Below are 72089 nucleotides of genomic sequence, written 5' to 3' on the forward strand. Positions count from 1 at the left end.
AGAACTTCAAATTTCACCAAAATAAACAAAAACACAGTTGAAAATATAAAAATTATTCATCTAAATTAAAAAAACTTTAGTAAATCAGCTGTTCTTCCTTGTTCCCAAAATATAAAACAAAAAGAAAATTGAAAATCGTATGCTTACAAATATATCCATAAAATCCTTACTCTAATTCTCCGAACTAAATTATGGAAAAGAGTTGATGTTTTTTTACCTAGAAATTTCATCCCAAAGAGGGCTTTTGAGATTGGAATCACGAAATGCAAGGTCCATTTCAGACCTTATTTTGAGCAAAGCCAAAGTTTCTTCATGTGGCCAACGATTCCCACCTGAAAAATTCCTATCTTCTTCTTCTGAACCTCCACCGACACTACCACCACCACCGCCACCGTTATTCTTCAGCTCCGCCTCTTCACCGCCGGCGCCTGCAGCAGTAGCTGTATTCTCCAACAAAACGGAACTTTCCAGCATTTTTTTTCCTTCTTACAACAAACTTCTCTCAAAGGTGAAATTTTTTCTTGGGTTAAGTATTAGTAAAATAATTGAAGGGAGACAACTTATCCTATTCCCTTTTTTTTTTCTTTTTTCTTTTGGGGGTTGATTTGAAATTTGGGATTTATTAAATTCAACCCCCAACTTTTATTTTATTTTGTTTTGTTTAAGGGGGTCAAGTAATGTTGAATGGGAAGTGAATTTTTTTTTTTCCAAACTACTTTTTAAATAGGCAAAGATTTGAAAGAATTGAATTGTTAATAAATTTTACAAGTTGTCAAAAGGTTTATTTGGCAAAAAACATGTGTAATTTGAATTATTTTTTTTCTCTTGATTTTGATTTTGATTTTTGACTTTTCTACTAAAGTTATTGTGTTTGAACTAAATAATGGGGGGTCAACTTTGCAAGGGTGGAGTCCAAAATTACAGCTTGGAATCATCATATTGGAATAATGTGAAAAGATTGGGGTCAACAATGGATGGTTAAGAGAACAATCATGATTTTCAATTTATCAAAAAATAATTCATTCATATTAACTTCATTGCCTCATTTAATTTTTTTTGATTTGATGTGTGATTTTTATTTTAGGGCTTGGTAATTTATATTTATGCATAAAAATATTACTTTAAAAGAAAACGTTCTCTGTTAAAATTAATTTCATTTCATGATTCAAATAAAGAATATTGTCTCATTTAGTTTATGCACTATACTAAAAATAAGAATCTCAAACCCTATTTTCATCTATTTCATTTTATGTAATATTATAATTTTTTTCTTAAATTAAATTTTTTATTTTATTTTTAATGACATATTTTGGTAATATAAAAAAATGTCAAATATGTTAAGATTATAAACTTTAAATATTTTTTGTTTCTCTTAAACCTTTGTACTCAATCCAATATGAAGGAAAAAATGAAACGAAATTTATATTTTTCAATAAGAAGGAACATTAACGAAAATTAAAACATTTTTCAAAGTATCTTTATTATAATTAAATAACTATAGAGATATTAAGAAGTATAGAAGAAAAAAAAAAGTAGTTTTTTTTTTGTTAGACAAAACCTTGGAATAACTAATTTTGGGAAAAGGGTATATAATAATTTTAATAAATAAATAAAAAAAAAAGGTAAGAGATGAGTCATGGTTATCAATTTGGCCATTTGAGGAGATAGCAGCAAGTGGAAGATAAAGATGAAGTAAATTGAAAAATAGTAATCTTAACAATTATGTCTTCATTTTCCAAGTTGATTTTGTAAGTTTGTGCCTTAAAAGCTACTGCTAAAATTTAGTTCAAAAAGTCGGCCATTACAGCCTACATTTTGGCTTTTCCACCTTTTCTTCTTTTCATACCAAAGTTTTATGGGTGAAATTGTGGAATTGCCTTTTCCTTGCATAGATTAGATCTTGTTCGTTCAATTAGTTTATCAATATATTTGAAATATCTTATAAATTAAATGATGAAATGAATAAAAAGTTTTTGACAAAATAAAAAAATATAAATTATATTTTGTCCCCGCTTCATCGAGAATTAGAATTGACTAATTTTAAATTAAATGGTCGAGAAATTCAACGCCACAATATAAGCACTCTTTTTTCATTTATTCTATCTACGAAAAAGAATTTAGCACAAACTACGAGCGAATGAAGAAAAAAAATTCCTCATGAATATACGTCCAGCTTGTATCTGAACCCCCTTTTCATATCCTCGCACAACGATATTCTTTTTTTGTGCGCCCTTTACCATTTTCCTAAAGTCTATTTTCTTCATCAAATAGCGTCCGATGAAGCTTTGTCGTCGAGAGAAAAAAAAGGCAATTACTTCACTTTACTCGAACTAATCAGGCTTGATATCGAAAATAGAAGAAGATCTCCCAATCAAGTCATCAAGTGACGTAAAAGAGCTCAATCTAGATCGAGATGAATAGAAATGTTTGTGGAACTAATTTTTAATATGATCTATCTTAGCTTGAAGGAAAGAACCGAACGTTTTGAACTTATAAAAATCCCTTTTTAAAATGTGGAAACCATAATTATGATGAGGATTATAATATACGTAGGTTGCATCTGATTATTGATTAAATTTAAGTGTCTAACTTACAAAATGCATCGAGTTCATAAAGCTATTTAGATATTTACCCAAAAAAAAAAAAATTAACTGTTGTTAAGTAAAAGCTACTTCTGATATAGAAAATCAGACGTTTAAAAATATATTTTTCCTTACATAATATTACTGGCTAAACAAGAAAATATATAGATGAAACTTGAGAGTTAAAAGAGGGGGAGAAAATAGGAAATTTAGGAATAATATTGTCAACGTTCATATAGTTTAGGAAACACAAAATAAAATATTTGAATAATTTGATAGGAAGTTTAGCTATAAACGTCATTTTTGTTTAGTCTCCCTTCGATATTTAGTACTCATTTTGTGAGTCGATTGATTCAATTTCACAATGAAAACTCTTATTTTAAAAATAAAACACTCTCTATTAAATATAAATACTATTTGTATTTCATATTATCATTTTGTCTGATAATTTTGTGATCTTAACTTGACATGAATATTCACAATGATTAATTTACCTTTATTCTATCCTTTAACTTAATGTTACTTTTGAGGTCGTGGTTATTAATTACACGTTACTAATGGCGTATAATTTTGTTCCAAAGCGAAGTATTCAAACTTGAAATTTCCTTCCACTTTCTTTAGTTAGATAAAGATCTTTTTATCAAGTTACTTTGACTTTACATTTTCTCCAACTCCTTTGTGTCTTTGATTTTTTCTCTACTTTCTTGGGGTTTACTATGAGGCAAGGCGTTCGAATCAGTATGTCAGTATGTAAATTATATGATGGATACGATAATAAATAAATCTCTTATATTAGTCAATTTACTTATGAAAAATATAGATCCACTGATAGGAGTGATCAAAAGCGAATCCACATATATAATAAAAAAAGTAAAATAGAGTATTGGTCAGGATCGACATCACGGGGATGGATTTTTGGGCTTACACTAACGGACCAAGTATACTAATAAAATTTGAATATAACAAATAATGCACCCTAAAAGGACATAGAAGTGTACTTGGTATGCTAGTGTAAGCCCAAGAATCCACCCCCGTGACTTATGGTCGATCCTGACCAGCACCCTATTTTACTATTTTTATTATAAGTCAATTGATGCATCTAGAGTTTTCAAATCCTGAATTCGCCTCTGATTCAAATCTGACGTCTTCCACTCCATTTGGATGGTGGTTTCCATGATTTCATAATGTACGGTGTTGTATCGTATGGTATGATATTGTATAATAATTTTGTTGTTTGGTTTGACTGTATGGTACTGTATCGTAACTGATAAATTTATGAAAAATGTTCTTAATTATTAGGGATAATGCACAAGTAACCCCCTCAACTATAACTGAAATCGCTAGGACACACCTTAACTATACATAGGTGCTATTACCTTTATGAATTATTTTAAAGTGTAATAAACACACCCTAAAACCTATATAATCACTCACATGAAGGGAGGTGATTTACACTCACCTCTATATCATCCTTACATCAGCGTCACATCACTAAATCTTCAGATCTAAAAAAAAATAAAAAATCGTCAGATCTAAAAAAAATAAAAAATTGTCAGATCTAAAAAAAATTTAAAAAATCATCAAATCTAAAAACAAAAAATTAAACAATTGTCAGATCTAAAAAAAATTAAAAAATTAAAAAATCATTATTTTTTTTTTAAAAAAAAGAATTTAATTTAAATTGTGCTCACTATATATAGCCTAAACTAAATCTCTAATATGCAATATATATTTTTCAAATTTCATGTTAAGTGTTTGAGTAAAAAAAAAAATTTTAAAAAAATTCTTCTGATATTATACAAATTGATGAAATATTTGAAAAAAGATCACCGACAATTTAAATATATTGTGGAAAAATATTTATATTTCTAAAAATGATAAAAATTGGGCTCTATTTCATAATGAAAAAAAAGAAATTTTAATTAAAAAGATATCAACTTAAGTTTTAACGTTAACTACTTATTTTTATTAATTAATAATGAAAATGTCTAATTGAAAATGGGTATGTGTCCAAATTAATCAGATTTTAATATTTTTTTTTCGTCTCTCACATGCCTCTAAGAGAGTGAACACATTTTTTATGTCACCTCAGCACTGAATGATGAGTTTATTACATTTTAAAATAATTCAGAGGGTAATAGGACTCATGTATAGTTAAGGTATGTCCTAGCAATTTCAGTTATAATTGAGAGAATACTTATGTATTATCCCTAGTTATTATAAATATTAAATTTATTATTTTCCAACTCTAATCTTACTAGACATTTTCCAACCATTTTAGATTTCTATACTTCTCACATTAATTGTCTATTCAAACAAGGATTTTCTAGTGGCTAAACTATTATGAAAATTATCCGCAGGGAAAGGTAATTAAAGAAAAAGAAAGTAAGAAAAATGATTAGAAGCAACGGATCACGAAATGAATTCAGGATACGAGTGAGACTTTCATGAATCATATCCTATCGGATGAGAAAGTGGTGGGGGAATGAAGAAAGCACAATGGAAGTATACATTCTTTTTTGTTTGTACCAAAAAAATAAAGAATAAATTAGAATTATTTAAAATTATGTAAGAGTATAAATAGAAAAAAATAATCAAATTGGTGGTTTCAAAAAGTGAGAATTTTCATGATTATAAAATTATGAAATCAAATTATATCATATTATTTAATTAAAAAAATAATTAAATTAAATATAATTCTCTTACTAATCATATCATATCATACCACGAAAAATCACCAAGTTAGGGTTATGATTGAGGGGAGGTGGTGATGATAAGTTTGAGTTTTATGTATGATTAACTGCGTTGGAATTACAAAATGAAATAAAAGTAATAAGATGAAAGTAACATAAAGTTGGCCTTTGGGAAAAGGAAAGAGACAACTAATCATAGAGATATCAATATATTACATGGAATTCATTTACGTAATCTCAACGCCAGGTCACTTTCCTATAATTAATTATAAAATTTTAAAATAGGAGCAGTAATTTTTTTTATTATTCTTAAAAAATGAATCTAAGAAAGTGTGTCATTTTCAAAATTGCCAAAGAGTGAAGTAATTATCTTTGAACCAATTATCAACCACTTGGAGTAAATCTGTGGTTGTAAACTTGCGTGCTGTCCCACACGGTTTACTTTCAAACTTATCCAAACAACTTTTAATAAGGCTCGTTTTATATTACTTGTTTATTTTTTTATTTAATAGCTTATTAAAAAAAATATAAATAAAATGAATACTTTTATTAAACTACTCTTTAAATCTTTCGATATGCTTTAGTTACGTGTTTTATTCGATTATTACCAAAATTAATAATGAAAGAACTTTCTTGAAACTTTAAAATAGTTATACTTTTACGAAGAATTGATTTAAATGAAATGGAGATTTTTGGTTAATTCTTAATTTTATAAATTGATAAATTAAATAATTTTAATAATATGAACAAATAATATGAAATTAAGAGAGTGGATAACAATACAAATAAAAAATATCTTTGGTTGGTCGTTCCATTATATTAACTTTCGTTTTGCTAAAGTGGTGTAAGTTACTCTTCATCCTTAATTAAAAATTTCTTATGCAAATTTTATGTATAAAATTATTTTTAATAGAGAGCATTCATCCCCAAAGACCAAATTAAATGAAAACATTTTTATGCGAGTTCATATTAGTCGAATCTTTAAATTGTATATCAAAATTCAATAAAAAGGATAATTTCTATCGTGAAATTTCAAGTAATTTTATGAAATTACGTTATTCTGAAATTGAAATTTTATTTAGACATGCAATTTAAATTTTTAAATATTTTCTTCCTCATAAACGTGAAAACTTCACAATTTGTGAAAGTTATCAAAACTTTCCAGACTCTTATACAATCTTACTAAGTGAGCAAACTATAGGAGATACATAAGATATCAGAATATCTTAGAAAAAAGGGCAGCCCGGTGCACTAAGGCTCCCGCTATGCGCAGGGTCCGGGGAAGGGCCTGACCACAAGGGTCTATTGTACGCAGCCTTACCTTGCATTTCTGCCAGAGGCTGTTTCCAAGGCTTGAACCCGTGACCTCCTGGTCACATGGCAGCAACTTTACCAGTTACTCCAAAGCTCCCCTTCTAGAAAAAACGGCAGATCAGAATATCTTAGAAACGAATTAATAATTCACATATCTCCATGTTCTTCTTATAAATGAATGATTGTGATTGTATGCTATTACAAACTTTCAAATACACATAATTTTACAAAGGTCTACTAATTCAATAAATCATCAATAACAATAATGAGCTCAAAGATCTAAATTGTTGAAAGGGGTATCCTGTTTTTAGGGTTTCATTGGGTTTACCTTGCTCAGATATCGACCCTACGACAATAAGAAAAGATGATCTTGTGCTATATTCCAGGTGATCTCTTTCCTAGCGAGACATGTGAATTTCGATTGTGTCCCAAATCCCATTTTGTGAATCGAAAGGGTAAGGCCTTATTGTTTTCATTAAGATTAAGACGGCTGAATATGAATGCACACGTGAATATTAAGACGTGCATTAAGATTAAGACGTCTGAATGTGAATACACATCTGAATATTAAGATGCGTATTAAGATTTAGAGGTATAAATCTGAATATTAAGATGTTACGTTAAGATCTGATATTAAACAGTTAAGATTGTTTGTTTACTATACATCTGAACGTATGAAAATTGTCTTTATTTATAAAATAATAAATATAAAATTCAAACAAAATATTGAATTGATCTAATACTATATCAATAAAATATTTTAAAATTTTTATATGATAATTAGTGATGGTGATGACTAATGATTGTGATTGTATGTGCAATTTGGGGTGGTGTTCACTGATGATGGTGATTATGGTATAGTGGTTGGTACTAGTGATTAACATGGTTATTGTTGGTAGCAATTGATAATTAATAGTGGAATGATACTTATAACTAATGACAGTGATGAATAATGACGGGGTTAGCGATATATAATAATAACTAATGGTGGTAATTATCGATAGTGATTAGTAAATATAATAATGATTGGTGGCGATGATTGTTATTGGTAGCTAATGGCGATGACAATTGAATTTTGTGATTGACGGTAGTTGTGGTTAGGCTGAGAATGATGGTTGTGGATGATAAGTGGTGGTGATTGGTGATATTTGTGGTTGGGTTGAGGATGATGTTTGTGGATATATAGTAGGTAGTGAAGATTGATAGTGGTTGTGTGTGGTGGGTGAAAGTAGATAGAGTGACCGTGAACTGTCATATTTGTAGAAATTTTTAAATAGACATCTCAATGATATTAAGATTTTGTTATAGATCTTATTCATTCAGGCCTATTCAGACCCATTAAGTGATTGTAAAATTAAAAAAACAAACGCACTTAATGATTAAGATCTGAATGATTAAGATTCAGACCTTGAAATCAAATTGACATAATGACTGACGTCTAAATGATTGAGATTCAGACCTTGAAAACAAACAGACTTAATGACTAATATCCGAATGATTAAGATTAAGACCTTTATTAAGTGCCAACAAATAAGGCCTAAGCCTACTCATATGTTAGCTTCTCTCAAAAATTGATGCAATTTAATGAAGCATCCGAGCACAGTTCACACACATTGATCAATTAAAAAAGTTATCGTCTTTCCAATAGCTTATCTATTGTTTCATACACTTCTAGCATTTCGTTAATTATTAGAATGTATACTCTTAAGTAGGGGTGTTCATGGTTCGGTTTGTGTCGGTTATTGATTAAAACCATAACCAAACCAATTTAAGCAGTTATTAAATGTCTAATACCATAACCAAACCAAGTAAAATAATAACCACGGGTTTGGTTATTGTCGGTTTGATTCGGTTATTCGGTTTATGACTAGACGAGACAATTCAAATATTCTCTCTCTACATTCTTCAAATTCTTACGAAGCTTTTTTTTCCTCACGGCCTACAAAGGTTTGAAACAGAAAGGAAAACAACTTAAATATTCGAAACAAAAAAGAAAATAACTTAAAATCAATTTAAAATTTGAAAAATTTCTTACAAACCTTCTCAAAATTTGACAATCTTGTACTTGGGGTTGAGAAGTTGAGGTTGCTCGTGAGCCTTCACTGTTAGTCTATGACTTTGTGAGAAACCAACATTAAAGGAACATAAATGTAAAAGGAAAACAGATACTAGGGTTTTAAAGTTTTAACTTTTACCTTATGTTGCTGTCTGCTGCTTAAGTGCTTAGTGCTTATTAGGAATTTATGATTTAGAATTGGACTTGAGAGTTGGGCTAATGGATTTAGATTGTTGGACTTGGACTGCTGTTTAGTGTTTATTAGAATTTATAATTGGGCTTGAGAGTTGGGCTTGGATTGTTGGGCCTTAAAAATAAGTAGATTAATATTAAATTAATAATTAAAAGGTATAAAATATCTTTAATTATTTATGAAAAACTAATATTATACATATAAATAATTATAAATTTTATGTATATAATTATCGGTTTGGTTCGGTTATTTATTCGGTTATTTTTTTCTATAACCATAACCAAACCAAAAATTATTAGTTATTCAAATTTAAAACCAAATCAAACCAAACCAAACCAAATGTCGGTTTTTTTATTCGATTTGGTTAAATTTTTGATTTGATTTTGGTTTTAACCAAAACTGTGAACAACCCTACTCTTAAGTATGCTTTTAGATATAATAGTAGATACATATAGCGACCTTAAAGAATTATCTCTGTTTTTCATTTTAACACCATATACCTATAACCTAATATGCACTCTAACATTATTCAAAATGTATGAATATATAAATTGAAACAAAAATATGATCACCTCCCAACATAAATAACAGAAAGAACTAGAAAAAAATCAAACACAAAACCTAAGAGCAATAATTTATTTTCATCTTACTATCAAATGATATGGTGCATCAGATGCGACTACTTCTCCCTTTATCAGAGATTATAATTTCGAGCTGAGGATATTGAAAAATCATTGATAAAAAGAACTTTATAGACATAAATGAAAAATCAAAAAAGAAAAAAAAAACTAAGCTAACATAGCTACTCTCTCTCCCCCTAATATATGTATATAAAGCGTTACTTTCAATTTTTTTTATCTAACACAGCTATATTAGAGTTTAATATCAAATCTCCCCTCTCTCGCTCGCCACTTTCTCCTCTTTCTCTCAGCCCCCTCTCCCGCTTTCATCTCTCCTAATATAATTATAGGATTTTACAGCCTGCTTGTCTCTCTCCTTTATCGCTCTCGATTTCGCTCACCTCACTCCTTTCTAAACTATTTCTATGAATTGTAACTAAGCAAACTATATTATTCATTATTATGATTCAAACTATAGCTATTTATCAAAATTCCTGAAAGAAAACAAAAAAAAACTTTCGATCTCAATTGGGCTGACTATTGAACTCAGATGGGGCTATACTTGGGCTTACTCTGTATAACATTGATAGGGCCTGTAAACGACCCGCCAGCCTAACCCTCCCCATTTCCTTATAATTAGGGAAAAGAGCCACAGATAGTCGCGTTTGAATTTGCAGAGAGAAAAAGATAGCGCAATGGGAAGTGAAGAGGAGAGCACAGTGAAGGAGCCATTGGATCTCATAAGGCTTAGTCTTGACGAGAGAATCTACGTTAAACTCCGTTCCGATAGAGAACTCCGTGGCAAACTTCATGTATTTTACTAACTCTTTCCCCCCCAATTTCTACTCTCGTTGTTTGTTCTATCTTTTTGTTGATAATTTATCTGTTGAATTGTAGAATTGAGCCTTAAATTGATGCAAGTTGGTGTTTTTCTAAGTTTTAAATCTTGCTAACTTATGCTGTTACCTGTACCCCTTTTCCTTCGTATTCTAGGGTTTATGATATTTTGTTGTTTTCAATTTTCTTTCATGTTCAGGTTTTCATTTCAATTTGTTTGACTTGTTTTGGCTTGACACGGTGTTTCAAAAAATAAAAATATAATCTTGTGGTTTTAAACATGCACTTGGAAAATTAAAATTAAGGAGTTAGCAGAAAAATTCTTTTAAAATTGACTAAAAAGTGAAGTAAGACAAACAAATTGAAATGGAGGAGCAGTTGACAGAGCACAATTATATGAGTTAGGCAGAAGCCAATGCATTGATGGGATATGTTTTCAAGCATTGGCCCATCAACCACTAGACCGAAGTTTCGTTGGTTTCTTCCACTTTCTATTACCTGTTTTGCATTTCATGCGAAGTGTTATTATGGTAGGAAATCGAGGTCGATTCGAAGTGTATGCTAATATGTATCCTAAAGGTTTGAATTTTCATGTTATATAGGAAGTTCTAAAGAATACATACATACCAAATATTCTTTCGAGGAAAATATATTGAAGATTATGATAGTAGGTGCTAATGGATGATGAATAGGAAAGAGGGTGTATAAAGATACTAATGTACTATCATTATTAGGGGTGACAATGGGGCTGGGGTGGGGGGATTTTGCCTTATGCAGTGCGGAGCAGGTTTGTCTCTATGCGGGTGAATGGCAGGGCGGGGCGGGGTGGGTTTTTAAAGAATTTAGTGTGGGTGAGGGTGCGGGTTGTGGTTTTTTTCTATTGATGCATATGTAAGGAGCCAGAAACCTTGCCCACATCCAAAATTACATTGAGTGAGACAAAGTAATCAATTCATAATTTATTAGGCAAGTGTATAATTATGAGTAATTAATAAAATTGTATTTTTAGAGTGTAAGTATCACACATATTTTATTTATTTATTACTCCCAGTTGGTATAAAATTGAGTTTAAATAATTTTCCTTGATGAACTTCCAGTTTGTTGCGGTAATTTTTTCCTTTTAAATTCAATTCATTTCCCAGTTGAATTAAGGATACACGTCATGACAGAAATGGAAACAACTATCATATGATTGTACAACAATGGAATATTAGATTTCCCAGCAAAGGGTATGATTATGACAGTCAAGATACTAATTAGCAGAAAAATGTAATTTCTTTTTTATGAATTTCACTTTTAGTATCAAACTCAATTTAGAAAAAAATATGTCATGCGGGGGTGGGTGAGGTGGGGTGTCTATGCGGGGTGGGGCGGGTTGCAAACAGAACTTTTTGTTATGCGGCACGGAGCGGGTTGAAGTCTTCGTGGGTTTGACCTGCCGCCGCTCCATTTGCCATCCCTAATCATTATTAAAGCAAGTAATATAAAAATGGGGAGATTTTGGGTTTCAACTATTATGCCTGCTGACCAAGTTTTGTAACGTATTGGTATGTTGTTAATACATAAAACATGTGTAGATAATATGCAGTCTACAGCACCTGAAGACTATCTTTAAGAAGCTGGAGGCGAAGAGAGATAAGGACAATTGTATTCTATTTTTCCTATAAAATCTCTTTTTTGCATGATAGAGATGTGATTTTCTGTAGTGTTAGCATTTCAGCAGAAAACAAGGGAGAAGTTCTTTCTGTTTACTCAGATGGGGTTATGAGTGACTAAATGTTGACATGGACTGAAAATAGTAGAAGGAAAGCAGCATGATCACTCTCATGTGGGTGTAAGAAATAATGTGATAAGGCAGAATGCCTATTTTGCTGATAAGAAAGCCGTTTGAGTAATTTCATTTGTCATTATCTCCTGAATAATAAAATTTCTGAAAAATAGGAATAATAGGAAATAATTAGACGCAGAAAAGAAGACCTTATATGTGAAAGGAAGCACCTAACAGACAAAGTAAGACTAGACTATCATCAGAGCAAATATGTCGAAGCATCTTTTCCCAGTGTCAACATTCAAAGATGGTTGGATGCGAAAACTTTGACAACTAATGTTGGAGGGGAATAAGCAATGACTTGTCTCCATCATCAATGAAAACTACTTGCAGGCGAAAAGGCATTATATTAAATACAATATACCTGCATAATAAGTGGAGATTGTGTTTTTTTTTGTTTGCCTGTTTCTTCAAATATGTGTTTGCATGGTTACTTAGTCAAATTGTCAATTGTTGCATTACCAAAGAATGCTGAAGAACAATTACAATGATGTTCCTTATAAACAAAGGAGCAATTGCATGATCTTGCTGGAAATTACTGAATTATGTTTGTTAGGGGATTATCTTGCTATTGCTCTGCTATAAGCATACTATAATTTGTTTTTGTCTGCTGATTCTTGGTTAATTTCACAGGCATCATAAGTTCCAAAAATCCATTTTGATTTACAAGCATACAATTTAGTTTTGACTTCTACCAATTCCTTAAAATTTTACGGAAAAAAAATCTTGTGAGGTGACACTAAGCTGTTGTGTGGTTTCCTTTTCAGGCTTATGATCAGCATCTTAATATGATTCTTGGTGATGTTGAAGAAATTGTGACCACGGTTGAGATTGATGATGAAACATATGAAGAGATAGTTCGGGTATGCTTTATTTCTCTTACCTACTCTTTTCTTTGGTTTGAAATTAAGATATAGTTCCTCTCCTTTTCTGGTCATTGCAATGGCAATACATTGTTCTAATTAGCAGCATACCCTTGGTTGTAATATGTTGGACAAGTGGACTATACCTACTGCTCTGTAAAATAAGCTGGCTTTGACGGCCACCTACTCTGCGTCAATAGGGTGTCGCTTTAGAATTCTCCCAACTTCCAGTAGAGCGTATTCCTCAGCAGATAATGTTGTTGATTTTTTTCCCAATATGTCTTTGTCGCCACTGTATTTTGTTTCATTTCTCCATCAATAGTATTCAGTAGTGATGCTCAATCATTTCTTTCATACCAAGTGACATTTGCTGTAACTTGTCTGACCCCCCTCGGAAACTAGTGGATGATTGGTGTACACAAGATTTATTAGGCAGTTCCTGTACTTGGAAATGTTTACGAAGCATTGCTTTCTTATATGGCTAATGTAAATTAATGAGTTATATGGGTAGATGAAAACAATATGTTGCTCCTTGTATGTTTGCATGAACTCCGATAATAGTCTAAAATAAGAATGGATCATGCTAGAGAAGGCCAGACAACACATGTATAAAGCCAATATGATTCAGATCTCATCCACCACAGCATATCAGGTCATCCAGATCTGGGTGTGCCAGGTGAACAAAAGGGTCAGCCTGATTTATGTTGAGGAAATGAGGGCATAGTTCTCTCCCGTTTTGTCCCCTTTTTGTGCTGTAGAGTGAGATTTACTGAGAGGGATTTGGTTATTGTAGAAACAGCCAGAAGTTTTGAATGGTTGATTCAGATTAATGGTTAGGATGGAAGTAAATGCGGAAGACATGTGGAGAGTTATGCGGTGCAGGAAATTGTGGTACAAAGGAAGAGTAGAAGCAGTTTTCTTGATCTTCAAATTTATTGGGTTGAGAGGAGGGAAATTTTTGGTCCAGTTTGAGCAGCTAGGGGTGACCGGTTAGCGGGCAAAAGATAAGGAGCCAAGTCCGTTGCTGTAGACTCTGCAAGCGTTATGGCTTCTCATGATGAAATGAACTTTAGTTCTTAGAAGATAGGTGCTCCTTTTCCATCTGATGTTTCGAGAAGCTTTCTACTCTTATTACCAGTTGTAGTAGAACCAGGGGTGTATCCTAAGGGAGGGGTGTCGATTCACGTGCATCCATGCTCCCTTCGTTAGACCATGTATATCAATATTTTAACTCTTCAAAACTACATAAATACCTATGTGTGTAACCAGGCTTAAAGAGTCCTATGGTCCAATGGGGTGCACCACTATTATTGAGGTTGAAATTGAAGGTTCAACTCCCACGGTCCATCTTGTGTTTTAATTAAAGTAATTTTTTCTCTCTCTTGGTTTATTCTTTCAAAACTCCCCAAGTTTTGACATATTGAAACTCTACTTTCCTTATATAATTGTAAAATTTTACAATTAAGCCAAATGTCTCTATTAAACCTAGTAGCAGTAGAGGATGTCACATATAGTCAATGGGTTCAACTAATCCCAACATCTTAATATGGAGTATAGATATTTGTGAAGAATTACTAAAATTGTAAAAACAAATTGTACATGGGTTCAACATCCAAGGGTGTGGCCTAGTGGTCAATGAAGTGGTTGAGAATCCTGAGGTCTTAGGTTCAAAACTCAGTGGAGATAAAAAACATTAGGTGATTCTTCCCATCTGATCTAGCCTTGGTGGACAAAATTACCTGGTACCTATTTCCGGTGGGAGGTGGTTGGTATCCCGTGGAATTAGTCGAGATGCGTGAAAGCTGGTCCGGATACCATGGTCATCAAAAAAAAAAAAATTGTACATGGGTTCAACCAATCCCAACTTTCTTAATATGGAGTATAGATACATGTGAAAAATTACTATTTATTTAAAACATTGAACCTATAGTTTCAGGAGTATAATTGGTTTAATAGTAGGAATCATAGAAATGACACTAGGTCAGCTGATTACAGTACCGCTATTTAAAATATATTTGGTTTTTAAAAGCTATTAGTCTGTTTCGGCAATTGCAGACTGGACTTGCTTCTTTTCTACCCGACCTTCGGATATGAAGTTGGATCTGTCAAAGTCTAACTTATACGTGTGAAGGTCTGAAACATTAAAAGCCAAAGTTCAAATGTCTGAAGTTGGACTACCAAATCCTAGCTTTGACCTCAGGTCCGAACTTGAATTTCATTCAACCTTTCGACCTTAGGACTGAAATTAAGGATATGGTAGACCCATCAGCTATAATTTGAAAATTTGATGCGATTTTCAACTTCAGACCTGCATGTCTGAAGTTGATTCTGAGGCAGCTAAACTTTTAAAGCTTCATAAAATTTCAGCTATTCTTTAAACTAATGTATTTATTTTTGATTGCTTTTTGCAAGAGCTGTTGAGTGTATGTTAATGTTAGTTGGGGAAGAATGATTTTCCACTTTTTCTGCACACTAATGATTGCAAAATCAGCTGACAGTGGTTCTCTTGATTGTGTTTTAGGCGACAAGACGGACCATTCCTTTCCTATTTGTTCGCGGAGATGGTGTAATTCTGGTGTCTCCTCCACTCCGGACTACTTGATCAGGAGAGGCGTAGTTGTGTATCCAAATCTGCAGGCACACTACATTTGGTTTAAGGTGCTGCAGGTGACTCAGTGGAATAGTTGGGGGAAGGGTTGTATGTAGTCGTGTGTTTAAAGCCAAAGATTAGTAATTTTGAAATCCTTGTGTCCTTTGTAGCATTCATTTTAAAGTGCGCATAACTTTAAAATGAGAAAATTCTCCATTCTATGCCCCCCTCGTTACTATCTATTAATTCAAAGGTTTTAAGTTGGGTTCACTTGCACGGTGGTAAAAGATCAAAATCATTTTTCACTGTTATATATTCAGTTGTTTTTTATTAAAAGATTAAAAAGATCTCTGTTGAGACCAAATTTTGAAAGGAAAAAGGAAATATTTTCCCTGTTGTTTTCAAGCATCAACTCTTATTTGTTCTCTCCTTTTCTCATTGTGATGTTTCATTTTATTCGAATTGGATTTCTAGGAACCTATGCGTTTTTGCTGTCCTCAAAGATCCCCTATTCTTTTGAGTAATCGGCCACTTATCTTGCTATTTTTTCACCCTTATAAAATCAATTTTTTAAATTTCATTTTCAAATTGAAAAATTATTTCTGGAGATAGCACTTTTGTGTTCCGCTATTCAATTTGAAAAACACTTTTATAATATTCGAACAATAATTTTATACTTCACCAAAGTTTAATTTTATACTTCACCAAAGTTTCAAACTACTTTTGGGGAAATATACTGTTGAAAAATATCTTTTAAAAAACTAAAGCATTTTTGACTTTCCATGCTTGACTGATAGGTAATATTAATCTTTTTAAGTTTGCTAAAATTAATTACTTTTAATTCATGCCAAATATTTAATAAATTTTGATTATTATATTTGATGGGAATCCAACTACTAGTCACATTTGCAAGGTTTTACGTAGCTAATTATTCTTATTATTTTCTTATTATCTATTTTTTATTTTGCCCTTTTTAAAATTTGAGCAGACTTTTTTGGTGCTTTCGATTTATTGTTTTCACAATTCTTATTAAATTAACCTCCAAATATTAAATATTTTATCGAGATGAAAAATATTCACTTTTGAGTTTTAACCATCTTAAAAGATTAGGGGTTGGGTGATATGGAGGATGAAAATAAAGTTATTCTTCAGTAATAGAGAAAGTATATGAAATAACTTATTTCATCATTATAAAATAAATGGAAAAGGGTCAAAACTATCCTTCAACTATTCGAAATCGAGCACATATATCCTTAAACTATATTCTGGCTCAAAAATATTCTTTTCGTTATACTATTTACTTACTTCTACCCCTTCGTTTAACAGAATAAAATATGACATCCCATATATATTAATTTCATGATTATAATATAAATAATAAAATAATTATAGATAATATCAAAATTAATTAATATCTCTAACCAAACATAAAATAAAATAATTCTACATGTGAGATTATTATTTCCTCATCTTTCAAACAAAAGTAGTCAAGATTCAAGAAGTAGTATATTGAAGGAAATATACCAACAAAAGATAAAAGAGAATATTTTGGTCATTTTGCTCCAATTCCCTCTATAAGAAAAAATCACAAACAAGGGCAGAAACTCAGAAGAAAAAAAGAAAAGCAAAACGGTGCAAGGAGTATAGAGAGAGATCATGGGGGTGACGAAGGAGCAAGTAGAATCTTCACTAACTGCAAAGCTGAATCCTTCTCATCTGGTAGATCTCTCTCTCTCTTTCTCTCTCTCTAATATATATATATATATATATTTCATTTCTATTTAGCTGTTGATGCTGGAAACAGTTATTTGTTAACAGAAGTTTCTGGAACGTGTGTTTCTGGGGTTATTTATTTCTGTTTAATTTGCGAGTGGGTTTGTAGTGCCCTCGCTAACTTTAAATCTGCATTAATTGGGGTTTTGCACTATGAAGTTGATATTTGTTGGATTTTGCACTTTCCCAAACCTAGAAATAGATGATAGCTAATGAAGTACCAGCCTAATGGTTGATGTGAAAGGTTGAGACTAAGATGTTTTAGGATCAATGTCTGTCAAACTTGTACATTAGTATTCTCTTCTCTGGTATGGTGCTTAAAGGTGCCAATTTCAATTTGTTGGTAGTTGGTAGATTTTCTAAGAATTTGTAATGGAAGGGAGACAAAAGCACAACAGATGACAATCTGCAAGGGAAGTGTGTAAGAGTCAGGTGATGAATACTGCATGGAGTTGAATTTTCAAAAAGTTGAATTATGTAAAACAATTCTGAGGTTTTTTAGCTCAGTTTGTTTTCTGGTTAGCAGAAGTAGTATGTGCAAAGTACATAGCTCGCCGTGGTAAATGACTATGGGAAGTGTGGGGGTATTTAAGACCCCTCTTTCTACCCTCTTCATACCTTAACCCCATGGAGACCCTACTGAATTGGAAAGTTGAGAGGCAAGGAAGTGTCACAATTTTCAAACTTTTGGTCTTGCATCTGAGTTGGAGTATAAACGTTAGTCCAACACATTTTATATCTGGTCTACTCATTGCTTCACAAATTTGGTTAACTATGGTTTTGACCAGGTATCTTGCTAATTATACCTAGTGAAATCCCACAAATGGGGTATGGGGAGAACAAAATATAGGCAGACCTTACTACTACCTCGTAGAGGTAGAGAGACTGTTTCTGAAAGACCTTCGACAACAAATCCAGGTACAAAGAAGGAGACAATTAAGAAAATATAGCAAGTAACATGTAAGATAGTGCAAGTCTACTAGAAAGAAGGAAAACAACGATAAAATAGTGCGATAATTGACACACACTAAACAACATACTAGGCCAAAATCTCATAGGAGCAGTCCCAATGCACTTCTCATATAGGTGAATTCATCAATTGCATATTGCTTTAAATACACCATTCTTAAGGACTTTGAATTCGCTAAGAGTTAATAACTCATCCTCACAATTAGTACTAGTTCAACACTTTCTTTTAGTGTGTAGTGTCAAAATCGACTTATTTTTACTCATATGACCTTCATAGGATCTCCAATCACATAGGTTGAGTTGTCATCTCTATTGACAATCATATCAGCCTTATCCCCAATCCTTTTGAGGTTTGAAAAATTAATTTTCTTCCCGTTTAGTCAGAGGATCAGTCAAATTATCTCTCAGTAGTTGTTTAATGACATCATATCTCAATTTCATGTGTCTACTCTTACAATTATAATTTTTTTTCTTTGCAACAACAATTTCGGCTTGACAATTATATTGAATAGACCAAGCAAAATTTCTTGGCCACTTAGCCTCAGAACAAGCTTACTCCAGAGCTACAGTCTCTGGCTCCATAGTCGATCTAGTAATATCGTTTACTTAACTGATTTTCACGATATTGCACGTCCACTAAGGGTGAACACATAGCCACTAGTGGATTTTGTCTCATCTAAATCAAAGATTCGATTTGCAACATGTGTACGACTAAGTTGTCATCGACGATCTTATTTAAATTGGGAAAATGAGGCTATATTCGAGCCTAAAGTTTAAGTATCAAAGGTGTATAAAGGTGATAAGTAATAGTTGAAGGAAATAAATTTTGGAAAGGAAAATTAATATGGAACAAAGTGAGTCACCTGTGTCTTGATCTATATGCTTCACTTGCTTGAGCTATGTGCTTCGCTTATGTGTTTCACCTACTTTCTTATACGTCCTACTTGGTTGAACTACTTGCTGAGACGTCCTACTTGGTTGAATTATTTGCTTAGACATTTTACTCAATTGAGCTACTTGCTTTCACATCCTACTTGTTTAACAAGTTTGACCCACGTGCTTAAGAAAAATTTAAGACCTACTAGTCTATCTAAGTGACTAGTAGGTGCCCACTTAAGAACAAAGGGCCAAAATTTAAAGAATTTAAGTAGGTGCATCGCCTACGTAAGAATAAAGGGCCAAAGATTAAAAAGGGCAGTAGGTGCATCACCTACTTAAAGGCTTATTGCCTAAAGATAAGGGCTAAGGGGCGGGGCTGTTTTGGGTCAGCCCAAGACCCATTTGCCCAAGCCCATTAAGGGCTATATAAATGTATAAGCAGCTCCATGGGTCATTTGCTTGAGCTATATGCTTCACTTATGTGTTTCACCTACTTGCTTAGACATCCTATTCGGTTGAGCTACTTGCTTAGAGGTCCTACTTGGTTGAGCTACTTGCTTAGACGTCCTACTTGGTTGAGCTACTTGCTTAAACGTCTGACTTGCTTGAGCTACTTACTTTACGTCCTACTTGCTTAACAAGGGTGACCCACGTGCTTAAGGATAATTAATGACCTACGAGTAGGTGCATCACCTACTTAAGAATAAAGAGCCAAAATTTAAAAAGTTAAGTAGACACATCACCTGCTTAAGAATAAAGGACCAAAGATTAAGAAGGGCATTAGGTGCAACACATACTTAAAAGCTTATGGACCAAATATTGCCAATAGGTGGGCTGCCTTGGGTTAGCCGAAGACCCGTCTGCCCCAGCCCATTAAGGGCTATATAAATGTATAAGCAACTCCATGGTTTCATTTACACTTATAATAAATGAGCTATCATATCTCTTGAGAGTGAGTTAACCGCCCAAATTCCCTTTAGGGTTGTTGAATTTTTTCTTCATTTCAGCAAATCAGTCCACTAAATCACCTTCTATCCTTGGCTTCAAGTATATTGGAGAGATTTTTAAAGGGAATAAGTGAAGGAAGTTACAGGACTTGGGCAGCCAAGCAACCACCTCTCTCTCCTAAGTTCAAGGTAAGAAATTAGCAAGATACATGGTCAAAACCACATTTAAACAAAATTGTGAAGCAATGAGTAAACACTGAGACATTTAAATGTGTTGGACCAACGTTTATAGTCTAACTTAGATGCAAAACCTGAAGTGTGAAAATTATGATACTTTCTTGGTGTCTCTCGTCTTTTCAATCGGTAGGGTCTTCATAGGGTTAAGGTGTAGAGAGTGTGTAATGAGGGGTCTTAAATGCCCCCACACTTCCCATAGTCATTCTCCAAGGTGAGCTTTGTCTTTTGTGCGTACTACTTATGCTAACCAGAAAACAGACTCAACTGAACAACCTCAAAATTGTTTTACATAATTCAACTTTTTGAAATTCGACTCCGTGCCTAATTCCTCACTTGAGTGAGAGAGAGATATGAGAGCTGATTTATTATGTATAAATGACCCATGAAACTGCTTATACGTTTATATAACCCTTAATGGGATGGGGAAGATGGGTCTTGGGCTAACCCATCTATTGGCCCTTTATCTTTGGGCTTTAAGCCTTTAAGTAAGTGATGCACCTACTGCCCTTGCCCTTTATTCTTAAGTAGGCGATGCACCTAATTCTCTAAATTTTGGCCCTTGGTTCTTAAGTAGGCACCTACTAGTTACTTACTTAGACTAGTAGGTCATTCATTTTTTGTAAGCGTATGAGTCGTCCTTGTTAAGATAGTAGCTTAAGTTACTAGGATGTCATTTTTTGTAAGCGTATGAGTCGTCCTTGTTAAGATAGTAGCTTAAGTTACTAGGATGTCAAATAAGGTAGCTCAACCTGGTAGGACGTCCAAACAAGTAGCTAAATCAAGTAAAACGTCTAAGCAACTGCTTAATCTAGTAGGACGTCTAAACAAGTAGGTGAAAATTTATTGGAAAGAGAGGAAGTTAGTAATTGTTCATGGGCATTGTTAAGAAGTCCCACATTAGTAGAGGGATGAGAAATTGGTCTCCTTATATGAACTTGGATAAACCTTCCCTCATGAGCTAGGTTTTAGGGTTGAGTTAGGCCTAAGTGTCATATCTTTACATGGTATCAGAGCCAGACCTATCCCAATTTGTTGTTCACCGATATTGGGCCTTTATTTATAAGTGTTCACGCTCTAGTTGAGGTCTGGGCGTGCGGGGGAGTGTTAAGAAGTCCCACATCAGTAGAGGGATGGAAAATTAATTTTCTTATATGAACTTGGACAAACCTTTCCTCATGAGCTAGCTTTTGAGGTTGAGTTAGGCCTAAGTGTCATATCTTTATAGGCATATTTTAAAATGTTGCGAAGGGTATATATAAATTAATTTGAGTACCCAAGATATGATCTAGCGGTAAATGAAGTGGGTGGTAAATCATGAGGTTTCAAGTTCAATTCAAATTTGGCTGAGGGAAAAAAGTACTAGGTGATTACTCTCTATCTACCCAAGCTTTGGTGGATAGTGTTCCAATACATGTTCTGGTGGGAAGTAGCAGGTATCCGGTGAAATAGTCAAGGTGTGTACAAGCTGGCCCTGACACCAATGCCATAAACAAATAATAAACCAATTTGATAGTTTAGGGGTGACTCTGGATTTTTGTTTTGGGTCTACGTGGCTTTGTCGTGAAAAATGATAGAGCCAAGCTGGACATCTGTTAGAGGGAGGGGAAATTAGCAGTTTTGGGCTTTCATGGACCGGAAAGGAAAATAGACGCAGGCAAATGTAAGACAAATAGAATATTCAATGATAAAGTTGAACCTTTTTCCTTGGTTTTGATCACTAGCCACAAATTACAAGTTTTGGAAATGAACATGGTTAGATCATTTAACATCGAAATGATTTTCTGAAAAAGGAACTAACTTGTTAAAGTGTTTACTAAAAAGGTGCTTTAATAAATCCTTATCTCAAGAGCATATACCATCAGAACAAGATTTCCGGTACATCAAGGGCTGGGGGAAGGAACTTAGGTGATGTTTGGTTGGGAGTAGTGGAGATAATAATCTCCACATAAAACTTGACGCTAATATAATGTTTGGTTTCACTTTTTCTTTCAACAAACTTTAAGATATATTATAGTGCAATGTTTGTTTCCACTTTCTCTTTACACATAACTAATTTCCTCATAAGTTATACGGGTATCTATATATTATTTTATGCAAGATAAAATATGGAATAAGAATGCGGAGATTAGTAATACACGGAGTAAAATTATTAGATGACAAAAATAACCCTTCATGTGGTAACCAATATTTATCTTGTTGAAAGAATAAAAAATATGTTTTAAAATATGCACTATATAATAATTTTAGTAGACAAATCAAACATCCATTAAATAAATAATCCTTACCCTACAGTCCTTGCATTATAACCTTAACCTTTTATTTCAATCCCTACATTACAATCTCTACATTGTTAGCGATGCATTACTAATTCCTGCATAACTTGCTTCTAAACCAAATGACCCCTTAAAGCGTTGAGGAACTTGAGATAGTTGCTCTTTTCCAGGAATACATATATGAACTACCTATTATTTATGTCAATAAGAGAGACGTCATGCTAAGATTTCAGGTACATCAAGGGCTAGGTGGAAGAACCTTACAACATTGAGGGACCTGAGAGTTGTTCTTTTCCTGGAATACATATAGGAGCTACCTATTATTTTGTGTCAATAAAAGAGACGCCTGTCATGTAGGTTGTAAATCTTCTAGGTTGTAAATCTTCTTTCTGTATCTAATTAAGTGTATGCCAATCTCTAAACATACTACATAATAAAGGCTTCAAGCATTACTCATTTTGAAGTATTATCTTTTAATTACACTTTCTGAAGTGTAAAAGAATAATGAGAAGGAAAGCAAAGAACCAGTTGTTATGTCAGGTTTAAGAGAGGTATGCATGTATGAATTTACAGGGAGCATAATTAGGAAATAAGCACTTAATGTGGTCTAATGAGGCAAAGCATCTTTGAAGTTGATATCCTGTTCCTCATAACCAGCTGACAATGATCATCTGTAAATTGGAGCACAGGATCTTTGTATGGGAAAATTTGTAAACTTTGATATATAAAAGCCACAAATTTGTTTGATCACCTCAGCAGTTCATGGGTATGCTATATTTATTTGTCTATAATCCTTCTCTATGATAGTTATTTCTTAGCCGAATAGGATTTCTTTTCATCATATGCTTATAATTTTTTCCTGCACATTTGGGCTTATATTGATGTTCTTGCTTGTACTTCCTATTTTTGAGTGCTGAGATATGTGGAGTTCTTTGATAATCCTGGAAAGCCAGAAAAGTTTCCTAGTCAATGTTTAGTTGAAGATAACGTTGGATGAGGTAGAACCTGGGCTCAACATTGAAATTCTTGGATAGTCACGAGAAATCTGGCTTAACTTATTTCCTTCTTTTTTGGCGCTTTCCTTTCCAGTGAAAGACCTTATTAGGCTCCTCTTGTCGTGTATATAAAAAATTTGGTTAAGGCAGTCAGTCAATATAGATTGATCCGAAATCTGATTCAAATCCAATATAGTACCTATGGGTACATAAGAAATGTATTGAATCGATTCTTTTTTTTTTTGGGGGGGGGGGGGGGGGGGGGAGATAAGGCTAGATTTGTGAACTCATAAAAAAACAACCCAACTTATGCATTTGAAGGCCATCACTTGAACAAAAATGTTACCAGCGTTAGTGCTTTGCTTTTAAAGTTTTTTTTATTTTTATTTTTTTATAAGAATTACTCTCTCAAAACATAAATAAAATTAATTAATTAAGAAATAGAAGTATTTGAAATGTTACCTTTTAGTTATCTATGTTCGAGTTCCGAGTGGGATGTAGAAGGGGGGGGGGGGTAGCTTTTTAGAATTCCACAGATCAAATGAGTGTGTTGATTAATTCTTTTCTTTGATCACTTCATGCACCATCTAGACGATCATTGGAGAATCAAAAGCACTAATCCATTACTTATTATGTTCTAATTTTTCTTTCAAACACTGAAAAACCTTCATGTTTTATTTATTTATTTAGTCCATCCTGTTTGCCTAGTAAAAGTACCCAAGCATTTCTTTTGATTTCCTTCTCTTTTTTTTTTGCAGGAAGTGATTGATATGTCTGGGGGGTAAGTTCATGTGCATGGAGTTAAACATTCTTTTAGGATCTCTGTTCTTACATTGGAGTTGTTCTTGTTTTCAGATGTGGTGCAAAATTCTCTATTGTCATCGTGACAGAACAATTTGAAGGCAAGAGATTGCTGGAGAGGCACCGAATGGTTAATGGTGCACTGGCCGAAGAGATGAAGGAAATCCACGCTCTCTCTATTACAAAAGCGCTCACTCCAGAGCAGTGGAAACAACAGCAGGAATCTGAAAAGGCTCAAGCAGCTGCTTAAATTAATCATGATATAATCATCTTTCTCGACGAAATGCTTGTCACTCAACCATAAGTCAAATACTCTCTTCACCTTATCTAACGTGGAGGTTAACTGTTATAGGTTAAGAAAACTGTAATCTATCATGTTTTGATTGAACTTGCTGGATTTGAGACTCTTATGATACTTTTAACTATTGAATAATGGTTATTGCTTAGATGACAAGTGATGACATGTTTGTACCCATACGAGCTCATTCAGCTTGTTATGAGCTTGGAACTTTGCTGCTCGTGTGTTTACCTTTAGTTTTCGAGCTTAGCCATTAAGTTCTTACGAGCCTCATACAGAGCAACACTCCTTTAATTTGATGAGAAGTAAGGAAGTCGGTCTCTTTTCAGTACCAATCCTTATTTACTATGTTCGTATATCATTTTCTGAGTGTATAGCTCAGTTGATAAAGCATTGAGCTATTAACCTAATGGTAACAAGTTTTGATTGTTTTTTCCCAAAACATTCAGTACCTTCTGTCCGATCAAAATTTGTTTCTCTTCTGATGAGATTAATGTACGGTTAAAAAAAAATCGCGTTTTTAAAATCATAAGTGCCTTCAAAGTATATATGTAGCAATGAGCCAATAAGTATAATTAGTGGAGATTTTATTATTATATGAAAGAAATTAGGAGATGAGTTTATGCATATATTAGTAACAAGTAGATCAGAGACGCCTTTGGTAGCGTGAAATTTCTTAGCGTGAATTTGAGTTAGTCACACGGATACCAAACACCACATTTTGTATATTTCAACGGGTCCTTCCACACAGATACCCAAAAAGAAAAAGTAAGTGCCACTTGAAATGTACATTTGGCCAAAAAAAATAATTCTTCCAAATATTAGGTAACCACTATTGAAGAATCATGTTCCTAAGAATTTCAAGAACAAAACTTGTTACTATCAGCAATATATTTGATCTTTGAATACAATTCCTTTCCTTTTTTTTTTTTGGTGAATTTGACTACAATTCTACAAATTAATACACAAATTTCTCCCCCAAAGAAGTGATACTTACATGGATCATTTTCATAAGAAACTATTCATGTTACCTAAAATAGTCTAATCACAATATAGCCACAGAATAATACTTTAACTTTGACAGAATATAACACTATTTCAATGTCTCTGTAGAAAATAAGATTCATGGGATTTTGGATTAGACTATTGGAGAGGTAATTATCATTTTTTAATAATGTTTTTTGTAGTATAATATTATTATTACATAATGCAATTAATGTAAATTATAATGAGTTGAAGAACATCGTACATTATGGATGTTGAGGTCCAATATTGATTATCAATTAATTTATGACTCCGACATTAAAAAAGAACCGCTATTACTGATTCTCCACATACGCCTCAAGTGGCTAAGGCCCTTTCCTTCGGGCATGGCGCTCTCCTTGATGAAGATATAGGTACAAATGGGCAATAAAGTGTTTGCCTAATATTTTTTTAATTTTTCTTGGCTGCTAATAGGAAATACAACTGTTTACATTTTCAATTATTATGATTTAGTTTTTTAAAGATAATTCTATAGGGAGATGTCTTTTATAAGCTAGTGACTCTTCTAACTAATTAAAGTTTCACAAATCGAAAGGATTATTGGCGTATAGTAACACATAACATCTTAAGAAAATCCTTTTAAATTTGAATTATTGGGTTATTATTTTTATTTTTTTAAAGGTATTTTCACATTCTAGGTGTAATTCTTTTTATTAATTTACTTAAAGTTTAACATTTAGCATTCAACCTGTAGATGTTAACTTTTTTAAACTCCTTACACTAATTTCATCAAATTAATTACTCTTTGGTTCATCTAATATTGCCTTATCTAACGATCGAGTTCAGTACTTTGGCATAGGGGCGGATGTAGAGTTGCGGTGCCAGTTCATCTGAACTCAGTATTTTCGACACGAAATATGAATTTATATGTAAAAAATATTTAAATTACAATAATGGTACATCTGAACTCATAATTTTAAAAACTTAACGAATGCAATGCTAAAATTGAACTCCTCTAGATGTACCTTTACTTTGGTGGAAATCATCTTGCCAAAAAATTTGAAGTGACTTCAAAACTTGTCTTCAATGTACAAAATAAGGACAAGACTGATCATATTAGTCTAATCAAAAATCATATTTCAAAAGAGATCATATTCTTATGTACACTCAAATGTCGTTGAATATAAACCTAAATTCATCCTGAAAATGAATTTGAGAAAGTCTGTGTATCCAAAAAGAGAGAGGAAAAAAGTTTTCTTATAATTCCGCTTCATGGTCTAAATATTCTTGGTTCATTTTGTCACTTAATATGATATGTTGATATAGTTTGATTCAAACATCGAATACGAATAAATATTTTTCCTTAACTTGCACTCTTGTTAACTCGCAGTAGGAAGATTTTAATAATTGGACAAGGGGATTAATGTTCTCCAAGGTAATCACACTTCTTAATTAATTAATGTTACACACATCTAAATTATTATTGGGATGTTAATAATAATACCAGTAAGTAACATCCTATGAAAATCCTTATAGATTTGAATATAATTATAATTAGAAACATCTACTTATTTTTATATTCTAGGGTTAATTCGTTTTTCTTAATTTATCAAAAGCTTAACACATACATATATATATGAACTATATGCTTGTCCTTTTTTTTTTTGGTGTCTCATCCAATTTCTTTGTCCACGGACTCAACTAATTTGAATTCACACAGAAAATCTCATAATTTTGGAGGTCAAGTTCAAATCGGATCTCTAGTTAAGGGTGAAACTAAGTTTATAAGAATTTACTTCGGCGAATGCCATTTGTGAAATTCATAAATAGCTTTATATAAACTCGTTATAATTAAACTTTCATCACATTTATTCCTTGGTTCATCTAATATTGGTACGTAATATGCTTAACGAGTCAAGTACTTTTTGGAACTCTTCAATGCACAACATATATATGGCGATATGGACATGATTGACCATATTAGTCTAATCAAAAATCATTTTTTTTGAAGATCATCATGATATTCTTATAAGATAAACCTCAATTGACGGAGTACAATGAGTTAGATGGAGAATTCGAAAAAGACTATGATCTATTAATAAAGTGAAAGTTTTCTTTGAGTTCTGGTTGGATTAGGAGAACATCCGAGCGATTGCATACTCTAAAAATTGAGAAAAAGACATGTCATAAGACATATTATTTTTATGATGAGACATTGTTGGTTCATGTTCATTGGTTTCAAATATTTTTATTCTTCATAAAAGAAGATAGAACAAATTAACCCTTTGTGTGGACAAATTAATAATGCACCATGTATTTACTTGCATTGTGTAGTTAACTCCATCGATAGAATTGCTTTTGTACAAGAAGAATCAAATTCTGATGAACTTCTCTATGCATCAGCCATTTATTCAACAGACACATTAGCATTGAGGTTCTCTTCGTTTCATATAATAGCATATTTGGTGTAATTTCATAAGTAAAATAAAATCTATACAGAGTGTACGTTGAAAGGAAGAAATATTATTTCTGATATACTTCCGACTAAAAGCAAGTATATTAAAATAAATTAAAAAAGAAATAATGAAAATAAAAAAATCAAGTTCAGCTTTCATTTTTTTATTCTTTCTTATTCAGAGAGTAAAACCAGTTCATGTGACCCCAAAATATCTAATCAAAGAATCCTTCCCCTTTAATTTACTGTAGTATATAGACCTATAGGTAAAGAAAATTTCTTGCTTAGGTCCAAAAAGCCTTTCATATCCTAATTAAAATAGGAATAATATCGTCTTTTTCTATTTTTTAATATTTAAAAATAATAATTTAAAAATTCTATAATAGTTAAAATTGTCATTTGCTATTTTTTTTCCAATAAGTTATCATTTAACTATTATCTTAATATTTAAATATTAAATTTTTACTTATTTATAATAATTAAGAACTCCTACTATTTATTATTTTTTATTGTATTGTATTATGATTTATGGTATCTAATGTTAATGTAGGAATAGGGGAGAACAAACATCGTATAGTTTAGTTGCTGATTTAGGGGATGTTAGGTCGTTCTTCTTTTTGTTGAATGTTTTAAATAAGGTAAAATATTATTCTCCTAATATGAAACCTCCAAATTATGAGAGACAAAATGAAGGCTAAATTTCTTTTATTTTACTTGAAATTGTTAGAAATTCTTTTTCTACTTTGAGTTGTTACAAATATCTCCTCCTATTTTTTTTTCATATTACAAGCTTGTATCCAAGATGGAAAGAAAATTTATTTTTTCTAGACATAATGTTCCATGAATGCTTTTTTTCTTTTTCAAACTTTTCAGTTTTCACTCATCAATATGTTTGTTGTCTTTCTAAAGTTATTAGACATTATTTGATTAATATACGAACAAATCTATATAAACAATTATTGATTTGATTGATTCTTTAATATTCTTGTGCATGTAAACGAAAATTCATGTGGAGTGTATGTTTGAGACTTGTGCTATTACGAGCGGATTTAAAGGCATATTTTTTGCTTAATTTATTTCTCATTCATATTGGTACTATTTATGTGTTGGTGAAATTACAAGATTACAAATTACAATTGAAAAATAAAATGAAGAAATTAACTTCACTTCTTGGCTGAGGCGCGGATATCTCGCTCTCTTTAAGGAGATTCAAGCCCACTGCAGTAAATCGTTTCACTGGTCCAGCAGTAGTCCTCTTGACTTGTCCCCTCCAGGATATAACAGCCTTATCACAAAATGTAACTCAACAAACTTTGGACAAGAGTTGAGTTTAAAGCTCCACACAAAGAACACCCCCCTTCAACTAATAAGAACTCTCTTTTTAGACAAACTTAATTCAATTTTTTTCTTCTCTTATCTTACATTTCAAAACAAAGAAGACCTCTCTATTTATAGGAGAGAAAATCATACAAAGATGAAAAAATAATGGAATGCCATCATTATCATCATTTAGTGCACCATTATGATTTAGTGCACCACTTATTAGTGATAATTATGTTAAAAATACATAATGGAATGATTTAGTCTTGCACTAACTAAAGATGATAATGAAAGACATTTTATGCACTAATGAAAAATAGAATAAAGATGACATTAAATGTCATCAATGGACAATTGCTAAAATTGCAATTTAATAAAATGTTAAAATGCCCACACTAACAATCCCCCACTCATTTTAATATTATATAAGAGAGTTTATCAGCTGAAGAAAGACTACTATACATAATAAAGGTGTGCTCTGCATTGAACCTTTACTTAGTGAAACAATAACATTTATTCCAGAGTCGTAATGGTCTCAGACTTGAACTATGACTGCTTAAGGGATATAAATTATTACTGCTCACACATAGTAATCAAGGTATTGTCACGAGCTTTATAAGCCAGCACATTACGGCCTTGTGCTATCCCGGTTTTATGAGTGCTTTTGAGAATAAGCCCAATTCTCATAGAAAGCGGCCTACTTCCACACTCACATAGGTGAAATCTGTCGAGAGTGCTCCTGTAAGTTTAACATTCCACCCATACGGGCTACAAATTTTCATTAAGAGTTTTTTAAACTCAACCTCCACAACTCACTACAGAAAACAATGCACTCACATCATAGGGAGGGAATAATAAATAATGCATTTTTTCACAACAAGTCATCATATGATTCGTTTTCCCCATTGAACCTGGTTATAGGATCTCTAGTCTCCAGGTTGGGTTTCCTCATATATGACTCATGGATTTATAGGCTTCAATCTCATCCCCCTCGATGTGCTCCAGACCTTTTCTCTTGTTAAGGCCTTAGTAAGAGGATCTGCAAGATTTTCACAAGATTTGACATAATCAACATTAATGATACCACTTGTCAAATACGATCTTATATTACTGTGTTTTCTCCTTATAGGTCTGGATTTATAACCCTTTCTTCAAATAATAATTTAGATATTTTAATTTTTTTTTAAAAAATTCTACCCTACCCCACCTAACTCTCCGCTTTCAATTTTTTTCCCTTTTGTGTTAGATATATACATATGATTTTAGGAAAGTATTTTTACTTGCCGTAAGACTATTCTTAAAATAAAATTTTTATTTATGTATATCCGGTACGCAAGTAGAAAAAATATTTTCCTAAAAATATATGTATATATCTAACACAAAACGAGAAAAAAATATATATAAAAATTAAGAACGGAGGGTTAGATTGGGGGGGGGGTTATAATTGTATTTTATTTTAAAATAAAAATAATAGCTTTTTTCATGTAGGAGTGAGGGAGGGGGTCAAGTATGATTTTTTTTTTTTAAAATATTTTATAACAGAAATTTAAAAAATTTTACAAAATAAAAGGACGGGGATTGGGTGAGGGTGGTGGAATGCGTGAGCAAAATATTGTAAATTTTATTTTTTTTAAAAATAATTTCTTTTATAAAAAATAATTTATTTTTTTGGGAATAAAAATACTATTGTCTTTAACTTTTAACTACTATTAGTAGTTTATAATTTTTGTCAAGGTGAAATATTTTATCCACGTGGAATTCCATGCGGCAAGCTTTTTTCAAAAAATAGAGAGTAGAGAGAGAGTATTACACACACCATTGAGGTGTGTTTCTCAAAATAATAAGCGATAGTTTAGGAATGAAACTCACGCTTTCAATAGTTTAGGTATAAAACTAAAACAAAAAGATAGTTTAAATGTGTTTTTAACACTTTATCTTTAAAGTTTAACACATCAACTAAGCTTAAAATTTAGCATTAAACCAGTAGATGTTAACTCTTTTAAACTCCTTAAACTTTCATCAAATTTTATTACTCTTTGGTTCATCTAATATTGCCTTATCTAACGAGTTTAGTACTTTGGTGCACAGATGAGTTGCGGCGCTAGTTCATATGAACCCAATATTTTCGATTTAAAATATGAATCTATATGTATTAAAATTGCAATAATGATAGACCTGAACTCATAATCTTAAAATTATAACGAATATAATACTAAAGGTTGAACCTAATCTAGATAGGCCTCTACTTTGGTGGAAATCATCTTGCCAAAAAATTTGAAGTGACTTCAAAACTTGTCTTCAATGTACAAAATAAGGACGAGACTGATCATATTAGTCTAATCAAAAATCATATTTCAAAAGAGATCATATTCTTATGTACACTCAAATGTCGTTGAATATAAACCTAAATTCATCCTGAAAATGAATTTGAGAAAGTCTGTGTATCCATAAAGAGAGAGGAAAAAAGTTTTCTTATAATTCCGCTTCATGGTCTAAATATTCTTTGGTTCATTTTGTCACTTAACCGTTATATGATATGCTGATATAGTTTGGTTCAAACATCGAATGCGAATAAATATTTTTCTTTAACTTGCACTCTTGTTAACTCGTCAGTTAAGAAGAATTTAATAATTGTACAGGGGATTTTTTTAGGGTAAACTACAAGGGGATCCTTATAAATTTAAAGATAATAATAGTTATAGTTAGAAACATCTACATATTTTTATATTCTAGGTTTAATTCTTTTTTCTTAATTTATTAAGAGCTTAACACACATCAACTATGATTGACCTTTTTTTTGGTGTACCCAATTTCTCTTTCCTCGTTGGGACTCAACTAATTTGAATTCACATCGAAAATTTCATAATTTTGGAAGTTAAATTCAAATCGAATCCTTGATTAAGGATAAAACTAAGCTCATAGTAATTTAAATCGAGGAATGCCATTTGTGAAATTCATAAATAACTATATATAAACTCATTATAATTAAAGTTTCATCACATTTATTACTTGGTTCATCTAATATTGGTACATAATATATTTAACGAGTCAAGCACTTTTATGGAACTCTTCAATGCACACCGTATATATGGCGATATGGACATGATTGACCATGTTAGTCTAATCAAATATCATTTTTTTAAGGAGATCATCATATTCTTATAAGATAAATCTAAATCGACGGAGTACTATGAATTAAGAGAATTCAAAAAAGAAATTCAATAATAAAGTGAAAGAAAGTTTTCTTCGAGTTCTTGCATGCTTTAAAAATTGAGAAAAAGACTTGTCAAGACTCATATTATTTTTATGATGAGACATTGTTGGTTTATATTCATTGATTTCAAATATTTCTATTCTTCATAAAAGAAGATAGAACAAATTAACCCTTTGTGTGGACAAATTAATAATACACCATGTATTTACTTGCATTGTGTAGTTAACTCCATCGATAGAATTGCTTTTATACAGGAAGAATCGAATTCTCATGATGAACTTCTCTATGCATCAACCATTTATTCAACTGACTCATTAGCATTGAGGTTCTCTTCGTTTCCTACACTAACATATTTGATGTAATATAAGTAGAATAGAATATAGAGTGTACGTATATTTTATTTATACCTTGAAAAATAAAAATATTGTTTCCGATATATTCCTGACTAAAAGCAAGTATAGTAAAATAGATTAAAAAAGAAATAACAAAAATAAAAAAAATCATCACAGAATACTATAGAAAACATTATATGGACAACAACTTTAATTGTAACAAGTTATGCTTTCAAGTTCAACTTTCATTTTTTATTCTTTCTTATACAGAGCGTAAAACCAGTTCATGTGACCCCAAAATATCTAATCAAAGAATCCTCTCCCTTTAATTTACTGTAGTTTAGACCTATAGGTAAAGAAAATTTCTTGTTTAGGTCCAAAAACCTGTCATATTAGTTACATTGAATAGTTGCTCTTTTTCCAATATACGACTTACTAATCAAATAAATATACGTTTGAACATGCGATTTTATCTCGTGATTTAATTAGATATGTAATTTTATTTCAAAATAATTAAATTATGAGATAAAATTTCAAATTTTTCAAAAAGCTTGACTTGAGAATTTCATATCATAATTTCACATTTTTTAAATATAAAAATTGACACATAAATTTATATTTTGTAAAAAAAAGTTCACCATTTTATATTACCAATCATTTATTTCATATGTAAACAAAATTTATAATTGATATTGTTACTCTTGCCCATTCCATTTTTGTCAAATGATAACTTTAAATCACACACATATTAAAGAGTAGTAGCCTACAACTCATGTTCAATTTTACTTTTTTATTGAATCAAAGTTCAATCAATAAATATTGTATTCTTTTTAGAATAAGTTTGTGATAGCGTATTATATTTTTGTTATGAATTTTTGCTTATTTGGCAAGATTGTATAAATAAATTGGGTAATTTTGATAGTTTTCACAACTTATGGATTTTTATGTTTATGAGCAAACAACTTAAAAATTCAAATCGCATGTCCAATCAAAACTTGTCACGACCCAACTTATCGGGTCATGCGGGCACCTACCCTAACACCTAAGTAGGAGAACCCTTAATCCTCAAACGGATAACATGCGAAAGTTTAACGAAAATACCAACACAAAAGTCTAAAAGGGAAAAAGACATCGTATATTAAATTAAAACTCTAAGATTAATTACACAACAGTATTTTAACACCCCCAAAGATATTAGTCTAAATATGTACAAGAGCTTCTAAAGAAATAATGTATAAATAAAGTAATGGCACAACTTCCACCAATAGGAAGGAAAAGTAGAAGCTATCGGAGAATCATCTTCGTTTTCCTGAACTCTACGAAGAGTTCCGCCACCACCTTCGGGTTTGGGATCTACTCGAGCGTAGTCAGCCAGTTTCATGACTTTGCTTAGCTTCCAACCTTATAAAGACATAATCTTTCACTATCTAGGCGCCCTCGAAGGAGGGGTCCCACAGTATTTTTCCCCGAAGGTCAAGCCATAGTTCTTGTCCCTGGGAGAAGTGGAAGGAGTTAGGAGAATGAAACACCCTTTGCCCTAAGAAATAGGCGGCTTCGCCTTCAAGCCATCAATAAAATTAAGCTAATATGTGATCATGACAGTACACTGATGCATAGGTCTTCTTTACTTTACGGCCTTTTAATTATGATGCATCATGAACGTGCCAATATGTGATCGGGGTGAAAGGTGGTTAGATATTGGGGCGGCTTCACTGGCTTGGATTGGAAGGAAGGGCTTTGCTTTTCGATTGCTTTTTGAGGATGGTTTGGATGAGCGTGGTCAAGTTTGGTATTCACTATCGCTTTCCGCTTAGAGCGGCCCACCCCCTTGTTACTTAAAAGGCGAAGTCGCCAAAGTGAGTCGAAAGGCCAAAGAGTCATCTTTGAAGGCTACTATGCACCTTTATGCATAGTAAAATGTAAGGTAGGTTTGAGTATAACATGACTTGAACCTGCGACCATTAGGTTCAAAGCCCAATGCTCTACCAACTGAGTTATACACCCCAAAAAAGGTGTCGTAGTAAATAAGGATTGGTATGGAAAAGAGGCCCCCCTTCTTCTCATCATATTAAAGGAGTGAAACTTTGTATGAGGCTCGTACTGCAAAGCAAGCAGAAGAAAAAACAAAAGGTCGCGCTTAGCACTCCTACAAGAAAAGGGATGCGCTAAGGCGCAACGGCTTTCGCGCAACTACTACGCCCTTACTTTTTGCCCTTTATTTCAAACTCAACGAAAACCTTGATCGATATGGGATGTCTAAGTAACATAGCAAGAGTAGTACCAGTGTAAAAAATACGTACTGGTAGGCATCATTTGTTAACCTCATATCCCACACATAATATAAAGCAATCAACAAGAAGAAAACATGCACTTAAGGAAATACACCCGCCAAACCTTTATGCACAAATTCTTACCATTCCTATTAACCTCTTGATGTTCTTCAAGCCTAACAAATATCCCTTATAGTTGGTCCGTTGCCAACTATAATACAGATCAAGGCCTAGTCCTTCTATCACATAAAGGAGTTTTTAAAATACGGCTACCACTAACTTTGTCTAATAGACTACTACCTTTCTTCAAGCTCTTACATTGGCACCTTACCTTAGAATATTTGACATCTTACTTGAAAGAGGACAATATTAAAGTGGTCTAAGACTCCTTTCTACCCTATCTGTACTGACCCACCATGGCTGGACCTAACCCGCTAAGATGGCCTCGCCATAACGGTATTCCTTCCTCTAGGACGGTCTGCCCGTAGATAAAATCTCCTAATCCTTTTTCAATCCCCCATTAACTCACACATTAACAGGACACCAATAATATCTGACTCTAAGTCACTAATCTCACTTAACACCATATCAACTACTCTCCACTTGCTTACCCACGTCCTCATACCTATGATACAGACGCATCGAGCAACCATAACATAATAACACTTATGACACCACTAAGGTATGAAAATTAGCTAGACTTTGACCTTCGATATCAATTATTACACAGGATGGGCATGCTCAATTATAGATGTGTTAGTTCCTCTATCATCACACATATAATCAGAATACACAATCATGTCATATTATAACATTACTCGGACTTTCAATCTGTAACTTGAATTAGTTTACATAATGGGCATGATTAATCACAGTTACAACAATCAATTGGTTCTCTGAAGGAACCATAGCACATACTTGGTCTTCTCATGGAATCCACACCTAAATTGTAAATGTGTCAGCATGACATCCGATCCAATACATACCAACATAGTACTCGATTCAATATGTACTTGAGTAGTATATGATCCAATAAGTGTCAGCATGACACCTGATTCAATATTTACCGATATGGTACCCGATTTAATATGTACTGGCGTAGTATCTGATCCAACAATCATAATCAATAACAGATAGTTCACACACTTAATAACAGATTCATTGCATGCAATTGCTTATAGTAGTCATTTTATTAGGTTCATTCCATCTTTTTCTATTTACATATACGCATGCAATACTATCAATGCATTTAATAGGCACATATAATACAGGCAGAAAAATAAACCATCACCCATAACCACAGGTAGTCAAATAGGTTCATGTCATTAGATTTTTATCAACACAAAGTCATTCACATTCACTCTTCATTTCATGATACACATTACTCAAGTAACTCACAGGGAAAAATCAGAATGAATACACAATTATTTGTGTAAGCCTATTCCTTTATGTACACCAATAGCCCATAACCCACAAATCTCAGGATCTCATTATGACCCAGCTATTTTCCTACAATAAATTCAAAAGAGTTAACAACCCTCTTTACATGGATTATCAAGATTGACATTCAAAGACTGGTCCAATACCGGTAGTTACAGAAATCATGACCCACATGGACACATCATAACCTTCCCGCCCTAAATAGCAATAATAATCATTTAGCCATCCAATCTCCGTATTTAAAGGTCTAAGTATGAAATCTCCCATCAATCTACGATATAAATGCACTGGGAACTGATTTACAACTACTCAATTAAGAAAATCTAGTGTCTATTTGGCTTAACTTATCTAAAACAACTTATAAGTTGAAAGCAACTTATAAACTATTTTAGATAAGCCAAGCCAAACAGACTCAATTATTTTTTTGGGCTTATTTTAAGCATAAAATGTATTTAAGTTGGCCAGTCAAACCTTCAAAAAAGCTGAAAATATCCTATAAGCAGTTTTCAACAACTTATAGGCCAAACCAAACGGGCTCCTAGTCTTCCTGGGCGCTAAGCAGCTGTAGAAGGATTATAGCATGATTTTTGACTTTCGAAAGGAGAAACAATGGAGATTGACCTGAAATTCCTGGGTTGTAACCTTCTCTGCGATAGAATTTTATTCATCCCTTCTCTTCAAGCTCCGAGCAGCTTTTTGAAGGTTTCTAGGGTGACCCTCGTCTATTTTGACATTTAAGGGAATAAGAAGAAATAAGAATTCGTGTTTTATAGTTTTGTACCATCGATTCCGCTATGGCGAGTTCCATCTCGCCATGGAGGCGCCACTGTGGTGGGCTTATTCCCGCTATGGTGGGATGGTACAGATTCAGGTCAATTTAGCTCCCAAAATTTTTGGCCTTTCTAAAAAATGACGATTCAGATCAGGGGCGGAACCAGAATATTTGATAAGGGGGTTCAAGAAAATTAAAACATAAACACGTGAAGAAATCAAAACAAACACAATTCTCTATTGAAAGTGCAAGTATATTACTACAACTGTACACGACGAGGTTTTATTTCTTGAAATATTTTTATAATAATATCGTTAGAGATCCTATTAAACACATCTTTTTTTACATAAGGCACCAAACAACCACTAAAATAAATCTCATTCATTCGACTCCGCAAGTTATTCTTGATAAACTTCATTACTGAAAAAATTCTTTCAACGGATGCAGTGGCAACTGGTAAGAGCAAGGCAAGTTTCACTATGAGGAATACAAGAGGGTAGTTTGAATGCTTCTTTGTCTGACTTAATCTTTTTGAAAGATCAAAAAGTCCTTTTAGATCGGAGAACCTTTCATCAAGATCATGAACATCAATAATGTAACTTGGAAGTAGATTCTCAAGAACCCCCATAATAAATTCATCAAAGTCATCAAGATAATGTTTAGCCATTCTCATTATTTTCCTAAGATCACAAAACTAGAAAATGAGTCAATTGGATTTAAACAAGCAATTCCATAAAGCAAATCAGTCGTTACTTCATCAAAACGATAAGAAAGCTCTTGAGTTTGTCAATCAATAACTTTGCAAAATACTTCAACATAATAACGGTGTGAGATAGTACAACCAGCAAGTTTACGCCGTGATCTCAAAGAGGTAAAGTACATCTCATCTAACTTAGGTATCAAAATTTGATACTTGATACAAAATTTAGATACTTTATACAAAATTTAGATATTTTATCAATAAGCGAACCCCATTCTTCCTCTCTTAACTTTTACAACCTTTTCTTTGCTACTTGAACAAGTAGCATGACATTTACGATATCTTGCTCTTTTTTCTGTAAGCATTTATTAAGCATATCTGTGATTGCTAAAATATCTCTCATCAAATGCAATATGAATGCAACATCAAATGTTTGACATGCTCTGTGAAATCCCATTGCCTTGGCATTTTTATCTGGACAATGTGAATCAACAACAATATCATTAAGTACATCAACAATTGAACCAAACATAAGAATAAAGTTACTAAAAGATTTGTAGTGGGATCCCCAACGAGTATCACAAGCTCTAGTAAGACCAAATTCTTGATGCAAGCCTCTACCAGTTTCAAGTTCACCCATATCTAATGCCTCTTGAACTCTTTTCTTTTGAGATTCTCGATATTCATCCATGCATTTGAAAGAAGCTCCCAACATATTCAAAATACTTGAAACCAATAGTACAAGCTCTCCCACTTCAACACACTTTTTAGAAACCGCAACAAGACTTAGTTGAAGTTGATAAGCAAAGTAATGAATAGAATGAGCCGATCTACTTTCTTGCTCAATCAACATTTTAAGGCCATTGATTCTACCTTGCATATTACTTGCCCCATCATAACAATGTTCACGTACATAAGAAAGACTCAAGGAATGTTTAGCAAGTAAATTAACAATTGCTTCTTTTAAAGATTATGCACAAGTATCTTGAACATGAATAATGTCGATAAGTGGCTCCATCATAAATCCCATTCTATCAACATATCGTAAAACAACAGCCATTTTCTCCTTGCGCGATACATCAAAAGATTCATCAACCAACAAGGCAAAGTAATCACCATTTAATTCTTCTATGATAGCCTTAATTGTTTTAATTTTGCATGCAGTCACAATTTCTTTTTGAATCATTGGAGAAGTCATTAGATCATTTTGTGGAGCATGTTTCAATACAAAATCTTTAATGTTATCACACCTTTCAGAATACCATGAAAGAATTTAAAGAAAATTACCTCTGTTAAGTGATAATTTAGATTCATCATGACCCCGAAATGCCAATCCTTGATTCAAAAGAAGCCTTACAACATCAACTGAAGCAGTTAAGCGGAGCCAATACTTATGATTAAATTGAGAATCTTGCCTCACAAGTGTAGATTGAATAGATTGTTCTTGTCGCACTAGATCTTCACAATTCTTTCTTGCCTGATTATGAATGCTATTTCCGCCACCAACATATTTTTTAAAACTCTTCTTTTTTGCCAACACCTAAACCCTATGGTCGAAAATACATCATCCCTCCTTGATGAATATTATCATTTGCAAATAGATATCAATTCAAACAAAAGACTGCATCTTTACTTTCACTATACTCTAACCAATTAGAATACTCACTAAACCACTGAGGATTAAAACGACGCATGTCTCTAGAAACTTTTGTTTTAGGATACTCTTTAAGCCAAGGTTGACAAGGACCTCTCCTAAGGTATTCTCTTCGAATGACATTACGATGATTTGGATGAAAGTTCAAGATTTGAGTTCTTTCACCCAGATCATGCCTTAAAGAATTCAAATCAAATCCTGAGAAGAAAGCAATGGTACTTCTGAGTGGTTGACATTTTCGTCTAGATTAGATTGATCATGAGAGTCTAAGCTTGATTTTGGAACTTTGGTAAAATAATTCTTCGCTGACTTTTGAGACTGAATTATAATAAAAAAATTAGTTAGAATTAAAGACACAATGTCAGTCTTAAAAGCAAATAAAATAAAGCCTATTTAAGAACATCTAACTGTGAGAATAAAAACTCAATCTTGTGAGAATAAAAACTCAATCTTGTATATAGCAATACATCAAAAACAATTAGTAACCTTAACTCCTTAAGCATATCCCATTTCAAAAACTCTACCAAATGTCTCAATAAGCAAGAAAACAACTTAACCACAATCCAACACATATAAAAGGGAATTGATTACTAAATAAAAATCTACACTTTAATTTTTTTATTAGATAAAAATAAATATCTAGAAGACCAATTTTGCAAACAAAAAACATTTAAAAATTAAAATAATCAAGGCTTAGGGTTCATGAATGAAAAATGGGTCAGCCGTCAGCTACCCATTTCACAAAATGGGTTGATTAACAACTAACAAGAAACAATAATGGATTTATTGTGATTTTGAGTATGGTTAAAAAAAGAAGAGGAAAACAAAAGAAATACCTTGAAATTGGAAGCCATGGGCCAAGAAGAAATGACAGAGTAGGAGGCGCAGTAGTCAGTAGAGCAAATGAACAATGTTAACACTTTTGAAATTAGGAATTCTATACCCCAAATGGCCCACGTTTTTTAATAATAATAATAATAAATAAAGTGACGTCGTTTTTTTAAGGGACTGGATGAAAAAAATAAAAAAATGTGTCATTGCCGAGAATTGAACCCGCGACCGCGGGCTCAATCACAGGCGCCTTATTCACTAATCCACAATCTCCATTTGTTAAGGGGATGCAAAAATAATATTTGTACATGAATAAAAAAATTTGCAGTATATATATAGTGCAAATTTCCGACGAAGGGGGTTCAGTTGCCACCCCTCGCACCCCTGTTGCTCCGCCCCTGGTTCAGATCATTAGAAAACTTCAATTTCATCTCATATGAAATCATAATATGATTTCATCTCACATGGTCAAACATGTCCTAAGAATTCTAACTATGAATAAAGATATTTGGCATAAGGTGCATCCAAGGGTGTGACCTAGTCGTCAATGAAGTGGTTGAGAATCATGAGGTCAGTTCACATCCAAGTGGAGTAAAAAAAACTCTAAGTGATTCTTCCATCTATTTTAGCTTTGATGGACAGAGTTAGCTGGTACCTATTGCTGGTGGGAGGTTGTAGGTATTCCGCGAAATTAATCGAGGTGTGAAAAAACTGGTCCGAACACCACAATCTTAAAAGAAGAAAGATATTTAACATAAGGGTGTACATGCCAAATTGTCAAATCAAATTGAACTGACCACTCTTGATTAAATTTAGTTTAACAGATACAAGTCAAGCATGCATAATTTGACACAAATTCATCTTTTTGAGGATATTAAGGTAACCTCACGCGCTTGGCATATAAGTTTGCTACTTTTTTATACCCAAAATACCCTTCATCCTTTTAATCCAAAAAAAGTAATTTTTTTTATTCTTTCTCCTCAAGGTAACTATAACTTCCCCCGTTTCAATTTATGTGAGTTAGTTTCGCTTGATACAAAATTTAAGAATTTTTTTAAAAAAATTATGGTATAAAATAAGTCATTAATGTTTGGGTGGTTATAAATTTAGTAAGCCTGTGAGCTTAAAAAATCAATATTTCTACAATAATTACAATAAATTCACACAAAGGAGAATAACAAACGACGAAGCAAGCAAATATTTACTCAAATTAGAAAAAATGAATCTTTGTTGTTTAACAAAATAACTTTGTTGCGTATCATGAGAACAATAACTTCAAAGAATCCTAAACAAGCTTTGACATTGATTAAAGCCTTGAAACCTTTAGTTGAAATTTCAAATGATAATTTTGGAACAATATCCCATAAAATTCATCCGTTTTCAATCAAATATGATTTTATAGCTATTTTGCACTGATTTTGTAAAAGTTTAAAGGGTGAGCTTGTAGGTTTTTTACATGGCTAAAATATATGAGTTTAATAGTATTTGATGACATTAAATGAAGTGAGCTGCTCCTATCCCCTCCTAAGCTACTTTGATTGTTCATGATTTCTAAGAATGAATGTGATTTTTTTTCTGAGCGGGGTAGGGGTGGGGGTGGTGTTATTTTGTTATTTTTATTTTTATTGTGAATACTCTCTTTTCTTCGTTTATTATCTTCTTGTGATTTCATTGACTAGGTTTAGAATGAAGTGTGATTTTTTTTATATATTTAATCTTCCTAAAATGTCTTTATGTAATTTGAATATGGAGGCTATTTTGTTATTTTATTTTTACTGTGGCTCCTTCGTTTTCTTAGCTTATTCCATCTTTTTAAAATTTTATAGACTAGGTTTAGGTGAAGTGTTACCTATTTTTTTGATTTAATCTTCCTTAAATGTCCTTATGTAATTTGAATATGAGGTCTATTTTGTTATTTTATTTTTACTGTAGCTCCTGTATTTTCTTTGTTTATTCTCTTTTTTTGATTTTAAAGACTGGATTTAGGGTGAAGTGTAATATATTTTTTGGTATCAGAGTTATTAATATTTAGCTCACAATATCTCTAATATCACTTTAAAGAAGCTCTGATATCACTATTTTTTTCACTTTTAATTTATTATTCTATTTAATTATATATTTTACCAAAAAAGATATTTATTTATTTATATCATTATTTAAATTAGTTATTATAATGACCCATTGGTCATTTTGAGTACTAAAATTCTTTTGACTCTTTTTGTAATTTTTAAATGAAAATTTTGAACTATTCGTTTAATTACGATTATTTAGTTGACAAATAATTTGAAATAATTAATTTAGTTGATAATAATGGGCCAAGTCTGAAATTTATTTAATATTCTATGCCACTTGGCTCATATATATTAGAATAAGTTGATGGAATTTATCACTTTTAATACATAATTATTTTAGAAAACAAAAGAGGAGCATAAACTCATCTATGGAGACGAACCCAAAAGAGGAGTTCATGGAGAACTTGTGCGGTATCAACGAGGGAAGGAGAGAGTATTTAGATAAAAATAAAATATATTTAACTAGGTTTTCATTCTTATATAAATATATATCGAATATAGGAGCATTTGTTATGATTTTATGGCTGGGTGGATGAAATAGTACTAGGGAAATAATTTATTTTTCTTTGGTTTGATTAATAGTTCTTAAAGATAAAGGAGACAATTTAAGTGGGTAATTATGGTATAGTGAAGGACTCAATGATTGAGAGTTAATAATAGTAAATTGATGACCCGATCATTAGACAAAATATATGTATATATATAAGTGATAGAATGGTGTTCATTTAGTTCTTATATGATTGTTGAATTGGGGAGTTTCTGAATTGTATCTTAGCTTTAAATTGAGAATATCTCTTACGATCACAATCATGAAAAAATAATTGTGATATGTTGGGAGTTGTTGCCCTAAGTTTTTTATTTATATCAAAAATAAGATTTTGACGAATTAAGGGTTGACTCGAATTTGAATTTAAACAAGATTTTAGATTTGACCTTGGAGTTAGGGGTTAATTTTTAGATCTAATTTTTAGTCGAATTTTATATAGCAATATGAGTGTCTACTGTCTCTTTTACTTATGAATAATGTATATTTGATTGATTGAGAACGTTCTGAAGCTTTGCGAAAGAAAAAGAAAAATCAAGAGGATTTGTGACACGTGTTCGACATTCGAGGTATGTTAGGACTTTCTAAACTTGTTTTTTAAATAAAAATTAAAAATATAATAGACAATGGGTAATGACCTAACCTCAAAGTTGAATTATCATTTTGTTTGCCACTTAAATATTATTCTGCTTTTTTTTTATGTACAAAATATAAAAATATATTATAATAACTAATTAGATAAACAATTTTAAAGTATTTAAATGAGCTTTAAGTTATGTAATAAAGATATGATGGAAGATAAAAAAAAAAGTCATTCAAATGAATGAAATAATTTGCAGTAATTTGCTAGGTGAAAGTCCAAGCATTTCAAATACTCTTTAATATCAAATTATTATAGCCGCACTTCGCGCGGTAATAAAATTTTTAAACAATATTTTCATAGTATGCAAATGATAAAAATATTTTAATCTCTAATTTATATATGAAATTTCGAATTTTGATCTAATATATAAGTAACACTTACTTTCCTCTAATTTTTCATTACTTTTAAAGTGTTGAAGAATTTAAAGAAAATTGATCTCTTAACGTGGATATGAGTGAAAAATTTGAAATATAATTTTCCTTTGTACATTTAAAAAATAAATATTTAATCTTGTTTCCTTTAATTGAAAATTTAATCTTTAATATTTTTATGTATATTTTTTTTAAATTTAAATATAAAAAGAATTGTTACTATATAAATATTCGTCTCACCTTTTTTCTTTTTTTTTCTCTTCAAATTCGTCATCTCTAATTTCCTATTAATTTTATCTAACCGCCAATTCACATTTTCTCTTATGATAATATTTATTATTGTGCCTTGTAAATCATATATGAAAGATATTGAAACAACTCTTCTTTTAAGTATTCTTTCCTGCACTTCCTTTTCATCTTTAGTCACACACAACGTCAATATCATTATCAATTAGTTTAGACCGGCATCAATCAAAGTGGTATTATTTTTGTAATTCATTGAAACAATGTATTTTTTCATCAGATTTCGTTGGCATATTCAAAAGCGTTAGAAATTCATACAAACTTTGTTGAATACAAAAAATTAATCATGTATAGTGATATTGATATTTTACACACAATTTGTTTTTATGTCTTTTGATAATCGAGTGATAAAAGTAAAAATTTTGTATATTATTTGAATTGAGCAAAATCATGCACACAAAATTAAATCTTGCAATTGCAATTTGTGTGTTGAGATGTGAACTTATATAAGTTTTGAAAAGTTTCTTGACATATATTAAGGTAATTATAATTATCAATTAAAAAGAATTAAACCATAAAATAAAGAGAGAATTGAGGGGATGTTACGAGGTAGAAGAAATAATAAGGGCAAAATAATAGGTAACAATAATGAGCAATAAATGACCCATATATTTTCCTGCAAATTTAAAGTAACAAATATTTTTTTTTTACGTTTTCTATATATATAAAACACATTTAGTTTTATACAATAATAAAAAATAAATAAATAAGAAAAAAATATCATAAAAATTAGAAAAGATAAGTAGGATTCTTGATCAAAAAGAGGTGTCATATCACTTTTCTTGTATCTAACTTTAAATTATCTATAGATTTATATTACATATAGATATGTATGCTCATTTTCCTTTACACCTTTTCATTGCTTTTTTTTAATGCAATAATTTTTTTAAAATTGAATAAAAAAGAAAAATGGTCATAAAAAACTATCACATCACTTTGTCTATGCCTAACCTTAATATTATATATTAGATTTAGAGAAAGATAAAGATAAACATGTTCTTGTAAATTAACGACTTCAAAATTATTACACTTGAATCACAAATTCTTCAAAAACTTAAATAATAATGACATTGATCAGAAAAAAAAATCAACAATGACATTGATAAGAAAAACATTTGCTGACTTACCTCTTCTTTAAAAAAAAACTCTATATTAATTTGCTGTTATAAGATGATGATAACATATATATATTAAAAAACAAGGAACAAGAATAAAATAAAAAGAAGAAAATAAATAAAACAAAAGAGGAAAAAAAAACTTACCTGAGACCTCGAAAGAAAAGGTACAAGGAGTATATATATATATATATATATATATATATATTATTGGTGATTAAAAACATCAAAAGTAACTGATGCTACGTTGGTTGAAAGCTTGAAGCAATAATTTAATCGTACATTATGTACCTACCGTTGCACAAATTCTTTTGGAAGGAAACACTAAATGCTAATAATGAGGAAAGAGATTAATTCTTTTAATAGATTTTTGAACAGAAAATGAAGAGAAAATTTAAAATTCTGAGAAAATAGATAAATAATGATACAAGCCAATGAGGTATACCACATCAACGTGCTTATTTTCAGCTTTATAAATATATATAGATTGTTTAATGACTTTTGAACTTTTCAAGCAAATGCTATATGAGTAGTCTATAGTATTTTATAGAAAATGTAACGTGTATGTGTGTCTCTTCAATTACTATCATTATTTTACTCTTTAATTTTAAGTAACATAAATTTTCATGATAAATTCAGTTATCTAAATATGAAAGTAAATGAAAAGTTCTACAAGAAATTGTTATATATTACAATCCCCAATCATTCATATTTCTTCATTCCACATGTGTATATTTTCTTTTTCAACTTTTTTTTTGTGACAATATTATGTAGTTGAATTTGATTTAGACAACATAAACGTTCTTATGATCTTCTTCTTCTTTTACATAAAGTTCTTATTGCATGTTCTTTTAAGTATTTTTTTTCTGTCTAGCATCTTGTTTGTTTACTTATCCGATAAATCATGCTCAACCCTTAGATCACACACTTCTCGTTTCAAGTTTGTGTTGGATTTAATTGATAGGTTGAATGGGAAATGAAGGGAAAAAGAAGTTGAGGGAAAAAAAATTGTTCCTTCTTGCTGTATGAAATAAGCATTTGTCCCACATAGGTGGTGGAAAGGAAAAATCTCCTATTTAAAAGTAGAAGCACTCCTTCATGTTGCTAAAGGGTCAAGAAGAGAGTCTCCCCTCACGCCGTCGTTGTCGCTCGCTTGGCTTTGGCTACAGACCAAATTTTCTTTAATTTTTTATTAATTAATATTATTTAATTAATTAATTGAAAATCCTGACCCGTGACCCGACCCGTTTCTTTTTTTCTCGGATTAATTTAAAATATTTCCCTCCGTTTTTTCAACGGATTATTTGAAAGGTTGCAACCTTGTCCGAAAAGTTGCAAACCTTTTCTCAACAGGCAAACATTTTCCCAACAGGTGCTTTTTCTTAAAAGGTGCAAACATGCTATATATATCTGTTAATCCTCAGAATGCTCCATACGAAAATTCTGATAGACATCTTCTTCTTCTTTTTTTCTGCACTTCTTAAAAACTCGTGTGATAAACTGCCTTCAAATGGTTCGCAGACACCAGAATTTGCAGTACCTTTATTTTGGTGAGTAAATCGTTCTATCCTGGGAGGAAAGATTATAAAACCTCGGGTACGTTGAGGGGAATAATTTCCTTAAGGACACACTGTGTATTCAGTGGACTCGATTTTTGTTTTGACATTAATTTTTCCAGATTCTGTCTTTTATTACTTTCAGTAGTTATTGTTACTGTTTTAATATTTACAATACACTTTGCTAACAGTTTGAACCTAGACACTCACGTCTTAAATATTTTTTATCGTAGAATTATATAAAACCAGACGTATAAAATAACTATAGTGATCCAATTAATTTGGTGTTTCTATTCTAGCGTATTGGCCATACCCTTATATATAAAAAATAATGTCACAAAGTGTTGCAATATTTCATGCGCACACACACAAATATATATATATATATATATATATATATATATATATATATATATATATATATATATATATATATGCATGAAATATCATATTAAAAACTCAATTTTAAGATAAACTAATTTAATTCATGAATCCAATTTAATAAAGTAACTATTAAATAATCTAGATACCAAGAAAAATTATTAATAACAAAGCATTTTATCTATAAAAATGAGACTTAATCATCCACTAATAATAAAAGTTCATAACATAAAAAAATAAATGCATAACCACCCATTAGATATTTTGAATATCCCTACATTCGATTTCTCTTATTTGTCCATCATTCATTCCACTATTGATGTTTTCCACTTTTTCATTCATTTTGACATCCTAATTTAACTAGTTCTTAACAAGTCCTTGTAACGTTAATACTCTTTAAACATCATGTCCTTGATAATGATCTATTGTAAAACCTCAATAAACACCAAAATATATATAAAAAAGTAGCAGAAATTGCACCTTAAAATCATGAACGATATATAGCACAAGTACTTAAGTAATTTCTTAAATCGGATTCTTATCACCGATCTTGTATGTTCTTAGTTTTCAACTTTCTCTTTCTTCTTTTAACTCAAAATGTGGTACACAACGTCCTTATTCTTAAAAGACCTTTATTGGACTGAAAAAAGTTGTACTAAACTCTACAAAATACATCAATATAATAGTAGCAATTGCAAAAACTCAACTCCAAATGTAAGTTTCCGTTTAAAACTATAATTTCACAAGTTATCACGATACAAAATGGGCCATGAGTGGCACCCACACTTAACCTCCTAGGTGGGAGGACCAACGATACAACCTCAACTTACATTAGCGAGTCAACTAATAAAACACGATAATAATGCGGAAGCTTAAACCTTATTAAAGTAAGAAATAACAAAAGCCACTAAAATCTATTACATAACGTTCCCCAAAATCTGAAAGTCATCACATTAAGGACATCTAAATTCTAAAACTAAGTCTGGAAATGTCAAACACCAGAATAAATAAATAACAAAATATGTCTGAAAACTAAGGACACCATGCCATAACCGAGAGAATCCACCACGAGCTAGAAGGATAGTTCACCCTGAAATCTTATGGACTGGAGACTGACTAGAGCTGAGGTCGAGTCGAAGTCGGTGGAACACTCGCTGCACTCCACAAAATAAAACAAGAAAAGATACGAGTAGGGGTCAGTACAGGACAACATGTACTGAGTAGATATCATCGGCCGACTCAAAATAGAAATCAATATACATAACGTAATAGCGGGAAATCAACAACAACACTTAACAAGTGGCAACCAATGAACAATTATATGACCAGTCAACAATATCAAGATCACACATGAGGACCCAGGCCTCCACATCCCGCTCTTTTGAAAAATGAGTTATTGGAGATTAGGTAGCATTAAGTCATTTAAAGTTGTTTTTCCTTAATATTACCATGCCGGAACGTGACACCCAATCCAAATATACCGTGCCGGAACGTGACACCCGATCTAAATATACCATGTCGGAACGTGACACCCGATCCAAATATACCATGTCAGAATGTAACACCCGATCCAACTATACTGTGTCGGCTCGTGACACCCCATCCGGATATAATTACTTCATCATTTTTTATTATTACATTTCACTTCATTAATAATATTTCATCAAGCCTTCTTTATTCAAGACACCATTTTTGATAGGGCAAATTAAAGATTATGGATCTCATGGCCTCGGGATTTTAGACCAATCACAACAACATATCAACCATTCAAACCACAATAATTAAATGCGCAGTAAACTTCACACATTACTCAATGAATATAAATCACTATTAAGAGTCTATCTATGATATAGAATAAAACCATAACCTACCTCAATCGAAGAACCGAAGTCAAGCAAGCTAATTCTCCAATGCTTTTGCTTTCCTCAATGCCTCAAAATGTTTTCAATCTATCAAATATATAATATTTATAAGTAAACTAGTCCGTAGACACCAATATTATTTTATATCTAGCCTAGACTTAATAACCCATCCAAATCTATAATCAATTCCTAAATTTTGATACCAACTAATATCTCAAGTCTCATATTCCTAAATTGGTAGGAGTCAGGTCTGCGTACACTTTACCCTCCCCAGATCCCACGATGTGGGATTTCACCGGGTTGTTGTTGTTGTTGTTGTCATATTCCTAAATATTAAGCAAGGGTTAAGTCTCAATTCCTCCAAATAACATAACTTTAATGGTATCCATTTAATACAATACACTTATTATTTAATTACATATCTCAATATATCAAAACATAAACCATAATATGAATATAATAAGAAAATTCTAGCGAACACTTAAAACCAAATTATGAAACTGACCTGTTGGCGGAACCAATTATAACTTTCAAAATCATCCAACATATGCCGTTAATAACTATCCACTGATTAATATATATATATATAATCTAATCTAATAACAACGAATATGCAGAACCAACAAAAGCACTCAGTCGTTACCTGATGTTCGTTCGTCGCCCAAGTTCTGTCCAAACCCTTTTCTTTTTCTTCTAAAACTCTTAGATATTAAAAGTGACAAATACCCCTAACTTATTTTAATACTATAAAATAAGTTATATAGGATATTAAATAAATTATAAATTTAGCCCATCAATTAAATTAAATATCTAAAGTCACCCCTCAATTAAATAATCTTAGTTATCAATTAGTCCAAAGTACCCATTAAAATTTTTACGAGATAAGTCTTTTATGAAATAAAAAGCTTTAGTTATCGAAACGACCTAATGGATCGTTACACAAGTTCCCATCGAAGGGATACCATGTGATCCTTTTTCTAAAATAATATTTAAAAATATAGTCCAAATGAATGTGGATTGTCTTGCCTTTCTTGAACTATATGAATTGGCATTTATTGATTTGGCCATTATTATTTGCCAACAATAAAACATTGAAATGACCTTATCTTGCTTCTTGAGGGCTTTGTCAACCAAAGCTATGGATCAAGGGGACACACCAAGAGCAATAATAATCTTTAGATATTAATGCTTTTGAAGGCTCTTAAATTAATTAGATACAGTGGAAATATTTGTTTTGTGGCTTGATTAATTCTGATTAACAGCAAGAAGTTTCACTTTTGGAGATAAAATATTTTCTATCAAAGATGACTCTAGTCTCTATACCTAGGACGTGAATTCAAAATTTCCGATTAAAAAAAAAAGGAATACTAATTACTTCACCACAAATAATCGTTGGAATGAAAATAATATTAATTATTAAGGAACCAGTGTGTGTTTAGTCAACAAAGAAAGGCACTGAATTACTAATCATTCATGGATATTAATAAGGAACCACATTATATACAAACATGAGTTGTGCTACAGTGATGAAATTGCTTCACCCTTAACCAGAAATCTCGAGTTCGAGCCCTGTATGAAAAAAAATTATGTTGGGAGCATCACCCCCAAATGGGTCCTGCAGTGTGCCATCCGAATTTAGTCGAAGCTCTACGAATTCTGGACACTGGGTGAGAAAAAAAAAGGAACCACATTATATTATGACAATATGACTATGTTAAGGTCGAAAAAGAGGGCCAAAAACCAATAGTTATAAAGTTATATTGACTAATAATGTTTACTCTAAAAATATTTTCCAATTATTTTACTTGCTCCTATAAACATTCAAAATACTTGTAGAGAAAGAAAAAGAAGTGTGCTGTCGAGACAATTAATTAAGTATTTAAAAGTGTACTTTTTAATGAGATAATCACATTTTATATGATAAGGTGTAGATCAACGACAAGTTCTTGATTCAAATCTCACTATCGCTCAAAAAGCAAAAAGATAAGAAAAAAGAAACTTAATTTCTTCAAGGATATAAGGATATTTAGTGTTAGCTAGTCAAAAATGCATGATATCAAATTAATCTGTCTTTTTATCATGTATATGAGTGTTTACAAATTTTATCTGATCTCATTCATATACCTAACAAATGTTTAATGAAAGTGAATAAAGGGAACACTTGTCTCTTTATCTAAAAAGTTGAAGAAATCCTTTTTTATTGCTCAAATTTTAAGTGCTTTCCAACATAGGAGTGTCCCATCTTGTCTTTTTTCCAGCTTGTTGCCTATAATTTGGTAGAGAATTTCTAAATTCTAACTGTTCTATTAAGCATTCACATGTGCAAGAATGTGTAAAATCAGAAATGAAAATAAAAAGAGGATTTGAATTGCCTATTTCCCCCCTTTTTGTTTGTGGGACTACTCCCATTGATCACATGCATGACTAATTAATATTAATCTTGTATTTCTTTAGAGTCCAGGGCCTTTTATTCTGGCTTCTGGTTGCTCAACTTTTTTGGTAAGCCAAAAGTGCACTTTAGGTAAGTAAGTAGTCCCGTATGTTTCATATCTTGATCCACTATTGTATATCATATGAGCTGTTGTAGTTGGAGCAACAAATTAATGATATTTCTCCTTTGAATCCAAAAGTACTAGCGGAAGACCAAAATACTACTCGAGTCTCGTACGTTTGTAATAGTGACAATAGTATTATTAAAATTTGCTTGAAGACATGAATAGCAACTTTATGGAGGCTGCTTGACTTGATAATAGCATATGAACAAAGAAAGTCACTCCATCCAAATTCTATGAACCTAATTTCTTTTAGGCTGTACCAACTAATTAAACCTGAGCTTTTGGAAACGAGGAAGGACAAATAACTATAGATAGTCCCTACTTGCATATTTTCCATTTATAAAGCACCAAAGTGACTCACTTCACATGTTGTAGAGAAGGCCCTTATGATGATAGTATCATATTTGAGTTCTACTTTGACTCTTGTAACCAAAAATTGTATGATTGGAACACTAAAAGCTATAAATACAAAAATACCTACATCAACCTTTATGTGAAATGTGAACAAAGATCAATGAAATTGTAATCGAAATACAAATTGTTTCATATTAGTTATCAACATTACTTAAAATTGTTTGTCCAAAATACTTGTCAATCAATCATTTTACAAAATCAAGATAGAATTAATTAACTTTTTTCTATTTTGCCCTTAATATTAATTGTTTTAAAAGTAAATAATATTGAAAAGAGTTATGGGTAAATTCATTTTTTAAAACTTCTTATTTATATTTTTTTAAAGGACTTGTGAAAGGGAGTTGTGACAACTAATATGGGACGGAAGGTAGTATTATATATGAAGTGAAAAAAATAATATCATGATGACTTTGAAATGTTACTTCGACAAATTAAGTTACTTATAAGAAGAAGAAAAATGTACGTATTTAATGTTTACAACGTACTGAACGACATATTAATGATCATTTATTTTTCGATTTAATATCGAGAATTCAAGTCTTACCAACTCTAATTTATATTTTTGTCCGTAGGTCTACTCAGTGGTGAAATCATCCTTGTCCAAAAAGTGTCAATTCAACTGTCGTTATGATCATAAGTTTTGAAAATTTATCTTCAAATATATAATCATCTTTGTCCATGAGTGTCAATTCAACTAGCATTTGATCATAAATTTTAAAAAATTATCTATAAATATTTGTTTGGCCAAGAATTTGGTCAAATTTTGATAATCTGATCTTTAAATATTTTCAAGTTTTCAAAAATTAGCTCGGATCAGTTTTTGAAACTTCCATTCACAAAACCTCAAATTTTTTTCAAGTAAAATACATGTCCAAAATACAACTTCAAATTCCAAAAATCACAACTTTAAAAACTCAAATATTTAAATTTCAAGTTTCTACTTCAAAGTATATGATCAAACTAACGAAAGCATACCCTTTCACTAGAAAATTATTAATTAAATAGATAAGTAGGTACCAATGATTGTTGCAACTATAGTTGTCTAATGTTGCTGGCCATATGGCTCAAAGTGCATGCTACATTATCTCTTGACCATGCTTCATCATGTGGCCAATTGGGTAAGTGCTAAGTTATATTGGAAGCAATAGCACAGTTCCTTCTCATTTCTCCCATGATTTGATTGTAGCACTTGTCATTTTTCACCAAACAAAAGCACTCTATTCAAAGTTCACTCAAACATTTTTTTTTTACCGTAAAGAGAAAAAAAAAGATATGAAAGTATCAAAAGGGAGTAAGGCTACACTATATATATGCCACTATCCAAAATTGGGACAAGTCGGCTAAAATTCAATTTTGACGATAAAGTGCGGAAGTAAAATAAAAATGACATGTTTAACAATAAATAATAATGCGAATAAAAAATTAATTTAATTAAATCCCTAAAACCTGATAAAGTGCGGAAGTAAAATAAAAATGACATGCTTAACAACAAATAATAGTGCGGATAAAAAATTAATTTAATTAAACCTCTAAAATCTGATTGTCATATGCACAAACCTCTAATGTATTACAATAAATTTGAAAGAAAAATACAAATCGATATCATCTTTAAAGTAGAACAAAATCATAAATAGAGGACGGCTGAGATGTTAAGCAGCTACCTCACAAATCTTATCTTCAATATTTTTAAAAAAATGGTAAAGTCTACATTTGTCACGCCCCGAGAGGGTACCCTAGGCGTGGCCGGCACTCAGAAACCATCTCTGGCTTTCGAGAGAACCACTTGGTCTCATTACTCATTTGTTCATCAGCGGAAGACTTAATAATACTAATGTGGGATTGTCATAATCAAAGGAAAAATAGCTAATTCTTAGAAGAAGTAGTTTCTAAGGAGAACTACTCCGATTACATCATCAGACTCTGTCTATGAAGCCTCTAATACTCTTAGATGGTGCCAATGACATGTCCATGGCTACCTCAAAAGAAACATCACACTTAACAATAATAAAAGGATAAGGAGTTCCTTCGAATACAAGAAGGACTCACCAAATAGCTGAAAAGAAATGATCTTCAACGATGCGCCTGTTGAGGATCTCTAACACCTGTATCTGCATCATAAAACGATGCAGGTCGAATGACGTCAGTACGTGGAATGTACGAGTATGTAAAATAGCAGGAAGGTAAGGACAGATATCAAGAAACTCCTCTCAAGAAAACTCAGCTCAGAACTCAACATCATCTCAACATGAATATGTAATACAAGTTTAAAATATAATAATAAAAATAATAGTAATAAGCAATGCTTACTCAGTTGGGAGTTTCTCTAACCGACAACCATCACTTATGAGCTAGCGATGATACAACGAAGCGATGTCGTTGCCACATCCATCCAATACCTTGCCAGGGTAAAGGACATCACCATCTTGGATCCATTCATCAAAGTCCTCTTTTTGGGACTTAAGAGGCATAGCCTCCATCCTACGCTGGCTACGTAGTTCTGGGGTTTGAGTCAATTAAACTCTTACCCAACTCGGTGCTCAATACTACTCCCAAAATATGTGCTCATATTAAACTCATCATCTAGTCTCATTGGACTTTAATTTAAATCATCAAACTCATCTCATTTCATGTTCATCAATCATTATACTTCCAAAAACATCATTTACATCTCATCAAAACATCTTGCTCAAAATATCATTTTCTCAAATTCATTCAAATTCAACTCTTTTACTCTTTCAAAACTCAATAAAATACATATATAGTATTAATTCATATAACTCTTTTTTTATCAATAAAAATAATAAAAAGCCAACATCTTTACTCAAAACATATGTAAAAATATTCATGAACATCAAATCAATTAGAATTCATGGGAAAGTAGCCATGAACAATAATTCCAATAATATGAGAGATAACAATAATAATAATATTAATGCATAAATATATCAAACTCAATAGAAGAAGAATTAATTCATCTAGAATTCAAGATTTGAATAAAACTCAACTATAACTCAATTATAATGAATTTAAATATTGGGCGCATGGACGAACTCAATCCGATGCTATGAAAGCCTTACATACCTTAAATCCGAAGGTTTACTCCGAATTGGAATACTCTTGGATCCCTAGCCTTTTCTTCTCGCCGGAGCGTTTTGTGTACTATCCGGAGTATAAGAATAACCGGAGTAGTATTTTTATACTACTAAAACTAAAACTATATTTGAGAAGAAGTATATAGAGAGAAGAAATGCTTAGGAAAGCTTGATGAATAAAATGAGGAAATAAGGTGGGTATTTATAGGTGGGAAAGAGGGACCTAACAATAAATAAAATAATTATAAAGAAAAATCTGAAAATTTAATGGAATATATTGATGTCATGGATGATGTTAAATGGAGGACAATTTATGTCATGCATGATGTCAAATGCATCTAGATGTTTCCATGGTAGGTAAGATGAGTTCTTTTTAACAGAATACTCATTTTCGAAGCTACGTTTGAATAAGATAAATTCCTTATTAGGATTTGGTTTCTTCATAAGAATTGTAGTTATGGAAGTCTAGTTTCATATTGTTCAAGAATCAACCAATTTGGAGCAACCTACAGTGAGATATGAATTTTCTTCTATCAACACTCAATTTCGTCACAGCACTATATCTTGCAAAGATTAATTTATTTGACCTACTTATACTCCGAATTTGAAGTTATGTTCTTCATGAAAGTTGTAGGTAAGGATGTTGTGATTACCCAGAAATTTGAATCACCTAATGTGGACCAACCTATGAAAAGTTATGCCCAAAATACAGAGGCTGTATTATTTTTGTCGAGAATTGAAATACCGACATACAACATTTTAGGGGTTGTTACAACATTAACCAATTTCGATAATTGAACTTAATCAATCGGATTAAAGGTGACATCTCTGTCAAGGATTAAGAAAAATAGAATACGTATGTGCGAGGTATAATTAGATTATAAAATATTTGGAAAAAAATTCTCTAGAAAAACAAGTATTTTAAAATTGAGAAAAATTATTTTCCTAGTGAAAATAGGAAAATAAATTCGACGAGTGATATTCCATATTTGTATCACCCCACCTTACAACACATGTTATCTTCACTCCCATCCCCTTAGCTTCTATATCCATGACCCCACACTCTATATATCTTTCATACTATTTATCTAGATTATATAAAAATGCTTTTAAAATAATATTTTTTAATTTATTTTTCAAAAAAATATTTTTTCAACTTACTATTTTTCATGAAAAACATTTTTATTCGTATCAAACACATCCTTAAAAGAGATTCATCTCATTTTATCACTGTTCTAAGTTATAGGCTAAGCCATTCTTGTGACACTAGACATGGGAACCTTTGCCGGTACAAACTCAATAAATCTTATTTTTTCAGTTTTAATTTATGTGACGCGTTTGAAATTTGGAGATTTTTTTTTTATAAATATCTTAAGTTGTTAATTTTGTGATTTATAGTACTTTTTATATAACTTTTAAATAAGATAAATTGCTCCTTATGTTCCAACTAACGCAACACAGATAGAATTTCAAGAATTTTTTTATATCTTTCAAATAGTTTAGTATAACAATCTGTCTCCGTCGTTATATATAGGCCAATGTGAAAGAATTTTGGGTCAGAAAACTTTGGGTAGTAACTTCGGAAAAATTTAGCCTATGCCAGACATAGACAAATTCTGAGTCAGGTGAGGTCTAGGGTGACCTTGTGAATGGTGGGGGATCGAACCTCTAATTTGATTAGGTAAGCTGATAGCCAAGACGATATGAAGCAATTACGGCTTCACATAATTGCATTCGGGCGAGTGAACTCTCAGAATAGGACTTGGTATGAAGGGTATAATTTAATATGCCTTGAAGAGGGATTGTGTTGTGAAATGGGGGTTTGGAGCTCAAGCTCCGAACTCTCTGTTTCCATGCAACCCGCCAGAGCGGGAATTATCCCATCAGAGCGGGATGGTCCCAACTTAAGACGAAAAAAAAACCCATAAATAGTTTTATTCTGCAAAAACTATTTTTAAGACGTTAGAAGGCAACCCAGGGCGATTTTATCATTCTTCCAGGAATTTTCATGCTTGAGATAAGATTTCTACTCCCTACACTCAACATTCGATTCCTAAGACACATAAACTAGGATGTATGGTCATTGTGGGATGTTTTTGGCATGTGAGTAATGGTGGAAATTAGCCCTAGATGGGGTTAAAATCATGGATTTTGGCCTAGGAGGGAAATTATGTTATAATTCAAGTGAATTAGGCCATTGTACTGATACTTTGTATATATGTGACTTGTTTTAGACTAAGAACAACCAGAACAAACTTAGAAAGGAAAAACACTTGCCCTTTAGAGTTGTTGAAGCTCGAATTCGAGGTAGGTAATGGTTTTATTTTCCGTATGTGTTTCATGTACTTTTTAAATTGCTTCATAGTATGCATGTGTGTATATGAATAGAGAAGTATATTATCAAATATGTGGAATGGTCCATTGTTGGACTATTTTGTGATGAACCTGTTCTTGGTGAAATAATGTTGACTATGTTTGTGAAACTGTGATTTCTTGTATGTTTAGATCGGATTTCATCTTTTGACACATAATTGGATTGGGTGTCACGTTCTGACGCACATTTAGATCGAGTATCACGTTCCGACACAAACATTGATTGGGTGTCACATTCCAACACAAGTTAAGTATTGTAGGTCCAATGAGAGGAACTTTATGTGAAATTGTATGATATTGGGATGGATGAACTGTGATCTTGTTGAGTACCGACTTAGGTGAAAATGGTTAAGTTATTCTCTAAATATGTGCTTATTATATTGAGTTTACTTATCCATGATCCACTTACTGGCTAGCCGCGTGATTCTACCAATACACTATTAATTTTGTGTACTGATACTATACTTTCTCTGTCTTTTTTAGTACAGGGCATATTCAGCCGGCTGCGGAGAGACCTTGCCTAGAAGAGTGATTGTGTTCGAGTCCACGGGTGAGTTATTCTTTCAGGTTGCCGTGGACTTTCTCTATTATTTCTAGTCCTTCTTTCGGGACTTAGATGATTAGACACATATTATTTCTTAATGACTTTCTTGTGCGAGTTGCACTCCCTTTCTAGACTTGTTAATTTTAGAGTTTTAGTATGAATAACTTTCAGTTCCTAGGATGATTTTATTTCCGCATGTTTGGGGTTGATTACTAGATATTTATGAGTTTATGGGAACTCATACTATGTTTTATTGATTAAACCTGCTTCCGCATTTTTAAAATTATGTACACCTTGCTATTATTGTTAATTGAGTTGTAGTGATGGTTCTCTCATTGGAGGGTTAATGTGGGTGCCAGTCACGGTGGGTCGGGATCATGAAAAGTTGATATCATAGCCCTAGGTTTGTTGATTTTGTCATAACAAAATGAGCCTAGTAGAGTCTTGCAGAATGGTACTGAGACGTCTGTACTTTTCTTCAAAAGGCTACAAAACTTTAGGAAAAGTTTCTTTATCTTCTTTCCTTCGTGCTATAACTTGATTCCAATTGGTATCTGGTGATCCAAATTGGTATCTAAATTCTTCACTCTCTTGTTCGCATATGGTTAATATTTGCTATAATATTGTACGACCCATAACTCCTGTGGATCCAGAGGAAGAGACAGTCATTCGAGGGTGAGGTAGAGGTAGAGACTGAAGAGGAAGACGTGACAGGGGCAGAGGGAGAGCAGCACCCGTCAAGGTAGAAGTTCCAGTTAAAGAGGTGCAGTAGGTATGGCCCCTCCCGCTCCCCAAAATGAGTTAGAGGGAGATGGAGAAGTTGGAGAAGAAGAGAATATTAAGCAAGAGAAAGACAACCAGACAAGGGCACCGGTCTTCCACCTATGGACCCCATACTAGCGCAACAGATCATGGCCTTTTTGAGTAGCTTGACTGGCACTAAAGCCATTCCCACCATGCCCGCAGCACCAACCCTTGTTGCTCATCCTTTCATTGTTGCAGCTTCGCTAGTAGATGAGGTGGTAGGCACTGATGCCTTCTTTAGATAACTTATGGGTCCTGTTATTGACAGCCTAAGCATGACATGCTCACCAAGGTTCTAAAGCTCAAGCCTCCAGTATTTCATGATACTGAGAATGAGGATGCCTATGAATTCATTCTTGAGTGCAATGAGAGGTTGCACAAGTTGGGGATAGTGCACCAGCACGGAGTGGAGTTTATGACATTGTAACTGAAGGGAGAGTCCAAGTAGTGGTGGAGGGATTATGTAGAGTGCCGTTTACCAGTGTTTTCCCCACTTACTTGGGTTCAGTTTCATGCTCTATTCCTAAAAATAAGTGCCCCGTACCTTGAGGGACCGAGGAAAGGAAGAGTTCATGGCATTGGAGAAGGGAGGTTTGTCAATGGTTGGTTATGAGGCCAAATTTCATGCGGTTTCCAGGCATACTAGTCAGCTGGTCACTATAGAGGAAAAGAGGATTTAGTTATTTGTGAAGGGGTTGAACCCCGAGTTGCATATGTTATCAGTTAAGATGACTTCGTCAAGCAGGAGTTTCAACGAAGTCATTAACTTTGTGAAAAAGGTAGAAGGTGTAAAGAGAGATGGGCTGGCCAAATCTTTGGCTCAAAAGCCCAAGAGCACAGGTAATTTCAAGCAATCCTATTCTAGAGAGTCAGGCAGGTCGGTAATTGCAGCCCGGCCAATTCAATCAGTTTTTCCCGCTTCTACTAGCAGTTTTTTAGGTACCCCACAACAGTAACCAGCCCATGTGGGTCAGGGTACATCATTTTCAGGTAGTAGACAATCTTTTGATCAGGACTGTTTTAATTATGGAGAACCGGGATATATACGGAGGGAATGTCCTCACCCCCGTAGGACAGTTTTAGTACCTCAGCAGGCCAAAATAGTAGTACCCGCGGCCAGGGAGGCAATGATAGAGGATATCCACAGAGTGGGCGAGGAGGAAATTAGAGAGGCCGTGGGGGCTGAGGTAATGATAGTACAGGTCGAGGAGCAGCCCAGCCAGCTAGAGAGGTGGCCCATCAGGATGACCAGGCTCAGTTTTATGCATTTTCAAGCAAGACCGATATAGAAGCGTCTGACATAGTGATCACACGTACTATTTTTGACTATGATCGGATGGCTACTATTTTATTTGATCCGAGGTCTACTTAATCTTATGTATTCCTGAAATGTGCCTTGAGTTTTGATGCACTGTGTGACCTACTAGATGCCCCCGTTCATATTTCTATCCATGTTGGAGAGTTAGTTATAGTCACCCATGTTTATCGTGCTTGTTGTGTGATGTTTATGAGATTCCAAACTTGGGTTGACTTGGTAATTTTAGACATGACCGATTTTGATGTAATCTTAGGCATGACTTGGTTGTCTTCCTATTTTCCTTTACTTAATTGTAATGCAAATAATGTGGCTTCAGATATCCTGAGGAGGGAAATGTTAGAGTGGAAAGGGGTGTACAAGCCTAAGCCAACTAAGGTCATATCTTTTCTCCAATATAGAAATGGTGGGGCAAGGTTGTTTAGCCTATCTGGCCAAATTCGAAATGTGGAGGTACAGTCTCCTTTTATTGAGTCCATTATGGTAATCCATGAATTTCAAAAGTATTTTCTTCAGACTTCCCTAGTATGCCCCCGGACATATACATAGATTTATGCATTGACTTAGAGTCAGACACTCGTCCAATTTCTATTCCTCTCTACCGTATGGCTCCAACGGAGTTGATAGAGCTTAATGCTCAAATTCAGAAACTCCTTGATAAGAGATTTATCCGTCCCAGTGCTTCTCCGCGGGGTGCTCCTATTTTGTTTGTAAAAAAAATTATGGTAGTGTGAGAATGTGTATTGACTACCCACAACTAAATAAGTTTATCATCCAGAATAAATATCCCTTGCTATGTATTGATGACCTTTTTGATTAGTTGCAAGGTGCATCAATCTTATCAAACATTGATCTCAGGTCGGGGTACCATCAAGTGAAAATTAGGCCTGAGGATGTACCCAAAACAGCTTTTAGAATCAGGTATTGACACTATAAATTTTTAGTGATGTCTTTTAGGCTTACTAATGCTCCTGCAGCCTTCATGAGTTTGATGAATAGGGTGTTCAAGCCGTTCCTGGATTCGTTTATGATCTTGTTTATAGATGATATTTTGGAAGTGAACATGAACATGCAGACCATCTCTGAATTGTCTTAGGTGTTTTGGTAAAATAGAAGTTGTATGCAAAACTATCTAAGTGTGAATTCTGGTTGCCTTCAGTTTCCTTTTTAGTCCATGTTGTTTCAAAGAAAGGGGTGATGGTACACCCATAAAAGATTGAGGCAGTTAAGAACTGGTCTTGGCCTAGTTCTGTGACCGAAGTTAAAAGTTTTGTGGCACTGACCAGTTATTATCGTCGATTCGTGAAGAATTTTCTTTCTATCGCTACTCACTTGACCAGGCTGACTAAAAAGGAGTTGTCATTCTAGTGTACTGATAAGTGCAAAGAGAGCTTTCAAAGGCTTAAGACTCTTCTGACCACAACACTAATTTTGACCCTACCGGTCAAAGGTAAAGACTTTATTATGTATTGTGATGCTTCACATTTAGGTTGCGTGTTGTGTTAATGCAGGATAAGAACGTCATAGCTTATGCTTTGCGGTATTTGAATATGCAGGAGAGGAACTACCCAACTCATGACTTGGAGTTGGCGACGGTAGTGTTTGGAGTGAAAATTTGGAGGCATTATCTGTCACGCCCCGGGAGGGTACCCTAGACGTAACCGGCACTCAAAAACTATTTCTGGCTTTCAAGCGAACCACATAGCCTGATCACACATCCGTTCATTCATTCATTCAGCGGAAAGTTTAAAAATAAAGAATAATCTAGCGGGCAACTCAAGGAAGAGTAACGTTGGTTCAAATATCTCAACTCAGGAAGATAAGAGGGACTCAAATAAAGCGTCGTAAATCTAAAGTAAGGATACAGTTTAGACAGAGACCAATCATCTACCATACAATCCAACCCAATTATGTATAATACAGTTCAACCAAATCATTTACAATTCGATCCCTTTCAATCATGTACACTCCGATTATATACACTCAACTCAACAATCAACTCAATAATCAAATCCAATCTAGTCACATACCATTCTATTCAATTCAATCACAATTCATCTATTCTAATCCGACCATATACAATCTACTCAACATTCAACTCAACAATCATCTCAAAGGACTCAACTCGGTAAATATGCAAATTAAATTATGCAACGTTTTATAATTCAACTCAAAGGACTCAACTTAATAAATATGTAACAACTCACTCAAGTGTCCTAAGTCTAACAAGAAATAGTTTAGACAGGACTAACTCATAAGCATATAGCAACTCACTCAACTCAACTGACTCAGAGTACTATCAAGACCTAAATGGGAGTTTCTCTTAACCGACAACCATCACTTATGATCCAGTGAAGGTATAACAAAACGACGTTGTTGCCGCGCCCGTTCATACCTTGCCAGGGTATGAACGAATCAAATACTCATGGATCCAATCCAACCAAGTCCTATAATGTCAGGACAAAACTCTCGGGGAAGCATCCGACTTTAACGGTTCAATCCCCCCTACGTTTGGCAACACAGGTATTAGGTTCGAGTACGGACTATACTCTTGCCCAATTCGGTGCTCGATACTCCTCCCATGACTCCATGCTCATAAAACTCCTCCAATCATCTCAAACAAGCCCTCACGGCTAGTTTCATGTGGAACATTGCCACTTCATCAACTCTATTCTCATTTCAACTCAATCAAGCCTCATTTGACCTTTTTTCAAATCGACTCATCTCAAATCATCAAACTCTTCTCTTTAAAAATTTATACAATCTCAACTCAATGAATGCAGAAAATATTATGTACATTAAAATATAATTTCAACTCCTCAACTCAAACTCAAAATAGATACTTTAATGTAAGAATACTCAACTCATTTAAAGGCTCCTCATACTCAACTCATACTTAAACTCCTTTCTAAATCAAAGATGAAACTAATAATTCTTTAGACTCAAAATAGTGTATAAATAGTTTATGCAAAAGGGTTCGCAAATAATTTATTTAAAGCTCCTCCTCAAAAGATCATTTATTTTCAAATATTTCTAAGACTCCAATCAACTCAAATTATGCACATCATATACCACAAAATTACATTAGACTCCAATCCACTTCATCATACAACATCTTCATCAACATAACCTCTTCATTCACATCATCGTCAAATATCATCATTCACATCATCATCAAACATCATCATCACATCATCATCATATATCATCATTCACATCATCATCAAACATTATCATCACATTATTGTCAAACACCCACTCCGAAATCCTTATTTTAGTCCTATGTTCATTTTATAGAAGCAAATGGACATTCTTTACTAACCAATTCATTCTTTTCATTCCAATCAATACATATATACACAAAAACATCCACCTCAACCTCAAGACATTTATGACAAGAAATCTCATCTTGGGTTCATGTGAATGAAACATGAATCCATACTCTCAACAAGACTCAACTCAAGAATATCGTCAATATCTATAAATCTATATACAAAGGTACATTTGAAATCAATAATATAAAAGATAACTATTTAGTAACTCAAGTCATTACAAACATCAATCAACTAATAGTACTTAAAAACATTCTATAGTTTAGGAAAACTTTCAAGAAAACCTTCTTAGAGGGTTCAACTCTTTCACAACTCCTATCCAACACATCTATGGGCATATGGAAGAACTCAATCCATATTTTAGGTTAGCCTTACATACCATGTTTGAAGACTTTGAAGAAAACCTTGTGTTGGGTCTCCAAGGGAGAACTAAAATCTTGAAGCTCTTGGACCATTCTTATTGGAAATGGAGAAGATGAAGAAGAGAGAGAGAGAGGGAAGCTCCTAGGGCTTTTAGAGAGAGAGAGAGAGCTAAAAAAAATGAGCTCAAAATGGACTAGGGTGATACATATATAATTTGGGATAATTCCCAAATTTCCCCTTCTTAAAAGTTCTGAAAAATAGGCAAAATACACCTGGCGCGATAGTGGCGCATCGCGCCCTTGCAGCGCCAGGCTGATTACGCCTAAAAACCTGCACACCTCGTAGTGGCGTGCCGCGCCAAGGACCAAACTACTGAGGCACATTCTTGGCGCGATAGTGGCGCGTCGCGCCCTTACAACGCCAAGGCCAAAATTTCTGGGTTCTGGAAAATTGACCTGAAAAACCCTGCACAACTTTTAGCAGCGCATCGCGCCAGGGGACAAACTACTGAGGCATGTTCCTGGCGCGATAGTGGCGCATCGCGCCACTGCGGTGCCAAGCCCAGTTTTCCAGCAATTGCAACCCAGGCCTGGAAATCTCTACTGTGCTAGTTCATCTTAGGATCGTCATATCTTTTGACTCTGAACTCCAAAAGTTACATTCTTGGTGGCGTTGGAAAGAAGACTCGACGACCATTATTTTAATAGGTCGTGGGCTACCCAGATCGTCATATATCAAAAGATAGGGTCGTTAGAAGTCAACCCCTCATGCAAACTCCTCCTCAAACTTAGCCACAACGACCCTTTTGGCTTGATTTGGTCCTAGGGGTCCTTCATGACCCCACATCACCTCTAACGCTCTTCAATTACTTAGGAACTCATCCTAACTCATGTGAAAAATTTCAAGTCCTCCTGTCCGAGTCTACACTCACGTGAAGAAATGTTCGAATATTAGCGAAAAAAATTCCGGGGTGTCACATTATCTGTATGGCGTCAAGTGTGAGATGTTTACTGATCACCGCACCTTACAGTATATGTTCACCTAGAAGAACTTGAATTTGCGACAACAAATATGGATGGAGTTGCTTAAAGACTATGATGTTACTATCTAGTATCATCCAAGTAAGGCTAATGTGATAGTAGACGCATTAAGCCAAAAACCGATTAGCATGGGCAATCTAGCTTGTTTGGGAGCCTGCAAATGGCCCCTGGCTAGAGAAATTCAAGCCTTGGAGGCCAGGTTCATGAGGCTAGGCATCTTAGAGAAGGGTGGGGTTATGGTCAGTGTTGATCTAAGGCCCACTTTTATAGATGAGATTAAGACCAAACAGTTTAAAGATGTAATTTTGAATGAAATTAGAGAAAAGGTATCGATGGGAAAGGCCCAAGATTCAGCACTTGATGCAGATGGAGTGTTCCACCTTAGGGGAACGATTTGTGTTCCCCGGGTAGATGGCTTAATTTTAAAAAAATTCTGAATCTCACGGTTTGCGATACTTTATTCGCCCTAGAGTAATGAAGATGTATCAAGACTTAAAACTTCTATACTGGTGGGTCGGGTATGAAGAAAGACATAGCTGAATATGTAGCCAAGTGCCAAAACTACCAATAAGTGAAATACGAACACCAAAGACCTGCAGATTTACTTCAAAGAAAGCCCATTTTGAAATGGAAGTGGGAGAGAACAACCATGGACTTCGTGGTGGGACTTCCCAAGAATTTGGAGAAGTATGACTCCATTTGGTTGGTGGTTGACAGGTTAAAAAAGTCAGCACATTTCATTCCGGTTAGGGTGAACTATAATGCACAATAGTTGGCAAAGATTTATGTGAAAGAGATATTAATGTTGTACGGGGTGCCCCTTTCCATCATTTCAGACCTCGATACGCAGTTCACTTCTAAATTTTGGGAAAAAATTCATGAAGAGTTGGGTACTCAGCTTACTTTCAGTACAACCTTTTATCCACAAACAGATGGACAATCAGAAAGGACTATTCAAGTGCTGGAAGATATGTTGAGGGCATGTGTGATTGACATTGGGAGACATTGGGAAAAGTTTTTGCCTTTGTGTGAGTTTTCCTACAACAATAGCTACCACTCCAGCATTAAGATGGCACCATTCATAGCTTTTTATGGGAAGGGGTGCGGGTCTCCCATAGGGTGGTTTGAAGCCAGTGAAGTAGAGCCATTGGGGGTGGACTTGATGAGGGATGCTCAAGATAAGGTAAGGAGCAAGCTTATAGAAGTTGGTGAGAAGATGCTCAAGTTAAACTTATAGAAGCTCAAAGTCGTAAAAAGAGTGTTCTGACCGTAAGGTGAGGGACATGACATTCAAAGTTGGTGAGAAGATGCTTCTAAAGTTGTTACCTACTAAAGGGGTAATGATGTTTGGTAAAAAGGGCAAGCTTAATCCTCGCTATATTGGCCCTTTTGAGATTCTTGACTGTGTAGGGCCGGTGGCGTACAAATTGGTCTTACCACCTAGATTGTCTGGGGTACATCTGATATTCCATGTGTCAATTCTAAAAAATTACCATGGAATGGGGACTACATCATTAAATGAGACTCGGTATTGTTAGACAAGGATCTTCAATATTTGGGAGAGCTAGTTGCAATCCATGATCGTGATATCCGAAAGTTAAGAACTAAAGATATGGTTAAAGTGTAATGAAAACATCCTTTGGTGGAAGAAGCTACTTGGGAGACTAAGAAGGACATGCGAGACAAGTATCATCAGTTGTTCGTCGAAACAGGTACTACCATATCTCTACTTTAACCCTGTTTTCCCTAGATGGTCACTCGGGAAAGATTTATGGGTAAATTAATATCTATTGTAATGACCTGTCTACATCGTTATGGATAAAACAATGAGTAACGTTATGGATAAAACAATGAGTAAAGATTTTGGGCCAAAAAACTTTGGGTAGTAACTTCGAAAAAATTTAGCCTAGGCTAGACTTGAACGAATTCTGAGTCAAGTGAGGTCTAGGGTGACCTTTTGAATGGTGGGGGACCTAACCTATAATTTTATTGGGTACGATGATATCCAACATGATATGGAGCATTTATGACTTTACGGAATCTCATTCAGGAGAGTCAAACTCCCGAAATAGGACTTGGCGTGAATGGTATAATTTAATATGCTTTGAAGAGGGGTTGTGTTGTGAAATGGGGGTTTGGAGCTCAAGTTCAGAACTTTCTCTTTCCTTGCACCCCGCCAGAGCAGAAATTGTCCCACCAGAGTGGAGCCATCAAAGCGGGACAGTCGCGACTTAAGATGAAAAAACCCCCAAAAATGATTTTATTCTACAAAAACTATTCTTAAGACGTTAGGAGGCAACCTAGCGATTTTTATCATTCTTCCACAGATTTCCATGCTTGAAGTAAGATTACTACTCCCTACACTCATCATTCGATTTCTAAGACCCATAAACTAGGATGGGTGGTCATTGTGGAAGGTTTTTGGTTAGGTAATGGTGGAACTTAGCCCTAGATGGGGTTAAAATCATGGGTTTTGGCCTAGGAGGAGAATTATATTATAATTCATGTGAATTAGGTCATTATACTAATTCTTTATATATATGTGACTTATTTTAGACCAAGAACAACTAGAACGAACCTGAAAAGGGAAAGCTCTTGCCCTTTAGAGTTGTTGAAGCTCGATATCGAGGTAGATTATGGTTTTGTTTCCCATATGTGTTTCAAGTACTTGTTAAATTGGTTCATAGTATGCATGTGTGTATATGAATAGGGAAGTATATCATTGAATATGTGTAATTATCCATTGTTGGTCTGTTTTGTGATAAATATATTCTTGGTGAAATAATGCTGACTATGGTTGTGAAATTGTGATTGCTTGTATGTTTGGATCGGGTGTCACGTTTCGACATATAATTGGATCGGGTATCACATTCTGACATAAACATTGGATCGAATGTCACGTTCCGACATAAGTTAAGTGTTATAGGTCCCGTGAGAGGAACCTTATGTAAAATTGCATGGTATTGGAATGGATGAACTATGATCTTGTTGAGTACTGACTTAGGTGAAAATGATTAGGTTATTCTCTATATATGTGCTTATTATGTTGAGTTTACTTGTCCATGATTCGCTTACTAGCTAGACGCGTGATTCTACCAGTACACTATTAATTTAATGTACTGATACTACACTTACTTAGTCTTTGTTGAGTACAGGGCATATTCAGCCGACTGCGTAGAGACCTCGCCTAGAGGAGTGATTGTGTTCGAGTCCAAGGGTGAGCTATTCTTTCAGGCTGCCGTGGACTCTTTCTATTATTTCTAGTCTTTTTTCCAGGACCTAGATGTTCAGACACTGATTATTTCTTAATGACTTTCTTGTGGGACTTGCACTTCCTTTCTAGACTTGTTAGTTTTAGAGTTTTGGTACGAATGACTTTCAATTCCTAGGATAATTTTATTTTCGCATGTTTGGGGTTGATTACTAGATATTTATGAGTTTATGAAAACTCAGATTATGTTTTGTTGATTAAACATGCTTCTGCATCTTTAAAATTGTGTATATCTTGTGATTGTTGTTAGTTGGGCTGTAGTAATGGTTCTCCCATCGGAGAATTAGTGTGGGTGCCAGTCACGGCGGGTCGGGATCGTGACATTTAAGTTCTTAATTATTTTGATTTATAGTTCTTTTTACATCATTTTCAAATAATATATCTTACTTCTTCATCCCATTTATGTGGCACTAATAAAATTTGAGGAGTCAATTGATTTTTCTATATGTCTTTTCAAATTTAAATATTTTAAATTATTAATAATCGTGATTTATAGGATTTATTTTACATAATTTTCAAATATCCAAAAGAATCATAAAAATAATATAAATAAATTAAAACGAAGAAAGTATAAAAATTACATAAATGCCCTCAGCTAGAAGCATGCATGTCGACGAAGAGGTGTCTGCTTCTAGACTTCTCTATATAGTAGAAATTTATGTGACAGTTAAAATTTGGAGAGTCATCCAAATTTTTATACGGTTTTGAAATATTCTAAGTTGTTAATTATTATAATTTATAGTACTTTTTACATAATTTTCAAATATTATATATTACTCTCTATGTCTCAATTTATGTGGCATAGATAAAATTTCAAGAGTCAACCAATTTTTTAACATGTATTTCAAATATTTCAAATTATTAATTATTGTTATTAATAATACTTTTTATGCCATTTAAAATAATAGCTCCAACAATTCAAAATTTCAAAAGTACCCTTAAGAGCTACAAGCATGCATGTTGATCACGTGTAGATTATTTAATATTTTTACATAAGAATAAATTAGAGACAGTTATAGAAAAAGAGTAGAATTGGATCCCATGATAGTTTTTGTGGGATTATATGTTTCGATATTTACATTTTAGAAAGTGGATTTTTATAAAACAAATGCACTGAAAAGGAATTGAAAGATGAACACACAATTTGGTAGACAGAAAGTGTATGATGCTATACAAAAAATGTGGATGCAAAGTGAGATTCTTAGGTTGAAGTCTAGGCATAAATCACATCTTTAATTAGGATATATTGGTAATTTTTTTATAAAAAAATAAAAAAAATAAGTGAAAGAATCACAATTAAGCTAAAATTATCTAGATACACAACTTATTTTATCATATTCTCTAAATTTTCCTACTATTTACAAAAATCCCTACTCTTTCCTATTCTCTGATACATCAATGTACGCAATGTATTTGTCGGATACATCAAATCCCTACTCTTTCCTAGTGTCTGATACATCAATGTACGCAATGTATTGGTCGGATACATCACTTTATGCGATGTATACGTCGGATACATCACTTTACGCGATGAATCGGTCGGATACATCACTTTACGTGATATATCAGGACGTACGTGATGTATTCAGATTCCACCAAAAACAAGGGATTTTGGATAATTTTTAAAAGAGTAAGAATAGAGTGTACTTGAGAAAAATCACTATAAAATTTAGGTAAAATTTACTTCATTAATTCTTTTCAATTTAACGTCAAATAATTAAACTCTTTGGACCTACGCTAGCATCACATTCACATTTTGGTTCATCTATTATGAGTAAATGAGCTTAGCAATTTTCATTAATCTCCTTTGAATTAATACTTCCCATGGTTGAACATTTTTTCAATTTCCTTGTACATATTGTTACTTAAATATGCTGATTGAGGCCTTTTTCTAACAAACAATTCTCCTACTATTTACAAGTCTCATTAACAAGCATTTTGAGACGACACCATATTTTAACATGTATACCCAAACAAAAAAATATAAAAAGGTATACCCTAACATGTTATGTTTTTCATGTTCAAACAATTCATTCTTTTATTCCCCTTGTTATAGTAATATACTGTTCAGTACAGGTTTATATACCCCAAATTGTCTAATCACAGATTCCTTCTTCTTTATTTTACTGTTCCAATAACGGGAAAAAAAATACTGACATATCCTCAATTTTTGAGAAAAGAGTCTGATACACCCTCAATTTTGAAATTTAGAGTTAATATACTACTTGTTATAAAAATGATTCACATATATTTTTACTATTACAAAAATGACTCATGTATACACCTACTGCTCAATCACGAAGTCCGGCGTCAAAAAGGCATATTTTTTCAGCGTATTGCACTAAAAGAGCATGTCCCAAAAAACACATATGAAAAGGGGAAAAGAAAATGTCGCGACCAATAAATATGGTAAGATGAATCATATCTCTCTACTATTAATTAAAAATATTGAGTTTGAGGTATACAAATGGAGAGATTTTGATGCCTTTAAAAATCGCTAGCATTTTATGGGGCCTATACATCGTAAATTTGGATTAATCAAGTCAATTAATTTCTGTAGGTAAAAGATAATTTTCCCGTTCAACAAAACATTGACTATCATTACGTTAAGTGTATAAACTTAAACTCATGACTACTCTTATGCTATAATCAACGTAAATCACAATGTTATAAAAAATTACTTACATCAAATTAATTAAAGTACAAAATTTAACAAATAGTATTATTTATTCGAATATTACTTTTTTACTTAAGAAATTAAGCTTGTGGGGTGTGAATAATATTTTAAACACCAATTCGCCGGAAAAAGATCTCTACAATTGTATTTTTAACCTAATTCGCCGGAAATATCTTTTTACTGATGATGGACAGCTCACCAGAGTTTGAAAATTATCACCCACCCTTTCTCCTAAAATTATGAATATCTTGAAGAAATTTTTGGCTCCAATATTTCGTTTCACCAGAAGTATTTGTTTTAAAAACTCTTTTTTAAACAATAAACAGATTTTAGTCGTTTTAGCCAAACAAACTTTTAATTTGAACACAAAAAAGATAAAGTTCATAATTTTTCACAATTTTTTTCGTGGATTTATATATTGGTGAAAAAGTTTAACCTACGTACAAAGATAGTATCTACTCTCCTCTATTCTCTTTTACTTATTCATTTTAAATTTAATGGGTAAAACAAGAGTATATATGTGTGTAACGATCTGCTTCCGTCATTACGAGTAAGCCAATAAGGAAGGAATTCGGGCAAGAAAAGCTTGGATAGTGAATTTGGAAAAATTGAATATAGGCCAAATTGGATGGGGGATTGAATTTTTAATTTGATTGGGTTAGCTGATGGCCAAGACGATACGGAGCCTATATGGATTTACGAAATCGCATTCGGGCAAGTAAAACTCCCAAAATTGGACTTG

The 72089-nt window shown here is 32.9% G+C and overlaps 4 protein-coding genes and 1 non-coding gene across 5 annotated transcripts in view; 2 read left to right on the forward strand and 3 right to left on the reverse strand.

Annotated features, from left to right (window-relative positions):
- Nucleotides 1–688, reverse strand: part of LOC129901308 (trihelix transcription factor DF1-like) — a 2418-nt gene extending 1730 nt beyond the window's left edge. The window contains exon 1 of the mRNA XM_055976455.1: nt 218–688. Within this exon, the coding sequence (XP_055832430.1) occupies nt 218–474 (257 nt within the window). The 5' untranslated portion in view covers nt 475–688. The remainder of the gene's footprint in view (nt 1–217) is intronic.
- A 9423-nt stretch (nt 689–10111) lies between these two features.
- LOC129901318 (sm-like protein LSM3A) lies at nt 10112–15797 on the forward strand. The gene is made up of 3 exons (XM_055976465.1): nt 10112–10270; nt 12891–12986; nt 15508–15797. The coding sequence occupies exons 1-3, from the start codon at nt 10154–10156 to the stop codon at nt 15586–15588; spliced, it is 294 nt and encodes a 97-aa protein (XP_055832440.1). The 5' UTR covers nt 10112–10153; the 3' UTR covers nt 15589–15797.
- A 1332-nt stretch (nt 15798–17129) lies between these two features.
- On the forward strand, nt 17130–25005 carry LOC129901325 (protein BOLA2). The gene is made up of 3 exons (XM_055976477.1): nt 17130–17295; nt 24408–24430; nt 24505–25005. The coding sequence occupies exons 1-3, from the start codon at nt 17233–17235 to the stop codon at nt 24698–24700; spliced, it is 282 nt and encodes a 93-aa protein (XP_055832452.1). The 5' UTR covers nt 17130–17232; the 3' UTR covers nt 24701–25005.
- Nucleotides 25006–34984: 9979 nt separating this feature from the next.
- TRNAQ-UUG (transfer RNA glutamine (anticodon UUG)) lies at nt 34985–35057 on the reverse strand. The gene has a single exon. It is a non-coding gene; the product is annotated as a tRNA-Gln (tRNA).
- A 3470-nt stretch (nt 35058–38527) lies between these two features.
- On the reverse strand, nt 38528–39088 carry LOC129891341 (uncharacterized). The gene has a single exon (XM_055966661.1). The coding sequence runs from the start codon at nt 39086–39088 to the stop codon at nt 38528–38530; it is 561 nt and encodes a 186-aa protein (XP_055822636.1).
- Between the last annotated feature and the right edge of the window lie 33001 nt (nt 39089–72089).

This window comes from Solanum dulcamara, chromosome 1, assembly GCF_947179165.1.
Source record: "Solanum dulcamara chromosome 1, daSolDulc1.2, whole genome shotgun sequence".
NCBI classification, from domain to species: domain Eukaryota; kingdom Viridiplantae; phylum Streptophyta; class Magnoliopsida; order Solanales; family Solanaceae; genus Solanum; species Solanum dulcamara.

Excerpts from the sequence above, each read along its gene's own strand:
- LOC129891341 (XM_055966661.1), bottom strand. The coding sequence starts at position 39,088 with ATGTTGATTGAGCAAGAAAGTAGATCGGCTCATTCTATTCATTACTTT.
- LOC129901318 (XM_055976465.1), top strand. The coding sequence starts at position 10,154 with ATGGGAAGTGAAGAGGAGAGCACAGTGAAGGAGCCATTGGATCTCATA. Across the intron at positions 10,271-12,890 it reads AACTCCGTGGCAAACTTCAT|GCTTATGATCAGCATCTTAA; the intron begins GTATTTTACTAA and ends TTTCCTTTTCAG. Across the intron at positions 12,987-15,507 it reads CATATGAAGAGATAGTTCGG|GCGACAAGACGGACCATTCC; the intron begins GTATGCTTTATT and ends ATTGTGTTTTAG.
- LOC129901325 (XM_055976477.1), top strand. The coding sequence starts at position 17,233 with ATGGGGGTGACGAAGGAGCAAGTAGAATCTTCACTAACTGCAAAGCTG. Across the intron at positions 17,296-24,407 it reads AGCTGAATCCTTCTCATCTG|GAAGTGATTGATATGTCTGG; the intron begins GTAGATCTCTCT and ends TTTTTTTTGCAG. Across the intron at positions 24,431-24,504 it reads GTGATTGATATGTCTGGGGG|ATGTGGTGCAAAATTCTCTA; the intron begins GTAAGTTCATGT and ends TCTTGTTTTCAG.